Raw genomic sequence first — 72,089 nt, forward strand, 5'->3', positions numbered from 1 at the left:
GATAACCCTCTGCTATTAGATGACAACCTGTACAAAAAAAGTCTAAAATGGTTTATGACTATTATCATTATTGCTAAATGAGTACAAATGCTTCAATGGAAGTTATAAATAAATAAGAATACACAGCAATACTTGCTGTATATGTTCACACTAGAGAAGAAACAAGCTATACTCTAAGCTAGAACCACAACTCAGGCCATCTTGGAATAGAATACCTGTTGAAAGTTTAGGAGACTGTACAAGAAAGTGAAATTATAAGCCAATTTCACTCCCTAACATCGACACCAAAAATGTAATAGTACTAAATCAAATCTAGCAGTATGTTTATAAAAGTATGATCAAGTAAAATTTCTCCCAAGAATGTAAGCATGGTTTAATAATAGAAGACATGTGAATTTAATTTAACACATAAATCAATTAAAGGAAAAAAAATAAAATGTCATCTCAGCAGATGCAGAGAAAGCATTCAGTAAAATTTACAAGTAAAATTGTATTAATAAAAATATTATCAAACTAGGTATAGAGGGGAACTTGCTCAACCAAGTTAAGGCTATCTACAAAAACCTATAGCAAACATCCTTTTAAATGGTGAGATATTAGAAGCATTCTCTACAAAGTCAGGAAAAAGACAAGGATGCCTGCTAACACTGTTTCTATTCTATATTTATTGGAGTCTCTAGCCAATAAAAGAAGACAAGAACTAAATATTGAAAAGGAAGAAATAAAATGGCTCTTATTTGCAGACAAAGATTTTAAACACAGAAAATCCTAGAGACTCTATTCATAAACTTTTAGAACTAATAAGTAAGCTTCACAGTGTTGCTGGAGAGAAGATTAGTGCAAATTCAATAACATTTGTATGCACCGATAATAAGCTGGTAATAATAAGGAAATGTTATAATAAAACATATTCCATTCACACGAGTAGCAATAAAATTCATGAGATATCCAAGAATAAGTCTAACAAAGGAGTTGAGAGAGATAAATTATGAAAGCTTACTGGAGAACATAAAAGAAGAGCAACTGAATGGAAAAACAAGGCATGTTCAATCAGGGAAGACTCAATACCATGGAGATGTGAACTCTTCCCCAAATGAATCTATAAACAGGGAATTTCAATCGAAATCTCAGCGGCTTTTTGTTTTTGTGTGTGGGTAGGCCTAAAGTGGTATATTTAGTTTTGTATTCCATAACACATAGATACAAAAAAATCTGTTTCAGTTTTGTGCTGTAAATTAGTACACTTGCTCTCATCTCCACATTTCAGGACTGCAAACATCTTCATACCTTCTAAAAGAGGTATGAGCAAGACTGTTACATACGAGTCATTCATAACAGCCACAGAAGGGTAGAGTTTTAAGCAACTTTCCAACAAGGCAATGAGTTGTCCTGGGCATGAAACTGGGAGGAATCTTGTTCAACATTTCCATCAGTCAGCCAAAGCAGGAAGTGCTCAGTAGATGATTCCATGTTCTGAGACGTGAAAAGTTGAGGAAATCAAAATCTTGCCTGAGGAAGATTTCATAAAAATAAATGAGTTTTTAGGAATGAGGAAGATAAGCTAGCAGAGAAGGTATAGATGAGGACTTACAGGGAAGAAAAACTTTCAAAATAATTCCAAACCACAGTAAGGGTAGTCAGGGATGGGGTCTTGGAATGCATCAGGAATAGGGTCCTTTAATAGCTTGAAGACATCAGTCAGCATCACCATTTCAACAGGCAACTTAAATATCAAAATCCACAGTGTGGTTACTCCTTAAAGTGGCCGTATGCCATTGAAATGCTAATATCTTCAACTACTTGATAACACATCTCCCAAGGGAAAAATCTAAACAGAAACTGGTAGAAATGGCTGAACATGAGAATTATCTAGATTCTAACCCTTTCATCAAAAATAAAAGTTACAGGAAAAGAAGGCTGCAAAACATAAGGGATGTCCTTTAGAAATGTGATATTAGCAAAAACGAGAGTGCTCCTGGAGGGGTGGAGTTGAAGAACAACCAATGATAGACTGTGCCAAATGATGAGACCTGTAAAGTGCCGGTACATCTCAGGACACAAACCCAGCAACAGGTGAGCTAAGCCTCGCTGTCACTCTGCTCTTTGGACCAGATCTGCCATTAGGTCATTGAACACTGTAACATAGCTCAGAACTTGGAATAAAACAAGTGTTTTCCTTCCTTGTCAGTCTTTCTTCCCTCCAACTCATCCAAAATACCATTTTTTTTTTAAATTAAGATTGTGATAGTTAACAATCTTGTGAAATTACAGTTGTACATCATTATTAGTCATGTTGTAGGTACACCACTTCAACCCTACTGCCCTCCCCCCACCCCTCCTTTCCCCTGGTAACCACCGATCAGTTCTCTTTGTCTATATTTTAACTACCACCTATGAGTGGAGTCATACAGAGTTCGTCTTTCTCTGTCTGGCTTATTTCACTCAACATAATACCCTCAAGGTCTATCCATGTTGTTGTGAATGGGACCAACATACCATTTTTTCACACTGATCTTCCACATTGTTTAGGAAATGCCTTCCCTCTGCCAAAAATGAATAGCAAGTTACTTAGTAGGACATTCGGGTCATTCATGGTCTCATCTCAGTTCCTCTGCAATCTTACTTCTTAACACATTCCTAAGCCAAACCAACTTGAGGCTGCAAGCAGCTTGGCTGTTGGCTGTTTCATGATTTCCCTTGATAACCTAAGCACGTGCGTGAACCTTTAGGAGTACAAAGTGGAGGGTCCCACAGGATTATTTAATCTCTCATTTTGTATTTGAGAAACAGATCCAGAGAGGTAAAGGGACTTGCTAGTTAGTGGCAGGGACAAGACTAGATCCAAATTTCTTTACTTTGTCCCTTTCCACTAAGTCAGCCCACCAACCAACCCAAAAGAGTGAATGAATATCCAAAACAAATTGTTGGAATTTAAAAACCAAGCTAAGGAAAAATAAATAAATAAACAGCGAAGTAAGTATTTTCATTTGAGATCAATGCAAAACAAAATTTGGAAGACGCAAATATTTTCTCTTGATCAAGAAGGACTTTACTGGGGCCAGCCAATGGCATAGTGGTTAAGTTCATGCTCACCACATCAGCTGTGGCACAGGGTTCACAGGTTCAGATCCTGGGCGTGGACCTAGAAGCCACACTGTGGCGGCATCCTACATAAAACGGAGGAAGATTGGCAACAGACGTTAGCTCAGGGCCAATCTTTCTCATAAAAAAAAAGGACTTTATTACTAAATAGCTCAAGGTCACACCCTACTATATGCAGCACATGAGAATAATTTAGAAAATCATTTTTCCTCTGACACAGAAAATTTTGTGAAAAGTTTTGTGATGGCAAAAAAGTATATTGGACTTAATAAATACAAATGGCTTTTTTATTTTGTAACATGAGTCCTTAAAATGCTCTTTGGCCAAACTGTATCTTAGCATTGGACCCCATATTACAAAATGTTTATCACTTAAACAAAGGCAGCATGTTGTTAACCTTTTCAAAGAAAAGTTCCTGGTGTATAAATGGTCTACTTTTCCATCTTTCAAACTGTGCCCAGTCCATTTATTTTTCACGTTAATATCTCCTGGTGTTACATCTCCCCACTGCAGTTCATCTCCATCCAAACCAGCTCACCCAGCTCATTTGCTGATTCACACTCATTTCTCTCTCCTGTGAATCCAGCACATCTGCTGCCTGTACCACACAGGCGTTCATCACACGTAATCTTGGCTTGTTATTTATCTTATGAGTGCATTCTATCTTCCTTATTAATAACTACTGTTTAATGAGAGGTTACAATAAATAGCAAGTGCTCAATAAGTGAGGTGAGCATAGAATTTGGCATTCAAACCAGGGCCCTTTTGAGAGTAGAGGGGAGTGCTATTTATAATCACACTGGGACAACAGGTGTAAACCAGGGCTGTCCCTGACAAACTGGGACATATGGCCACCCAATCAATAAGTGATAGTGTGGCAGACATTGTAAGCTGGCTCACCCAATATCTTTATTCTCTTCTCCCTTCCTTGCCTTCTTCTGCTATAGAAACCGGAAAACCCCATTTCTCTTTCTCCCTCACAGCTTGGGTTCGCCAGGAGACACAGTTCTGACCAATGAGAGCTTAGTGAGGAGTTTCTGATAACCGGTGCTTCCTGATAAAATGGGATAATTACAAGTAGCACAGCTCCTTTCTCCTTCTTCCTATGTGGACCTTGTCTGGGAGTGTAGTAGGCATCTAAAGACCATGAAGTGATAAATATGAGAGCACAAGGAAGGACAGCAGAGCAGAAAGATAGGAACAAACTGGGTCTCTGATGGCAGCTAAAACAATGCTATCAACTGCCTTTGGCAATATATGAATTGTGTCCCCCTCCTCATATGTTGAAGCTCCGACCCCCACTGTGATGGTATTTGGAGAGGGGGTTTAGATTTAGATGAGGTCATGAGTTTGGGGCTCTCAGGATGGGATTACTGTCTTTATGGGAGAGATGAGAGAGCTCTCTCTCTCTCTTTCTCTCTCTGCCATGTGAGGACAGCAAGCAGGTGGTTATCTATAAGCCAGGAAGAGCTCTCATCAGAACCAGACCATGCTGGCATGCTGATCTCATACTGCCAGCCCCCAGAACTGTGAGAAAATTAATTTCTGAGGTTTAAGCCTCTCCGTCTATTGTATATTGTTACAGCAGCCTGAACTGACCAATACTCCCATCTAGACCTCTTCTGCTGCAAGAAAATAAACTTCTTTTAACTAAGTAGAAAAGTTCTTTTACTACTTGCAGCCAAAAGCATTCTTAACTTAGAATAGCTATCATTATTTTGTTCCATTTAGTTTATACATATTTTGTTTAATCCTGACAGCCCTGAAAGGTGCCTACAGTTATGCTCATTTTTCAGACGAAGTAACTAAACTTCAGAAGGATTTGGTAACTTGTCCAAAGTTGTGCAGGCAATAAATATCAGTCTGATTTCTAGCCCAGGCCCGCCGGGCCTCAGAGCCCGTGCTTCACACACAACAGATGCAGCTGCTTCACCTGGTCTCATAAGTGGAGTTGCGCTGTCACAGGCAATCCCCTCTGAGCAGATGTTGCTACAAAGGAAGAGGATGAGAAGAGATTGTCCTTCCCTACTTTTTTGCCCTCACTCCCACCCTAAGCAATGTGAGGTGGCTACCCTCTCATTCTACTGTGAAATACTCCTCAAATGTCAAGATGAAATGCCCAGCTCAGCAAACATTATTTTTAAGTGACTGCCTACTTTATGCCAGTGGTCTAAGGTGTTCCTCAAGAGCCATGTAGACATGACTAAATCATCAGTAAGTGGAGCATAGTAGATACGTAAACAGATAATTGAAATACAACCTACAAAGCCCTAGGTTAGAGACGTGCACAGGAGAGTGGTACCCAGAAAACACCTCGGGTATCGTGAACATTCAGGGAAAACTTCCTGACCTCGGGTATCGTGAACATTCGGGGAAAACTTCCTGAAGGAGAGGAGGCCCGAAGGAATTTGCTCATGTGATTGAGCAAGTACTAAGATAAGGAAACGTAGTTCAGGGAAACAGAAAGTAAAATGTGAGGTTTTTAATATACCACTGAATTTGGGGTAATATAAAGGCTGGGAAAATCTGTACCTCGTTGTCTTCTACAGGAGCTCAAGATCTGGTGCTGTTAATCATGTCCGAGGGGTATTTATCTAAACTAGAAGCTCAGAAAAATTTAAAAGGCTTAAAAAAAATCTTCATGATTAAATACGATCAGAGTGTATTTTATTAGCCAGGAATGGAAATAATATTCTGTATCTGAATCTTGGGCTCTTTTGTGACGGGCAACTTTCACCAAATAATCTACCAATGAACAAAAAGGTTTAAGTCACCCATTTACAACTCTCATTGAGTATTCTAGTAACGAGACAAACAGGTTGAAGCCAAGAGTCTACTTACTTAGCACTGCTATATAGTAACCTTTAAAAATGTGGTATCTGGGGCGAGCCCCATGGCCAAGTGGTTAAGTTTGCGCGCTCTGCTTCTGCAGCCCAGGGTTCGAATCCTGGGCGCAGACATGGCACTGCTCATCAGACCACGCTGAGGCAGCATCCCACATACCACAACTAGAAGGACCCATGACTAAAAATACGCAACTATGTACCGGGGGACTTTGGGAGAAAAAGGAAAAATAGAGTCTTAAAAAAAAAAAAGTCTTGCGTCTTATTTTCAATAGATATTGACCAACTCAATTCTCTTAGAACTTTGGTAAATCTTTTTGACTTTTCTTGGCAGACAAGAGTCACCAAACCACACAGAGTGGTTCTCACTTGGATGTGATGTGCTGTACAGAGAGAGTGACTCTTAAGGAAGCGTGGGTTTGGGCAAGACAGAAGTACTCCTCTTCACCTTCTAAATCACCTTCTAAATCTCTCCATCCAAGCTGGCCACCCAGCCCACACTCCTCTGAAGAGCTTCTCTGTTTCTGGGGAAGACAATAATTCGCTAACACCGCAACATGACAGAATACAAACCCACTAACACAAATTTGTCTCAGTGTTACACACAGTGCCCTCAAGGGGCATGAATCTTCACTGGAGCTGCTCAAGGCTTAATTCCAAAACCCTGAAAACATTGCTAAGTGGCTGTTTCTGGTCACATGTCCTGTGTGAATGAAGCAGACTGATGACTGTCATGTATTGTGGAAGAGCCAAACCGGGCGAGGTTTCCCAGGAGATTGGGGAGATCAAAGCAGGCCAGCTGCCAGGAGGTGTCTGCACACAGAAGCCTTCTCACTGGCTTCCCAGCCTCACCTAATCTCTGAGGTTCCAAGGAAAAACCAAAAGATCAAACCCACATTTGGCTTCTGCTGTGCAGGTGGGGAGACGTGCATCTCCAGGCTTGGTGGCCCCGCTGAGTCATGCCGCACTGTTCCCATTCTGGTTCTCCCTCACGCCTCCCCCATACTCCTCCATCATCTTTTCACAAGCATTGCCTCATTCTGTTGTAATCCACACTTCCCAGGTGCATCTCTAGAGTGCTCTTACTGTATAGAGAAAGAAAACACCTGTCCTAGTTGGAGGGGGGCTTCTCAAATTCCCAGTGAGAGGACTTCTCTTCAAGCTGTCCCAAGCCCTAAGGGTCCAGAAGGAGGTACTGGCTTCCCAGTTAATTAGTACTTATTAAGAACCTAATTTGTAAGGTTCTGTGTTAGGATCAATACAGAAAACAAATATGCCATACAGAAGAATAGTGACTATTCAATAGCATGGAGAAAAGCTCAAAATATAAAGATAAGTGGAAAAAGCAACAAATAAAACTGTATGTGCAATATCTCCATTTTCTTGCTTTGTTTTTAACTACCAAAAAGCAACCTTCTGAAATGTTAACCATGGTCATCTCTCTTGCTGGGATTACAGATAAGATTAAAGATAGAATTATAGATGATTATTTCTTTCATTTTAACATTTATTTCTGTATTGTTGACAATAATATTAGCAACAATGACTTTTGTTTTTGAGGAAGACTAGCTCTGAGCTAACTGCGGCCAATCCTCCTCTTTTTGCTGAGGAAGACTGGTCCTGAGCTAACATCCATGCCCATCTTCCTCTACTTTATATGTGGGACGCCTACCATAGCATGGCGTGCCAAGCAGTGCCATGTCCGCACCCAGGATCCGAACCTGCGAGCCCCCGGCCGCTGAAGCGGAACGTGCACACTTAACCGCTGCACTACTGGCCAGCCCTAGTAATGACATTTATTGTGTGTCAGGCACCTTCTAAGAGCTTTACATGAATCAATCAACTAATTTAATTCTCACAACAATCCTAGAAAGTAGGTGCTATTTTTATGCCCAAGACAGTTGAGGCACAAAGAGATCAAACTACGAGCCCAAGGTCACATAGTAGGAGAGTTGCAGAGCCAGGATTCAAACTCAGCAAGCTATGTCCAGAATTAAGACTTAACCCCTATTTCGTGCTACCTCTGGAATATGTACTGTTTCATAATACATATTTTATAATATGCTTTATAACAAAAAAATTATATTTCTTTATGATAAGCAGGCCTACTTATCATCAATTCCCCAGAAACACAGGACACAAGTTTTTTGAGCCCACTAGGTAGATGAACATCATCCATAGAAAGCGAATCCATACTTAGTGAAATTTCATAAAACATGAGAGGATCCTACAAGGTTCTGGGCAGAAAAAATAGATTTCATGACAAGAATCAAGAAACAGAACGGCATTGAACTTTCAGCAACACTGGAAGCTAAAAACAATGAATCAGCCTTCAGAAATATGCAGGAATTAATTTTCAGCCTAGAAGCCCATAGCCAGGCAAACCATCAATTAAGTATGAGAGTAAAATAAAGACATTTTCTGACATGCAAGGTCTCAAAAATTTACTTCCCTTAATCCTTTCTTAAGAAGCTACCAGAGGGGATGCTCCATAAAATGAAAGAGGAAAACAAGAGAACAGAGAGAAAGGGAATCTGCACAGAAGGGAAGTGAGGGGAAATCTCAGAATGCTGGAGTGTGTCAGGGCTGGAAACGAACTCGTTTAGACTGGGGAACTGACGGCTCCATTTTGGAGAGCTGGGAAGGAACTAACTTGTCTGATGCATTTCACTGTGCAGAAAATACCAGGGAGAAGTGTTTTACAGAGCCATTATAACATTTGGGAAGAAATGACGATAGGTTCTTAAAAATTAAACAAATGAAAAAATAATTATTTTCTCAAAAAAGTTGTACAGAAAAAGAAATACAATCATAGTTCACAATCTGGCTCTGCAGTGATCAATTATTACATAGTCGTGATAATGCAAACTCTATGTTGATTTAACTAAAATTGTGATATTTAACCAAACTTATGAGAGGCAGCGTAGGACAGAACTTTCCACTGAGGTGCCAGCCCTCGTGCCCTGCACTCCTCCTCACCAGCACAAGACTTTAGCCCCTCACTCTTCCTCCCCATTCCCCTGTGTAAAATCCAGATTACCCAAACAAAGGCCCCTAATCTGCAAGGACCACTCCTCCTTCTTCCAAGAGCCATCCTTGACCAACTATTGCTGAACGTAGCTGAACTTTGACTGCTCTGGCTAAAGTCCTAGGAAACACTGAGCCTGTCTCCCCCAAGCCGGATGCTCTTAGGAGCTTTCCCACGCCTGGCATTTTGAAATAAAGGGTTATGCTAATGGTGCTCTGGCTGATTTGCTTCCACCAACTGTGCTGCAAAAATGGAGGAAGGGAAGTTGGAGGGTGTGGAGTCAGAGAGCTATATCCTCCCCTATAATAAGAGAAAACACATAGATTCTGTCTAAAATGGATAAATGAAGGACCAGCCACATAAATGAATTATTTGGAAATAGTGAGGTAACTGATCAAACAGCGAAGAGCGGAGAGTGCTTGTATCCAAGAAGGGGGACTGCTGTTTTTGTTAGAATCTTTTAACATGCTCTAATTCATAAAATTAGATGAATGCACTATTTCAATAACAACTGAAGCAATTTTTTAAAAGTAAAAACTTGCAATTTCAAGTTAAAAAATTGCAGTTAAAAAATTGCAATTTTTTTTTTTTACTTTAAATTGCAATGGTATAATCAAGTGTGTCTATAAATTATCCCAAGTAAATGATCTCAACAAATGGAGATGTAGAACGCTTTGTTGATGGCTTCAGGGTTGAGAAGAAGCAGCTCCAGTGGGCCGCTGGTTTGGCAGAGCTGGAGGAGATAGAGGCCTCAGCCCGTACCACTGCAACAGGAGGCCCTGAGCCACAGAGCCCTTCCGTCAGCCACTCAGACCCCCTGGAGATTCTCTAAGTCAGAGGATTTTGCTAAATGCGATACCTGGGGCTTTCTGGAAAAGCATCAAGCTCTCTGTTCTCTGTAGAAGATGAACATAGATTTCTTTTTAGCTTCCTGTTCTCCAACTTTTTTTTTCTACGCAACTCTTCATACTCAACTTTTTCTCTTTTACTCCCTTTTCCTTAATCTGTGAGTTTTCTCCTCACTTAAGACTCTTTTTCCCTCTAGTTTTATTTTTCTCTCTAATCTTAAATTCTTCCTACCATCCCCACTCTGTCTCTCTTCTCACTTCGATTTTCTCTAAGTCTTGGCTGATACTCATGTATTTTTGTCTCTTAATTTTCCAAGTGGTTAGCTGAAAGGACTTGAGTGTTCTGAACACAACTTGCCCATCTGTAAAACTGGCTAATATTCCTCGGGATGCTGTATAACAATGGTTGAGCTATCTTTGAAGTTCTGGAGAGGAAGTAATTTAAGAACTGGGACCCACCCAATTAAAATTGTGGTCTATTGTCTTCGTAAGTAGTTTGAATATTTTCTTCTTCTCTTAAAATTTATAACTTCAATTCTGGAGAACTTTTTCTAGAATGACAATAGGAAATGACAACAATAGAATGAAACTAATTCCATAAACAGTTTGTCCTTTCAACAACTGAAAGAAAATCAGCCAACGAATTCAAGCTGTTTGGTTCCTAGAGAAACACTGTAAGGAGAGTCAAAGAATGAAATTGGATTTCACACTTATATTTTAATTTTTTAAGTTTCTCAGCATGAAACCATATATTTGGCTGAAAACATTAACCTACTGAGACAAAAATCTTTTCATCTTTTAAAACTGTAAGTCTAGGGACTTTCAAATTTTCCAATCATATGCTATCAATGTGTAAAATTGATTTATAGGATTCATGCTCAGGAATGGTGGATGTGTAAAGAACTATGGTTCTTTAAAGACACCAACATTTGCTAATGAAAGTATTTGAATGGCGCCACTTTCTTAACTGAAAACCAAGGCTAACCCAAGTGCATACAGGGCTCTATGGCCTATCTGTAGTTATTACTGGGAAATTTAGATTTCATACAAACCTGCCTTTATTTTAAATGCAGTTTAGTTATTAGAAAAAAGCACACACCTCAAACTAAGTATCCAAGCCACATTTTTTCCTAACACAGAAGGAGGCCTCTCTGAAGGTTTTTCCAGGCTTACCACTTAACAGCGGTCAAGCCAAAAATAAACCCTTGAGGGCTTTGCTAGGCAAATTCAACAGCACACAAAACACCAGTCCATGGCGAGCTGAACTGAGCTTTTTCCCCATTAGCCTCTTTCTGGGACCCCCACCCACATTCTCCCTTCTCTTAATTAGAAAGCTAATTAGGATTCCAAATTTAAATGCTAAATGGGGAGAGAGAGCTGGTCGCAGGCCAGGGTTCCTTTAACATCAAACACTCTCCTCCTGCCTCCTCCAGCACACTGAGCTGTGGGAAGAGAGCTGGGCCAGCAGGGCTGATGGGCTGGAGGGCAGCGTTTACCGTCAGTTGTCTGAGAGGGAAGATCCGTTTCACAAATTGCAAATTCTGAGAATATAAAATTTAAAAAAAAAGTGCCTTGGGCTCTTAGTACTTTAAGGAAAAGAAACAAGTATCTTACAAGCTCAATTATTATTACCATGGTGACATGAGGGGACATGAAGAGATCTCTTCAAAAACAGTTCCTGGTTCGAGCCAGGCAGCGTCTCAACAGCGCAGGGCGACTTCTTCCGTTACCATGGCAACCAAAATTAGAAGTGCTTTTGCAACACTAACAGAAACCATCTTTTGAAGCGCTTGGGTGAATCACATTGAATACCGATGATGCAAGCTTGAGTGATACATATTTTTCAAACATTAAAAAAAACACGACATTGCCATAAACAAATACTCGTTTTAGATTCCTCTTTGAAATCTTAACTTGGAATAGATTTTTTAGGGCTGGTTTTGTTTGTTTCCCTTTTGGATTCCCGCGGCCTCGAGTGCAAACGCGACTTGTTTAATTTCCAAACTTGTCTAAGTTTCACGGGTAACAGCTTAGAATGTGGTTCATTCGCTCTCTTTTTGAGATGGGATGAGGAATGGGGTGGGGGAGGGTGGGTCTAACAGAAAGCCTGCTGGTCTCCCAAACTCAGGAGGACGAAAACAGGGTGGGGGTAGGGGAGAGACAGGCAGGGAGGGAGGGAGACAAGAGAAGAAAAAAGTGCAGATGGCTGAATCCTCGCTGCCCTTACTCGGGCTCATAGCATTTTTATCTGTTGCCTTGACCTCTCCATCTGCCCAGATGTTGTGTCAGGCACCCAAAAGCTGATCAGAAATGGCATTTGAAAGACGCTGTTGCGATCCTTTCCTGTCGTGTCGCCGAGTCCAGGGGCTCCTAATCTTCCTGAAGGGACCTCCGGAAGAGGAGTCGAGGTTTTGCTCCCTTGTACAGTCTTTCAAAAGAAGCACCTTTCTTTGGGGGGTGTCGTGGTGTGGGGTGTGGTGGGAGATGTCATGCCCTGGGCCACAGCCGTCGCCGTCAGTCCCCTCCACTGCCTGCCCGGGTCACGCGGGTCCTCAGCCGTTGTTACAAACTCTCCAGACTTGGGCTCGCGCCTTGGGGCTCAGCTCCCGCGCACCCGGTGCGCGCCCTGCTAGGCGCCGAGCGGCCCACTCGGCTCACGTGTGGGCGCGCGCTCGGACACGGGTGCCGGCAGCAGACCCGGCTGGGGGACCACGCGCACGGACGCCTGGGCGCCGCGCATCCCTATGCCTGGCCCACACGCGCGAGCACACCCTCGCACCAGCTCGGACGCCCTCTCCTCTCGCGCGCATGGGCCTGGGATGGGGACGCCCCCGAGGAGTGCCGACCCTTCTCCTGACCGCAGTTCACCGCCGGAGAGTTGGGTCTCCCTTCCCTTCTCGGGTCGCGGGGAGGAGAGGCTTCCCTCCTCAGCCACCCAGTCTGCAGTCCGGCGGAGGACAGGGCGGGCGGAGTGGGGGTGCTGGCCGCGAGCCCCGCGGCCCTGGCTTACCTAGGTCGCGAGCCCGGCTCGGGGCTCGGCTGCGGGCGCTCGGGGTGGTGGGCGCTGCAGCGGCGCAGGCGGGCGTGGGTGTCCGGGCGCCGCGGCCGCGCTTGGGAGGCTCCTGCAGCTGTCAGGGGCGCCGACCTGACCGACAGCGGCCCCGGCAAATCCAGCCCGCCAGCGCCGGCCCGGGCTCTGCCGCGGGAACCGAGGCGCCCCGCAGCGTTTCCCGAAGGACCAATCCGGAGCGGGGGGCTGGCCCGGGGGAGGGGGGCCCGGGGGCCGATCGGGCACTGGGACTCGGGCCTGGACCTCGTAGGCCAGTTTCTATGGCAGCCAGGAGGGAGGGGCAGGTTGGAGGGGGACGCGCGGCGCGGGGACACCCATCGCAGACGCCTCGAGGAGGGAGATTTGGCCCTGCCGCAGAGAGGACCCCTCCTAGAGCATGGATGGGAAGCAGCGACATAGTCGAAAGAGGGTTGTCATAGCTCCCATCAACTCACCCCTCGTCCTGAGCCGCTCCAGCCTCTTGGTCAAAGGTGTCCGTGTCCTTGGGAGACTGCGACCCCAGTAATCCTCCCAACAGAACAAGAGTTTCCAGCAGACCACCGTGACAGCTCCTTCGGGTGAGTCTGGCAGGGTTTAGGCTCTGCATAAAGAAGTGCTAATGCCACCCTCTGCCCGGATTCCTCGTGTACATTAGACTTGGTTCCTTTGGTGCCATTTAAACGGCGGGTCCCTAATCTGCTTACTCCCCGTCTATGACCCTGCGGCTGTTGGTAGGTGCCAAATATTTTCTAGTTTACAAACAAGGAAAGCAAGTCACAGAATTGACTGTGGAGCCAGGAATGCGATTCACAGAATCCTAAATAAAGCATAGAGGTTATTTATTGAAGTTCAAGTCCTTCATTTCACAGAGGAAGAAACTGAGGTCGGAGAAGTCAATTAGTGTAGCAAAGGTCACATGGCTTTATGACACGCGGTTAATGGCAGAGCCAGGACTAGGCACCCTAAGTCGCAGTTCTGTGAGCATTCTTTCCCTCTCCTCCAGCTTCCAGATCCTGTGTTTATGATTGCCAGGGCAATATTTACAAAAGCAAAAGTGCTGAGGGGAAAAATAACCTAAGTTTAAAATCCTTTTATAGTAGAAATTAGAGAACTCAAAGATTCCGTTTTTGCTACTTGCCAGGCACTGTTATAAATACTTTCACAAAGAGTAACTGATTAAATCCTCACAATAACTTTGCAAGTTAGGTACTCGTATTACCATCTCCATTTCGACAGATGAGGAAACTGAGGCCCAGAAAGGTTATTTGACTAGATTAAGGTCACACAGCTGTCCATTGCTGGTGCTGGGACTCAGACCCTTGCAGTTTGACTCCAGAGTGGGTGCTCTTCCTTACTACCCTCTGTTGCCTCTTTGCGTTATGACTAAAGAGGCCAGGAACAGGAAGGTCAAGAAATAAAACCTTGGACAGCTCCATGGACTGACCATTGGATTGGCAAGAAAACCAAAAGAACCTGGAATAATTTCTTCCTTGGTTTATGAGAGTGGTCATCTTACTGTGTATGATAAAGGTTCTCTATGAGAAAGGTTTGTCTTTAAACAGAGAATCTCTCTTCGAAAGACAAGTGGGTTTTTTTTTTTTAAGTAATCTTTAAAATAGTACATGCCATCAGTTTTTCTTTCTAAAGCAATAAAATGCAGGATAAAACTTTTCATATTTAAAAAACATAATACAGGGCCGGCGCGGTGGTACAACGGTTAAGTTTGCAGATTCCACTTCTCAGTGGCCCGGGGTTTGCCGGTTCGGATCCCAGGTGCAGACATGGCGCAGCTTGGCAAAAGCCATGCTGTGGTAGGCGTCCCACATATAAAGCAGAGGAAGATGGGCATGGATGTTAGCTCAGGGCCAGTCTTCCTCAGCAAAAAGAAAAAATAATAATACAAAATGCTCCTGGAATCCTACAACATGACAATACACTTGATAGGATTTCATAAGGATACTACCTAGAAACCAAGAACCTCAACCTGACACAGACTCTCTCATAAACCCTCCCATCCTGCCCCGTTCGAGCACCATAGAGCAAAGCTGATGCCAGATTCTAGAGGCTTAAAAGGTTACTGAAGACTTCAGGATATCACAGAAAAGGAAACCTTAAAACTCAGCATCAGAAAACACTTCTCCTGAAGTCCACGGGCCAGAGCCCATTCCAGGAGACCCTCGCACTCCCATTTCTCTTGCAGCCATGCTGCTAGCGCCTGCTCTCTTTCAAATCACAACCCCTCCTTCATGCCTTCCCTCCCCTTGGGAGTCCTGGGATTCCCCCCTCCCTCCTCCGCAGCCATCCAGGACTGACTTGGCATTCAATTCTCTTCACTTGAAAAAAGTGCTTTCTCCTTGAAAGGGACATTCAACAATAGGTGGATTACAATGTAACAGTATATAGAGGTTAAAAATTCTTGTTTTGAATCGTTTGGGGAAATATTTTCAACAAATTAAGTGAAAGCAAAAGTTACAAAGCAAAGTGATACAAATTTGTGATATGTATGACTAGAAGGAAACACACCAAACACTAGAAATGGTTTTCATTACCTGGTGGAATCACAGGTGATTTAAATGATCTTAATACTTTCCAGTATTTTTTGCATTTTCTACAATGGGCGTGTCAGAAAAATATTATTTTCCACAAGAACTGATGACACTGTCAGATCTATAAAGACAGTGTAGGCAGGTTCATGGTTATTGGGGAGCTCATTAAAGTTTAGTCCTCTAAACCTTGCTCCTTTGTGTTGGCAGGAAAGAAGTCAAATACATTCTTAGGAACAACCGCAGGTGATTCTAATGCAGGAGGTACTTGTTCTATGCTGAGAAACATTGGCAGTGGCTAAAAGTTTAAGACTTTTGGGTCATAAAGCCACAGCTTGACTCCTAGCTCTGCTGCATACTAGCTGTATGACACTCTTTGGTTTCAGGCATCTTCTAGCTTCAATTTCCTCATCTGTAATCTAGGTGTTCTGAGAATTAATGAGATAAAGTTTCTGGCAAATAGTAAACTAGGATTTCTTAATCTGGAGTCCATGGGCTGGGGATGGCTGGCAGGAGGATACCCCACTGAAAATGTGTTAAAAGATACTCCTTTCATCACAATCTCTAAGTAGTTGGGGCCCAAAGAAGGCCAGAACCTCCTAGAGTAAGTGGTTGCTGTTATTATCATTGTCAAGTTCTGAGGGATCCTTCCACATTTGGTGCTGTCCTAGGGCATAGAGGGACATGCTACTCTCATTTCCTGGTCATTAAATTACCTGGTAGTCTGCTGCCTGTGTGTAAACCTGGGCTATTCATGGGGTTTTCCCACCTCCACTCTCCTTCCTCCTTCCCTCTGGTAGAGATATTCGACAAATCTTGGGAGAGGATGCAGAGCAAAAGTCTTCCAAGATTGCATATTTCTGCAGAGTTGAATCTGCATCTCAAAATGGCATATATCCTGTTCCAGGAAAATTTTTTAATTTACCTTGTTTAGGATTTGTGCAGTACCTGAATCTAAGAATTCATGTCCTTCAACAATCCAGAAAAAGTTCTCAGATACTCTTTGGACACGGCTCCTATCCCACGTTTTATCCTTCCTTCAGGAATTCTAACTGGACCTTATGTCTGTCAGACCTTTCTATTCTATCTTATGTCCTTTCTCATGTTTTCTGGATTTTTACCTTCTGTTTACCTTCTTTTACATCCTGGGTAGTGTCTTCAGATCTAGCTTCTATTTCACTTATTCTCTCTTGTGCTGTAATCAATCAGCTGTTTAACCTGCACATTAACTTTAGAAACCTTGACAATGCAAATATAATTAACAAATCAAATTGAATGACTTTAAAACAATTAGTTATTAAAATTCTTTTTTCTTTAACTTTATAGGAGCCTTTTAAAAACTAATATTTCTTGTGGTAAAGAAACATTTATCTGAGGTTTACCAGTTTATTCTGCTTCCCTTCTTATTTCTGTTAAATCCAAACAAAATTAAAAGAATTAAAAAACTAGTGTCCAGCTTGGTGGTGTAGTGGTTAAGTTCGCATGCTCTGCTTTGGTGGCCTAGGGTTCATGGGTTTGGATCCCTATGGACCTACATACCGCTTATCAAGCTGTGGTGGCGTCCCATATACAAAATAGAGGAAGATTAGCACAGATGTTAGATCAGGGCCAACTGTCCTCACCAAAAAAAATAAATAAAGTTCTCTCTCGTGTGTGTGTGTGTGTGTAAAGATAGATATAAATGTAAAGTTAACAGGATTTTTTTTTGGCAGGGAAAGATTTGCCTTGAGCCAAAATCTGTTGCCAATCTTCCTCTTTTTTTTGTACATGAACCACCACCACAGTGTGGCCACTGACAAGTGGTGTAGGTCCATGCCTGGGAACTGAACCCAGGCTGCCAGAGCAGAGCACTCTGAACTTAACCACTAGGCCACGGGACTGGCTCTTGCCAGGTTTTCTGATCTCCTGTTCCCTCCACCCACAACCCCATCAAGGGCTGATGTGGATTCCAAAAAGAAAAATGGGTATTTATCCTATGCTTTGTGCAATTCAGTCTTGTCAACTACAAAGAGATCTTACACAGAGGAACTGTATTTTAGTGATCAAGAGTGTAGTCTGTGGATTCAAGCACCCTGGTTTCGAATACTGACTCCACTTTCCACTAACTCTTTCTCATCTCCTCCTTGTCTTAGTTCCCTGCATTTTAGCTAATAATATAATTATCTCATGAGGTCATTGAGATGATTAAATGTAAAGTGATAAGTGATTCATAAATGATGCTATTATGTTACAGCGAGATTTTTATTTCCTAGGCTCTATTTTCATACAAACATCAAGGTGAGCATTGCTTCAGTTGAATAACTGTGTCACATTTGCGGTGTCATACTAGGTTGTAGAAAAGTTGAGAAGAAAAAATACTGAACGCACACATGGCCTTCCGACTCACCATGTCAACAGGACTAATGAAGTAATATTTATAGAACAAGGAGTAGTTTTAAGATAACCTGGAAGTTCAGAATACATTTATGATAATGACAGCCTCTGCATTTACAGTTTTAAAACAATACACTTCTAGGCCTCCAACTATACAGGATCTCATTAATTGGTGGTGGTGGTGAGTTTGATAGTTTTAATTCCTGCTGCTTCTCATTTGCATCTTTTATGACAAATTCTGCAAGAGCTATAGCACAACTCAGCACATTACACGTGAAAACATTCAGCCTAGGTTTCCCTCTTCTGATGTAACTAACACATACGTGTTAATCTAATGAATCCAAAGCTATTACATTTCTCCAACAAAATCAGGCTAAACTTTGAAGGTCAACCATTTACTTGTAATTTTGCATGATAGTTAAACACTGTTTCCATGTGAACACCTTAATGGCCATCTGATCAGCTGTCTAAACTAACCCATGTTAAATTGAAGATGTTCATTAAAATCCACTTGATTTGCTGGTGGAGGCTGTCTACATCTAGGTCTCAGTCAATACTCTTGGCTTATTCAAAGTGGGTAATTCATCTAGACGACCTTCATGGACCGTTCTAATCCTGAAGTCTCTAATTCCAAATTGAATGTAGCGGGAGCAGAAGCATTTCCATGTCCATGAAAATATTCCTACTTTCAATAGTGTATGAGGATGGTAGCCTTTTTAAACTAGTAAGACTGTTAAGAGCTTTCTGATTTTGCACATATTAGAACGATTTCTGGGTTTTAAATATACTAACATTAGGGTTCAGTTTAGTTTTCCTTTGAATCTTAGACGGCAGGTGTGGTATAATTAAGAATACTTATCCCTAGTTCCTGGCACAGAGCTCCTAAAACACTTGGAATTTCCCGAGTGATGTTATTCATTAACAAGCCCCTTTTGCCCATGTCTGAGTTTATGCTAATGAGGTGACTCTTGGCACTGGTCACCAGAGGAACCAACCAGATGATTAGAGGACTAGAACTATCAGCCCCACCCCAAGATCTCCAGGGAAGGGGGAAGGGCTGGAAAGTGAGTTCAATAATGGATGGCCAATGATTTAATCAATCAAGTGTAGGCAGCGAAACTTCAGTAAACAAGGTTAAGGGAGATTTCAGTTTGTTGAACACAACCATGTGCTGGAGAGCGGAGCACCAGGAAAGGGTATGGAAGCTCTGCCCACCTCTCCCCCACCACCTCCTTGTCCTATGCATCTCCTCCATTTGGCTGTTCCTGGGTTGTATTCTTTACAATAAAACTATACTCATAAGTGCTTTCCTGAGTTTTGTGAGTCATTCTAGTGCATTATTGAAACCAAGGCGGGGGGCGGGGTGGTGGTGGTGGTGAGAAGCCCTAATTTTTAGCAGGCTGGGCACAAATGCAAGTATTCTGGGGACTCCAATTTTGGCTGGTGTCTGAAGTGGGTGCAGTCTTGTGGTACTGATCACCTAACTTGAGAAGTCCATGCTAACTCTGGGTAGTGCCAGAAGTGAATTGTTGGACACCCAGTTGGTGTTGGGGAATTGAAGAACTAATATTAGAACAGGGGAAACAGGAGAGGCTCTCCTATCATTCTCCAGTGCACCTGGGATTCCTGTGATGACCAGTGTCTGGCACTCTACTGCCCAGTTGTCACACTGTAGATGTAGCCAAACACCCCAGTAGGAGTTAACTGGGAGGAACAAAATATATATACTTCAGTACTTTAAGTAAATATACAAAATGGTTTTTAACAGCTGTTTTATATTATATGTAAAATGCTTTGCAAACTGCAAACTGCTAGTTAACATAAGGTTTATCACCATGTAGGTAGCTTTCCTCTCCTTCTGCAATTAAATTAACTGGCATTTGAAGCATATCCATATAGCCTTTATATTTTTTTTTGGAAAAATAAAATGAACTATATCTGCCCTTCAAACCTGTCTTGAAAGGCCTTGCCAAATCTGAAAATTCAAATGATAATTTTAACACTTTGTTGTGCCTTTTTCCCTGATCTCTACCTTGTGGTCAGAGCTCTTGAAAGATTATGTTTAAAAATAAATCTTGTTTCATACCTTGGCTTAAGGGCACAGCATGAGCTATTTTCAGCATTCAGAATTCACTAGATACTAACTAGTAATTTACATACTTGAGACCACTATTTGTCAGGGATTTTTTTTTTTAACAACTAACTCAGGAACATGGACATCTTAAAGCAAACAAAATTCAATGTGATGTAATTTAATTCTATCAGTATTTTCTGACTTGAAAGAAAAAAAAATATATATATATATATATAAGTAAGCTTTGCAGTAGGTACCCAACTGCCAAACACAATAGACTTGGAAATGCTCACACACTTTTTTGATCTTAAAATAAAAACACAACCTCCTATTCCTTTTGTCTCTAAATCTGTGACTTCTCCCGTTGTGGTAAGCCTTTCTCTTCAGTGTATTTCATAAATGTGATACCATTTAACATCAGGATTACCAAAGGGGGATAAGCTGAATTGATCTTTTAAATTTAACACCCTAATAAGCAGAGAAAGTATTTTTAAAATAGGCTCTACTAAAAAATTCCATTGGCTGTTGCGCCCCACCATTTAAGAACTGCAAATAACAACCTCTTCCTCCTTCCTTTCTTTTGAACCGATTTTTGGGGACTGGAGGTGTGTACTGACAATTTTATATTTCAACTCATGTATCAGTCATGTTAATATAGGTAACATAAAATCATCTTAATACAGATGAGAAAACATCTCTGACCACAAATCAACTTCCACACTGGTAATTAAAAAAAAAAAAAAGAAGAGTCAAGACCACCATAATTTTAAAGTTTACTTTAAAAATGCAAATATCTCCCAATATTTAACAGGTAAAGAATATAGCATATTGGTTTATTTTATGTGGTTGTTATATTTTATTTTCCAAGTAATACTGATTAAAAATATGTACACATCTACTTTTAAGTCCACAGTTTAGCACTCTTATTTGTATGGCTTTAAAAGTTATAGCACAGGATCTTTACATTAAGGATCGGGGAAAAAGATTCATTCAAAACAAAGCCTGATATACTATATACATGTTTTTCTCTGTACTTTACTTTAAATACATTAATTTTTAACTGATGCTCATCTTATTTTCATCTGATGGTAAAATACTAGTGCAACTTTTCATCAAAATAAACTTTACCACAGATACAAATGAATTTTCCCAATTGAAAATGGCCCTTCAGCTGCCATTAAATGAAATTTGTCAACTTAAGTGAAAAAGAATTGGTAGTTGTCATTACTAAGCAAAAATATAAAGTACTATAGCATCACCTACATTGCTCCTTACAACACAAACTTTTAAAGAACCAGAGATGCTTTATAGAAGTTTAGTCGGTTTTGAAAAGGCACATGGGTGTGGATTTTTTTTTTTTTACATTCTAGAAATTTTGCCACCACCACTCTGTTTCTGTTGTATAGATGACATCTGTGACTATTGGGATAGACAACAACATTGTTCGAACTAAAGAAAGCCAGAAACCAAAATTTAACTGCACAGTAACAATGCACTTTTCTTCATGCAGCCTTGTGTTTCCTATATCAATTTTCTAACATGCATTAGAATACATAACCTTGTATTCTAATGAATTTGTTTGATTTTACAATACATAAAAAATTTGAGGAAGGACATGACCTAGGAAAGAGAGAAGGGAGAACCCTTACCACAATGAAAATAGATACATTCGTACCCAACTACATAAGAAGAATATAATCCATTTAAGTTTCCAGAAATAAAATTCTCAAAATTTCCCATTCACTTACGGGACAGATCCCTCCTCTGTGGCATTAAGTGGGGGAAATCGGTTTGTTTCAACAGAAACAGTTCGGCACAACAGGAAGAAGTTTAACTTTGGTCCACTTGTCTGTTAGCTTAAGGACAGTCACACTGCCCATCATGAGTTCAAAACCCAAAACATAAATTTAAAAATATATTCATTTGTTATTTCATTCTAGAACCGGCATAGGTGTTCTGTTCTCGTTCCCTGACCTTTCAGCTTGGGAATCCATTGTTGGTTTGGTCTCTAAACCCTCAGCATCTTCGTGATCTTCTCTGGCAGCCTCAGCAGCATCTACTGGGCTAGGCTCTCTCTCTTCCTGGTTCATGATTTCAGGGGACACTTGATCCAAGTCTGCTTCTAGAAGCTCAGTTTGTACTTCCACTGGCATCTGATTTACCCGTTCAACATGCAGTTCCTCTACATGTACTTCGGTACCTTCTTCAGTCTGAATTCGACCCACTTCTAGATAACTCACCTGGACCTGCTCTGGAAGCTCACTCATATGTGAATCGTGTACTTGGCTGTCCTGGAGCAGATCTGGATGGACCTGTTCCACAGTCACTTGTGCTGAATCCACCTGAACCTGAAGCAATGGTAACACATGCACCTTCCCAACTTGTTCTATAATAGTCATTGATGTCACAGGTTCAGTTTGCACACGTGTTTCTACTGAAAGAACTTCTTCAGTTACTAGACGCTCTGAAATATTATGAGTATCGCTGAGATGCCTCCTTAATTCATTTCCTTGCATAAACCACAAGTCACACAAAGTACAATGGTTGGGTTTATCTCCAGTGTGTATTACCAAGTGATCTTTGAACTGGTCCCAGCTGTTAAACACACTGTTACAGACCTAAAATAACCAAACATATGGTATTAACAACACTTATATTCAAACTAAAGGAAATACGGATGCTTTATTCTCTGTAAGGAAAAAGTTGAAGATCTTTCTGCAAATGTCGTGAATATGATACTTGTAATATAATCTGGTCCAAGAGATTTTGTAACTCTTTTATTTGGTCTTTTAGCTGATGTAGCTAACAATTTAAATACATTTTGGGAAACATTGTAATATTGCCTTCATTGTTTAAGATGTCATATGAATTCTAGGAGTATAAAGTAGCAATATTATATTTTCTCCAGAATATCAACATTTAGAACAATTACATTATTTGGGATAAATATACATGAATCATGGAAGAAGAGGCAATTACATTTGGTCCGCCTTCCCCTGCCTCACCCGTGAATTCTAATGATTTCTCCATGGTTAAGAATAACCATAGTTTCAGACTACCCGTTATTTAGGACATTATTTTACTGACAATGGTGTCATCTAGGGTTGGGTTAAAAAAACACTACTCTCATCTCCCTTAAAAAAATCAAGACAATGATGTAATCTTTACCTTCATTTCTTTCCAAAGGGTCAGCTCTACACCTTTGCTCTAGACTCTGTTATCCTTTACTCTAAATGCTTTCAAACACAGACGCCTTTGCTGTGAATACACTCACACATACCTGACATTCATAAAGCTTCTTTCTTCCCTTTTTTGCCCCCACTCCAGTTTGGCACGCAGTCAGGTGACATTTGAGGGTGCTATTTCTAGCAAATCGTTCATGACAATTTGGACATTCAAAAGGTTTTTCACCTATTAGAATAGAAAAAATTATATTGACAAATTAAGAAAAATAGAAAAAGCAATTAAAGTTTTTTTATTTTTGGTTAATTGTAATAGCACCTTCTTAAAAGGAAGATTGGAATTTATAATTCAGATGTTTCTACCATATCCAAAAGATTTTTCTAGAAGTGGAATTAAGTTTTCAGTGATTATTATAATTGTACCTGTGCTCTGACAAAGAAATAAAATTTGAATCTGAATTCTATCCCATGTTTTTGCATATCATAAAAAACTGTATGTTTTCCCTTAGATAAAAATCAAGATCAATCTCTATTTTGGGGAAATACATTGCTAACCATTCCGTAAGAATGTTTTGAGCACTTACTGTGTGCCAGACCATGTGCTAGGTGATTAAGATAAATAAACTGTCCTTTTTTTTTTAAGATTGGCATCTGAACTAATAACTGTTGACAGTTTTTTTTCTTTTCTGTTTTTTCTCCCCAAATCCCCCCAGTAGATAGTTGCATATTTTTTTAGTTGTGGGTCCTTGTAGTTGTGGCATGTGGGCTGCTCCCTCAGCATGGCCTGATGAGTGGTGCCATGTCCGTGCCCAGAGTCTGAACCAGCAAAACCCTGGGCCGCCGAAGTGGAGCGTGAGAACTTAACCACCTGGCCACAGGGCTGGCCCCAAACTATCCTTGTTTTTAAAACCTTCATATCACAGGCCAGGGTACTTCAGGAAGGTAAAATACTTAAAAATAAACAAATGCAATGCACTGTAGAAGGTCTGTTACAGAAATGAGGACCATGGAAAACGTACTGCAGCAGCACAAAGCAGGAGAGTGGTTCATTCTGCCTGGAATGGAATCAGAGAAGGAAAGGAAAGAAATTTATTCTAGGCAGAGGCACAGAAATATAAAATAGCATGGTGAGTGAGGAGTAAGGAGGAAGCTCAATAATGACTCCCAGATCTATGGCTTAGAATATCAACCAGAATAAAGAACACAGAAGTCTAAGTAGGTTTGCTGTGGGGTGTGCTGGGAAGGATTATAAATTCAGTTTTATGTCTGTTGAGTTTGAGAGCAAAGTGGAAAATTCCAGTAGACAGTTGTATGGACAAATCCGGAGCCAAATAGAGGGTGGACTGACATAGAGACTAGGAGTTACTTTAGGTGGTAATAAAAACCTTTGATGTGGATAAAACTCCCAGTATGTTATGTGATTAACAGAATCAAGGCCAGATCCCAATGAAATGCCAAGTTAAATCAGCAGGTAGATGAGGCAGCAAAGAAAATGGAAATAACAGCCAGAAGTAGAAGGAAAGAACACTGAGGGAAATTAAGGAAGAAATTTCAGGAAGGAGAGGGTAGTAAACAGTACCAAACTGAACAGAGATGTCACATAGGGTAACAACTCTCGCAAGAACAGTGCAAGCGGTGTGGTGGGATCAGGAGTCAGACTACAGTGGGATGAGGGAGAGTGAGTGAGAGGCAAGACAATGAAAACAGTCCGTGCAGAAATTCTTTCAGGAAGGCTAGGACATAAAGAGGAAAGGTGGGAGAGAGGTACAAGTCATTAACAGATTCAAGCCAGAAAAGAGTCATTATTTATTTATTGAAGGGGAAGAAGCCAGTGGAGGAGGAAAGGAGTAGGAATGATACATGAAGCAGAGTCTTCAAGGAGACATCAAGGTGTGGGATCCAGGGCTGACCATGAAAAAGAAAAGGGAAATATCTTTCTCTGTAATAAAAAAGGAAGCGACAAAGATGGAAGTTTACTGCACAGGTAAGTTAGGGATAAGAAGACAGCTATGTCATCTTCTGGGGTCTTGAGTGCTGCACTGAAGGTCTAGAATAGAAATTATGAAAAGAAAGATATAAATCCGACACCAAAAGGCCTAACTTAAGGTCTAATAGGAATTTTTTCCAGCAGCGCTCAGCAGGGAGTAGGAGTAAATGACTGCAATAATACCAGGATGGAGGGTTTTTTAGAGTAAGGGGGTTAAGAAGCCAAGGGAATGTGCTTAGAGTACAAGAAAAAGTGACTCAAGTTGTATACAATGAGCACAAGACAAGACAGAGAAAATAGGGCAGTAAGCTAGGTGAAATGGGATATGGAAGGACTGGAAGGCTAAATGAGGGAGAGTCCAACAGTTAGAGTAAGGAAAGAAGAGAGAATTCAAAAGACAGGATGATGCTTGTAGGGAATGGGCCCCAGTGATGATGAGGTACTAGTCGTGACCCTTATAACTAGGCACAACAGACACAGTCAAGTAACTTTGAGCCGTGGTTTCTTTCCCTGACAAAACTCCAGCTTATTTTTTGTGTAAACGAGATGAAAAAACTAATTTGAAAGAGAAGACCTAATCACCTAGAATTAGTGTTGGTACAGAAACTCCTTTTCAACTCCCCAAATGTTGGGAGATATTGCTAAATAAAATTGTTAAGTTTTGGATTTTGGTAGTATATTATTTTTCAATATAAATGAAACCTACAAATACAAATTGGCACAGCCTCTTTAAAGAGCAATTTGACAATATTTTCCAAGATTTAAAATGCACATATTCTTTGATTTGGCAATTCTGCTCTTAAAAATTAAATTACTTGAACATGCACACAAAGATACATACAAGTATGCTTATTGCAGTATAGTTTACAGTATAGCAAAATATTAGCAACAACCTAAATGTGGATCAAGAGGAGTGGTTAAGTAAATTATGGGATACCCATACACCGAAATATGCAGCTACAGTGAAAAAAATAAGTAGATTCATGAATGTTTCATATATTAAAAAGTTCAAGATAAATTAAATGGTACAACACTGTACTGCATATTCCTGTTTGTTTTCTCAAAAGCTCTGTGTGTCTGCCTATCATTATTTGAAAATGCAAAGACTATATCCAGAAGGATAAATAAGAAAATAAAGGCAGTAGTTGCTTCTGGAGAGATCTACTGAAGTAGGAAAGACATTCACTTTTCACTGTATGTTGAGCTTTTGCTATTTAAAAAACTATTAATGAACCCCCCAAAATCCAGAAATAGCACCAGATTAATCATTCTTTAGATGTATAGACAGCACAGTCTCCAAAGTGCTTTTACTGTCTTCTCTTATTTGTCACAACCCTGTAAAGTAGGTATCATTACCCTTATTTACACAGACAAAGAAAGAGACCCAAAGATAAAGTGACCAGTCAAGTTTATCATGCTGGCAAATGTCAGAACTGGAGCTGGAATCTAATTCTGATTTCTGGACCCACATTCTTTCTATGATTCCACACTACTTTTCCAGGAAACTAGGGAACAATTATTTGAAAACATGGTTAAAGGTCACCTTTAGGTTCTCTTTCACACTCGGTATCCCTATCAACATGTCAGATATCTCCCCCGACCCCTAAAGTGCTTACCCTACTATATTTTTCTTTCTAAATTAATAACCTCCAATCATGTAGCCACTCAAATCAGAAAGCTGGGAGCTACCCTTTCACCCCACATCGTACCGATCACCAAATCCTGTTGATTTTGCCTACTTAACGTTACTCACATCTCCAACCCTTTTCCACTATTATTGCCTTTACTCAATCCCTCATTCTTGTTTAGATTACTCCCTCAGCTTCCTGATTAGACCTAGTAGCTTTCATCCCACTCTAATCTATCCTGCCAGTCATCTCTCTCAAACATAAATCTGATCAGATCTCTTCCTAGATTAAACTTCTTTAAAATAACCCAGAGTCCCCCAAGAGAAATTTGAACTCATTTACAACACTTATGAAAATAATTACAAGATCTTGGCCTCATCTCCCATCATTACTTTTTCTCTCTCTCGCCCCTGAACCACTGGTAGTTCATCCATGATGCCTAAGTGCATGCCACACGGTCAGCCCTTCATAACTCTTCAGCTGCATCTCTTGGCATTCCTCCACTTGGACCGAATCCCCAAGCCATGATAACCTATTAGCAGTGCTCCACACGAGTTCCTTCCTCTCTTTTCTCTATGCCTGTGTATGTTTCATTTCTTTTGCCTGGAATGCTCATCTTCTGGCTAACTCCTTTTCCTTTGGGAGTTATCATAGGGTAAACCCTCTAGGAAGCAATCCTTGCCCTTTCCATCATAAACAAACAGCCCAGGCATGCATTCCCATAAGACTCTGTGCTTACGTCTATCAGCACTTAGCCTATCACACTGTGATTGTGCCTGCTTGTCTCCCCCAATATAAGTTTGAGCTCCTTGATGGCAGGGACTCTAAAATTTCTTTATCTCCATGACCAAGAAGATTGGTATTACCATTACTATTTTCCAAATGGAAACAAAATAATTCCAGAGGACAAGCAACAGCCAAATTTTGCTTATCAAGCCAGATTACAGTGTACGCTTTAAGAATATACAAGAAACCAAACCACTAAACTAACAAAAGTATGCAAAATATGCAACTGAGGGGGGTGTATTATGTATATATTGAGGGTAGGAAACAGGAACATATTGTTTCCTTACCTTACACTTAGCTGTAAGTAAAAAACAATCCATCCTTATTTTTTTGTGGCTGAGGAAAATTAGCCCTGAGCTAACATCTGAGCTAATCTTCCTCTATTTTTTTGTATGTGGGACACCTCCACAGTGTGGCTGGTAGGTAGAGTATGTCCGTGCTCAGGATCCAAACCCATGAACGTGGGCCACCGAAGTGAAAGGCACAGAACTTTAACGAGTCAGCCATGGGGCTGGGCCCAAAAACAATCCATCCTTTGTTAACATAAACATAACTTAAAACTGTTTACTTATGCTCCTCTTGAATTCACCAAGTCTTGATCACATCTTAAACTATCTTGTCACTAATTACTAGTACAATAATTGATTGAGATTAAAAAAGACAACGAAAGTTCAGTTTGCATTATGTGCTCAAATATTCCTCCCATGGTCATCTGGTTCTATAACTTATAACTACTTAAGTTAATTTACTTATGTTATCTCACATCATTTTGACGGGAAAGACAAAGGCACACAACATAATGTACTTTAGCTGCCTATTCTGCTGTTTGATCCAAAACACAAAGTGCAGGATTTGGAAAGCACATTTTAAAACTTTCAAAATGGTCTGTGTTGTCCTATTTTCAAACAGGTAAGTCACTAGTTTTGGGTAAAAGAGACAATTGCTTCTACTTTCACAATGCTAGGAAATAAAAGTGACTGATTATCTGTTGGGGTACCAGAAACCACTATCAAAGTGCGCTAGTTATCAAGATAATGCCTATTTACCAATTTACTGTGCTGCTGGTAAATCAATCCTTTGACAAAACTAATCCAGAGTTACCACAAAATGTTCATCAATAGACCATTAAAATAGATGAATATTTGTTTTCTAAGGACCAAAAACTATATCTACAGGCAGTTTCCAAATATACAGGTTTATAATGTATGAAAATCAGAAAGTATTTTCCCAAAAGATTTCATAAACACCTATTAGTTATCCAAACTAGTACTTTAAAGTCTTTTAAATCCATACTGAGCTTTAAGTAAAGTATGAGATTCTCCTGCTATTCATGCAACCACTGAGTATTGATACCAAGTATCTATTCAGTTCCTGAGTATTGATACCAAGCATTCGAAACGTGAGAGATACCCCATTATCTGAATCTATCTGGTTTCTCAATTTCAAGTAGTGTGTAGCAAGTGACTTTGGACAGCAAGAGATCTATGAAAGAAATTCATCCAAAGTTCTCCAAACTCCAGCAGAGAGAAAGATTCTGAACAGTGTGGGATACGTATGTTGTAATCACTGTACTAACAGTCTAAAAAGCCTTAACCACCACACATAATAAGAACATGGGAATAAGTGTCCAGAAGTCTGACACGTAGTATACCATAGCAACTGCTCTCTCCACACCCTTGTTATAGTGGGTTTAGGGTCTTCTCGAGACTCAAGTAATTAGTGGTAGCTTCCGTGTGTGGCACAGGAGACCTAATAAAGACTGCTTGGGAAGTGGCAGCAAGGACAGGGAATCTGTCAGGGAAAAAACAGGCACAGGGGATGGATGCAGATCTAACAGCCAGAGGCTCTAAGGAAGACTCCGTGGGACAGCACCCAGGACAGTAGAAGTATTATCCTTCTCATCACCCTGGCTGTCCACCAGTCCTGACACATTTGCCCTTAGAGAGGCGAGGGGAGATGGACATACACTGCTTACCTAGCTACCAGGTCAAGCAGATGACCAAACACACAAAGGTATAAACACATCAGGGATTATCTGTAAATGTACTCATCTATGTAACTTATTAACAAGAGACAGGAAATGTAAAAATAATTAAGAGTGAAGTTTCACTATAATTAGGATTTCCTAATTTATGATCCTTAGTAAATAATGACAAACTGTGTTTTACTTATTTCTTTTAAAAATATAAAATTTGGCAAGGTGTAGCAGTCACAATGACTTTTAAGTTGATACTGATTTTACCTTTAAAACATCAATATTACAAACTAATATTACAAATGCAGTGTGAACTCAGCTTGTACATTAGAAAATACAGCGGATGGTTTCCATGGTATTAGTTAAAAACAAAAAGGATTCAGATACTCAGACTTGAAGTAAATATGAAAAAATATACTTTTAACATAAAGTATTTACTAATTACCTGTATGTTTTCGAAGATGTTCTTTAAAATGTCCAAAGTGGTCAAATTGTTTCTCACAGTACTGACATATGTGAATTTTTTTCCCAGTTCTTTGCTTCTTACTGACTCCACCTTCTTCAAGGTGGTAACAATTGAGGTGCTGTTTCCATGCGCTCTCCCGAAGATACCTTTTATTGCATATTTCACACTTGAAACTCTCAGTGGAGTGTGATTTCATGTGTTCCTTAAAATGGTAAAACAATTTAAATGAACGGTTACATTTCTCACAATGGAACAAGTCCTTCACATGTGACAGCTGAAGTTCCACAATTTCAATACCTTCTACCTGTTTGCTTGTGGGGTCAGATGCACAGCCATCTTCGTCTTTAATCTGCCCTTTTCTATCACCTTGACGGTACTTGCTGGTAATGTCCGCCAACAGTGCCAGAGCAGAATCATCAGAGGAACCTGTGCTCTGAATGTACTTTATGGACTGCTTGGCAGAAGCCACTTCCTCTAATGTATCGATGCCTTCATCTTCCACTTCAATTGTGCCTTCAGCAATCTCCACCTCAATTTCAACAGGTTCTGATTCTGCAGATGGCAACGACTCGGTGATAACATTTGAAGTTTCTGCAATCTTTCTTTTTTTTGCCTCACTTTTTCCTGTAGTAGTTTCCTCTAGTGGAGCTGAGTTTTCTTTGTTCCTGAAACATATAACGTATGAATTAAAAAATTATAAGATTTATCAAAATTTTAGCAGGCTTTTGGGAAGAAATTGATAAAGTGATAACAGAATTAATATGGAAATGCAGAAAATAAGATTGCAGGACTTATACTACCTGATTTCAAGGCTTACTGTAAAGCTATAGTAAATTAAGAAAATGTGATATTGGTAAGGACAAAGATTAACAGAACAGTATAAAGTCCAGAAATAGACCCACTCTTATATAGTCAATTGATTTTTGAAAAAAGGTTCCAAGGTAATTTAACGGAGAAAAGAATCTTTTTTTTTTTTTAAGATTTTATTTTTCTCCTTTTTCTCCCCAAAGCCCCCCGGTACATAGTTGTATATTTTGTTGTGGGTCCTTCTAGTTGTGGCATGTGGGACGCTGCCTCAGTGTGGTCTGATGAGCAGTGCCATGTCCGCGCCCAGGCCCAGGATTCGAACCAACGAAACACTGGACTGCCTGCAGCGGAGCACACGAACTTAACCACTCGGCCACGGGGCCAGCCCCAAGAAAAGAATCTTTTAACATTGCTGCTGAAGCAACTGGTATCTATATGGGAACTATAAACCTCAATCCTTACTCTCATATTGTACACAAAAAATTAATTCAAAATGGGTCACAGACTTAAACATAAGAACTAAAACTATCAAACCTCTAGAAGAAAACAGGAGAAATCTTTATAACATTGTGTTACTGAAAGATTTCTTAAATAGCACATAAAAAGCAGAAATCTTAACAGCAAAAACTGATAAAAATGGATTTTGTCAAAATTAAGAACTTTTTCCCTTCAAAACACATAGTTAACAAAAAGACAAGTCACAGACTGGGAGAAAATATCTGCAAACATATATCTGTCAAAGGTCTTGCATAGAGACTATAAAAAGAATTCTCACAATTCAATAAACTCAGTAAGAGAAGACAACTATTGGGAGACAATTCTCCATGAGCCTCTTGTGTTTTTGCACATCTTGTGAACTGACAGCTTTGTTCTAGACTATCTTTTCAAGGATGTCTGCAGAGGAGCCCGCAGCCTGAGAAGACTGAGAGTGTGTCTCCCTCTGGAACAAAGGGCAGCTTTGCTTACTGTCCACTACAATAATGCCCCCCTCTGAGACAACGGTGGAGCAGGTTTGCTTGCAGTCCATTATAAAAGATTGGGTTTCCTAAGTTGGAGATGCTTCAGCTGTGAAGTAAACCAACCATATGCACAGCATTCACCCAGGCCACTCTATGTCAGCCCTGTGGGACTTCGGGGAGAAAGGTAAACTGGTACAAATATAAAACTCATGTTACACGCTGTGCAGAAAGTAATAAAGTCTTTTCTTTCTGACCTAAGAGTCCCATATCTTCTATTAGCATCCATGAAACTGTGGCAGGATAACCTGTTGGCTTGCAAGTAGGGTAAAATCTTAGATCCCTCACAGTTCTTGCCAGGTTTTGGCAACAAGGACAGGATACTGAAAAAGATCAGGCTTTCTGGAAGAGGAAGGATGAAGCCTCACAGAGCAATTAATGGGATCTGAGGAAGTCCATTGGAGGTGGCAGCAAACATGTTAACCAAACTGTATGGTGAACTGGGCAATAAATGGCCTTCTACTTAACTGCATACTGCTATGTGTTGAATTGTGTTTCCCAAAAAGACACAGTGCAGTCCTGACCCCCTGATACCTATGAATATGCTTTTATTTGGAAAGAAATCTTGGCAGATATAATCAAGTTAAGATGTTGTCAGTAGGGTGGGCCCTACTCCAATACAACCATGTCCTATTAAGAGGGATATGTGAATACACACACAGAGGAAAAAGTCATATGAAGACGGCAATGTGAAGATGGAGGCAGAGTTTGGAGTTATGCTGCCACAAGCCAAGGAACGCCTGGGGCTACCAGAAGCTAGGAGAGGCAAGCAAGGATCCTCCTCTAGATGCTTTTAAGGAAGCATGGCCCTGCCAACACCTTGATTTAGGACTTCCAGCCTCCAGAACTGTGAGACACTAAATTTCCATTGTATTAAGCCACTCAGTTTGTGATACTTTATTATGGTAGCCCCAGGAAACTAAAACATCTATTAATAAGGAACAACTGGGAATGTAGTTGCAGGATGAGTACTGGGCAATTAAGTTCAAGAACAGCTGCTAGAATGGTGCTCTAGTTGCTGCAAACTTTGGCAGGAGGGGCAGGCATTTTCCCTGCCAATCTGGCAGTCTGTCCCATCTTAACAATGAATACTAAGATTCATGGTGGGTGGAGAGGGCAGAGACAGGTTTCACCACTTTACAGACAAGTTACTGCGACATGCACCTAAATCAAGTTTGATAAGAAAATCTGCAACTGCTACTAACAGCAACCAGTTGAGACATTAGAACTGTGGCTGGTCCATATGGAAATGAGGAGGCAGCATAATGTTTGTTAAGAATGGCAACATCTAGGCCACATCTCAGGGCTCAGTCCCTCCTGCAGTCTGTCATGTCTACCTTAGATCCAGCTGGAAATGACTGTAAAAGGTCTGAGTTTTTTTGTAGTGGGTCCTGGCTGCCATAATGGTGCTTTGGTGCTCTTGGGGAGATTTCTCTGAGACAAACTCTTATGATGAAACATTGACTAGTAAGTCTTCCTGCCCAACTGGGTTTAAAATGCTGAGTCACTTTGGGAATGAGAAAAGAATCCAAAACAATATGAATTCTTGTAGTCGGACCTGTTGAAGACCCCTCCAACCTTTATGTTAAACCAGTGAAAAGCATTAGAGATGTTATCATGACAATGGGGAAGCAAATGTCGAGGATTAAGGCACAATTAAAAAAAAAAAAAAAAAGCCACCACTGTGCAAGGTAAGTCTAAGTCAGCCAAAAGGCATAAACCTCGTGGCACCAACTAGAAAGCAATGTGAATGAGGCTGTTAAATCAAGAGGTCCCCAGTGAAACAGATGGTGTCAGTAATGTAAGCCTTGCTGCCTGGTAGAGGGCTTTGGGTGGGCTCAAAACACTGGAGGTTTGTTTAGTTGGGCACACGTAACTCTCGTGCTGTTTGAAACCAAAAGTAAATGTGCCTTGCTCACTGACACAGTCACTTTCTCCCTTCACATCTCTTCCTCTTCTACCTTCCCTTCTCCTCTACCTTGACTTCACCTGCTTGGAGAAAGATAATTAGAGGTAGAGGTGAGGTCTCCCTGTTCCCAAGGGTATACAATGAAGACTATCTACCCGTCCAAGTACACTCAAAGAAACTCAGGAATGGGAAGGATGCAAACTTCCATGACTCCGTTACATTCAGGTGTCCAACTCACCATCCCACTATGGGGAGAGGAGGCACTCGTTCAACTGATGGGGTCTGGGCAAGGTACATAGTAGGAAAGGGAGGCTGTCTTGACTCTGTGGGTGGGGCTGATTCTATGTACTATTACTGCTTTGACATCTGGATGTACAGAAGGAATTGCTATGGGACTTATACTTCCCCATCCCATAAGCAGCAGAGATGAATCATCCCAATTGGGAAGAGCCACAGGTAGAGGAGAGCTACTGAAACAAATCCCCCTGACATTTGCCACCAGTAGCTGGGTCAGGATTTAGCTCGTGTCTCTATCTCATTATGTCTAAAGTTTACGCTATATTGATGATGTCCTGTTGACTGGCAAGCCAAAAGTCTCAGTCTCAAGGGCCGTGACTGCAGTGTTACCACACCTCCACCAGCAGGGGTTGCTGATAAACCCCAACAAAATTCAAGTTTCTTGGGACCATGCAGGTGGATTCACAAGGCTCTATTCCTCCAGCAGTAAAAGAAAAACTACTGTTTCTTCACCTCCTCCCTCCTCCCACCAAAAATGAGGCCCAGCATCTTACTGGACCTTTTGGGTACTGGAGACAGCACATGCCTCACTTAGGCATTCTACTTTCTTCTTTACAGCAGGTAATCTGCAAATCAGAATCTTTTAAGTGGGGCTCCAACCAACAGGCTGCATTGGAAGTTGTCCATTAAACTGTGGCATGTTGCCTACCTTTGGAGCCCTACCACCTTAATGACCCCTTTGAGCTACAAGTCTGAGACTGATGCTTTTGCAGATTACAGCTTCTAGCAAAGGGAGGCAGCCTCCGCCCAAAGGTACTCCTTGGGTTTTGGACTTGTCAATTCCCTGACATGGCTACAAGGTATATTCCCTTTGACAAGTAAGGATTAGCTTGATGTTAGGCTCTTGTTGCAACTGACACCTGATCCCTGGAGGCTTTGAGGCTCTCTAGCCTGATGTTACCACTTGGGAATGTGTCAACTAAGACTTCATGATTAGCAAGGTAAGAAGTGCCCAATAAGTCTCACTCGTCAAACAGAAATAGTATAGTCAAGAAAGCAGTTGGCCTCTTGGCTTTACGTGAAAAAGTGGTAGCTCCTCCACTCTGTTGGCCAAAGAAAGCCACTATATCAATGGAGTCTTTGATCACTGATGATTTGGCTAAGCTGAAGGCCGATGGTGTTCACTGGGCTGCTGTAGAGCTCAGTCTTACCACCAACTCTGCAAAACCAAAAGTGGATGTGGTTGCTCTGCTCAGAAGGCAGGACTTAAGGCTGTCTTCGTAACTCTGGACATTTTCCACAATAAACCCTGTTATATTTTTACTGACTCTTGGGCTGTTGCCAATGGCCTAGATGTTTGGAAGACTTGAAAATCCTGGAAGATTAAAGACACCCATCTTTGGAATCACAACTGGAGAAACAAGTAACAGCTGTTGATCAAATTGTCTGGATCATTGATTTAGAGGCCCATGGTAATGAAACCAATGACACCAACTAGAATCAAGCCTGCACTGCCCAGACTTCCATCATGGACACCCAGATCCAACATTCTGGACGTGGTGACACATTCACTATCACAGACTGAGCAGAAAGTAAAAGACCCTATATTTTTGATGTAGAAGCTGCCAATGCATGCTAGACTTGTAACACCTGCCAAAAGTTGGCCTGTTTATCTCATGGTGAAGGAGGCAACATGGCACAGGGTGTTGTCTCCAACTGTTCCTCGCAGACTGACTACACTGGACCTTTGACTCCATCTCAGGGCTATCAGTGGTACCTCACCACTGAAGACATTTTTTTCAGGTTACACTGTTGCTGTTCCAGTCTGATCAGCTGGTTCTGGTCGCACCACGTGGCCCTTGAGACTAATCTGTGTCATATGTTTAGCTTTCTGGACCACCTGCTGTGCAATAATGGTGTGCCAAAAGCTACAATAATTGGCTGATAGTCAAGGTGCTGATGGACCTTTCAAGCTCCCTACCATCCAGATACTGACATTGTAGAGCGTTCCAACAGCCTCCTCAAACATTGACTCAAAAGATTTCTGACTCTACTTCCCTCAACTCCTCCTTGTCCAAAAATCTGAGTAAGGCAGTTTGGTCATCGAACTCAGCTGTCCCCAGAAAGGGATCATCTCTTCTCAGCTGCTCCCTGGGTAAGGATCAAGACAAAAGGGGTAGGAAGTTATATAAACCTAATTGGAAATTTAGGATTCTGCCGTGACCATTCTTAAGACATGATCCTTTTCTTGCCCCCTAATGGCAACCCTGGGACAGCCTGGTTGGTACCTCCTCCAGGTGACAGCTGATTAAAAGTGGGCCTAGCAGATTCAAACTGAAATTTAGTTCAGCTATCTGGATTCTCTTGCTGACTCGACATCATCTTAGATTCTAAGAATAATGACTGCATGGTTGAATAGTCTGCTTGCCAAGAACAGTGACAGTGGCCCTTGTGAGCCATAATGGGTCTCTAAGTTTTATAAAATGCCCTTGCCTCTGACCACTTTGGATGAAAGGTCTCAGTAAGAGGAGGGGATGACTGGAAAAGAGGTGAAGTTATAGCTACTATACTATATACTATAATGGGACACACTGATTCTGTGGAGGTGGAAGGAGAGCAACAACCCTGGCACGTGGTGAGAGAACATCTTAGACTCCAGGAGGTATGGGGGAAAAAGGGACATTAATGATCTTTTTGCCCTTCAAAACCAGCCCTAGCACCTTCCTCGGGTAGGAAAACGCTCTGATGCAGCTCTCCTCAACTGTTACAACAACTTTAAATTGACTGCTGGTTCTGTCATCTCCTGCTAGGTGGCTCTGACCACAATTTGATCATCATCCCCTTAATTCTACCAAAAAGTCTTTTGGAAACAGCAGGGGATGGCCAAGCTTCTGCATGTCCCATGCAAAACACCATATGTTTGTCCCACTACCATTCCCAAAGGTGAGGCTCAGTTCATGAGCTGGATGATTGCCACTCAGCTGGCACTCAGGTGCTCACGACAAACAGGACAGACTGAACTGCCCGCAGACAGTCCCTCCAAAAACAAAGACTAGGCTCAATCATTCTAACTGAACTGGGAAAGGGGGAGGCCACATTGGAGGCAATGTCAACCTGTGCCACTGACTGATGAAGGTCTCACTTTGCAAACACAAACAATTGTAAACAATACTTTCTCTCCAAAGCACCTACGTGCCCCTGGGACTGTACTTCTTATGTGGAAGCCAGGTACTTCCTTCCCTCCTAAAATATGATGACTTGCACAGTGGGCAGAAGAGACCACCCAGTGTTTAAGGAAATACCACTGGTAGATCAGTTTAGTTCTCAGATGACTGTAGAGATCTCTCCAAAACAAGGCTACACTTGGTTACTTGGGGGAGCATCCTAAAGCAATAACTAATTTGCTATTTATCTGTGTCCTATGCGCAGTTTTCCCCACAATGGGAGTCACCCATACAAAAAGGTGGTACAAAACTTGTGCCCAACTTAAGCCGATGTGATCAATGACACCACTTGGGCTCTGGAAGGCACTCATATCAGCCTCAAATCACTGGCCATGGTTATCATGGAAGATAGATTTACCCTTGACTTCCTCCCTGTGGGCCAATGCAGAGACTGTGCAACTGCTACAACATTTTGCAATACTTAGATTAATGCTTAGGGCTAAGTGGAAAAGTCAGTACAGAAACTAAAGGATAAAGCCACCTGGCTTTCTATGGATTTGTTCACTGGTGGAGTTCCACACCTTAGGAGGGTGGGTGTGTGGTTAAGCTCAGCACTGTAGGGTGGCCATATCCTGCTGCTTGGAGTTCTGTTGATAGTTGCCTTAATTAAATCCAGTGTGAGAAAAACTGAACAGATTAGGTCCCAGTCCCTATCACTCAGAGTAATCAGAGTGGTCACACAGTGTGGGAACACTCGTGGGAAAACTCACTAGAAGCTAAAATAATATAGAAACAAGGATATTGTTTCTCCATGGAGCTCTCCATGGATTGCTCATGCTTCTGCGTTGCTTGTACACAAAGACACCGATCGTCTTTTGTTCTGGACTATCTCTTCAAGGTTGTTCGTATAGCAAATAGCCTTCAAAGACTGTCTTCCTCCTGACTGGAGGATAGGTTCATTTATTGTCCAGTATAATAAAGATAATGGCCCCTCTGGGGCAAAGGTCAGGCAGGTTTGCTTGTAGCTTATTATAAAAGATTTGGGTTTCCTAAAGCTCAGCGTTCCTCAACAGTGATGCAAACCACTGTGAGCACAGCACACACCTAGGCCACAGTGTCACCCTTGCGGAACCTGGCATAGGAAGAAAAACTGATATGAACATGAAGCTCATGCTGCTTCTTACGCTGTGAGAGAAATAAAGTCCTTTCTCACAGACTCAGGAGTCTCATATCCTCTGCCAGGATCCCTAAAACCGTGGCAGGCCAACTTATTAGCTTACAAATAGGATAAAATCTCAGACCTTTCACAGTTCTTGACAATAACTCAATTTTAAAAATGGGCAAAAGATCTGGACAGACACTTCACCAAAGAAGATAAACAGACGGCAAAAAAAGCTCATGAAAAAATTTTCAACATTATTAGTCATTATGGAAATGCAAATTAAAACCTTTATATACCTACCAGCACGGCTAAAATGAAAAAGCCTGATCATACCAAGTACTAGCTAGGCTGTGGAGCAGTTGGGACTCTCATATACTGCAGGTTGGAATGTAAAATGGCACACCACCTTGGAAAACAGTTTGGCAGTTTCTTAAAAAAATTAAACACATCTACCATACAACCCAAGTATTCCATTACTAGGTATTTACTGAGAGAAATGAAAGCACATGTCCAAAGACCTGTATACAAATATTCACAGCCATTTGATTTGAAATAGCCAAAAACTGGAAACAACCTAAACGTCCATCAACAGATGGTATCCACACAATGGAATACTACTCAGCAATCAAAAGGAATGTAGTAGTAATACCTACCAACACCAATCTCTAAAACACAACGCTAAGTGAAAAAAGTCAAACACAAAATACTACACGTTGTAGGAGTCCATTTATAAGACACTCTAAATAAGATAAAACTACGGTGATAAAAATCAGATCAGTGGTTGCCTGAGGCTGGGGATCAGGGTTGAGAGAGTCATGAGAAAACTTAGGGTGATGGGAATGTTCCTGTGTCTTGATTGTGGTAGTGGTTACACCATTGTATACAATTACCAAAATTCAAACTCTACACTAAAATGGGTGAATTGTATTATATGTAAATTACACCTCAATAGGCTGGGGAGGAAAAATCTATAAGGCAATTGTTCTTTCCTAATAACAGGAATCTTCTCACAGTTTTAAATAAACAATGCAATTCCAGCAAAGCAAAATAAATTCCAAGTATTTTTTCAGTGTCAATCAAATACACTATATTCCAAAAGGACCTGCATACTGCAAATGTGAGAAAAGCACCTTATTCACCTTAAGATAGTTATAGAATAATCTTCTCAATACAGTTACCTTAACCAGTCAATTTAAATTTTTATTCATAAATTGTATTATCATAAATAGCCAACATGTAATACTGCTGTCTTGTTTTCAGAGAACTCTTCAGAGTATACTGTCTGTCTGACTGGTTCAAGAAATAATTCAACATGTTACTGTATGTATACTGAAAAGCACTGATGGTTGTAATTACTACAAGGATCCTAGCCTTATCATAATAAATATAAAAGATTCTTAAAAGATTTTATTTTTCCCTTTTCTCCCCAAAGCCCCCTGGTACATAGTTGTATATTTTTAGTTGTGCGCCCTTCTAGTTGTGGCATGTGGGATGCCACCTCAGCATGGCTTGATGAGCAGTGCCATGTCCACACCCAGGATCCGAACCAGCGAAACACTGGGCCGCCAAAGCAGAGCTTGTGAACTTAATCACTTGGCTGGGGGCCAGCCCCTAAAAGATTCTAAATAGGCCTGGGAAAGCAGCTGTGCCCACTTGTTCTCACCTTCATCTCCCAATGACCATACACAAGAACTCAATTAAATGCCTCTCAAATTCAACCTACGCCACTGTCATGGAATATGTTCTACTGTTCCGTTGCCAAGGACTTTCCTCATAGTGAGATACTACCAGCAAAGAACCTCACAGACAGAACATTTTTTCAGAAGGTTCTCATGCAGGATTTAACCACAAATCTGATAATGCCCCATCCATATATATTTCCCTTAGTCTACCTCCATTTTGGAGAAGGTATGACCCAATCAGGTATAAATCCTCAACACACCTCTATTTTGCTACCCATGTCTCCTCTCTCGGCAGGACAGCACTGATCTGGTTTTAACTGGCATGCACCCATCCATCCATTCACAAATGCCTACTGCACTTCTACATGCCCGGCACCAGGCATCAAATAATATAAACACACCAAGTTCTTGTCAGAAAAGTTTAATCTTGAACTCTGTCATCAAACTAATTAAAAGCTCATTAGGAGAAATGTATTTATGGATGATTACAGTTCAATTAGTTCTTAGAGTTATTCTAAATTATATCTTTTGACTGAACCACACCAGTAAGTTGGATTAAATCATTCTGTCCCATGTGAAAATGATTCTACCAAATGGTACTTCAGTTTTATGACAATGACCTACATTGAGGATCATAAGAAACAGAGGCAGGAAATAATAATAATAGCAGTTCACATTTACAGTCCTCCGTGCCAGACATAAGCTAAGCACTCTACATACATTCATTCATTTAACCCTCACAAATAATCCTACACACAAGAGTACATTATCCTCATTTGACAGATAAGGAAACTGAGCTGCTGACAGGAGGTTGAGTAACTTCACTAATGCCACACAGTGGTAGAGCTGCGTTATTACCCAGGCAGCCTGACTCCAGAGTTCTTGTTCTTAGTCACTATATTACACTTTATTACATTGCCACTATTCATGATGTAAGATGTTGACATCTTCACTCACTACATCATTTAATGCTTTTTTAAATACCTTCTTTGAGAAATTTTATGTTTTAACTGCATAGGAATGGCTCCTAAGTAATTGATTTGTTCTCATCTTATAACCATGAATAATGTAACTGAGTATTCTTTTTCCTTTTTCTTTGCACTTGGTGCTTCAGAACTCAGAGCAAGATTTAGCCCATCTAGTATGTATATAGAATTAAATGGAATGCATTTTGGCTACCATATTTCTAATTCCACTATCACCCTTACCTGGCCTATTAATTTTATCTTCATCAATTTCCTCACATTTCTAAGTAGTACTATGTTAATCTTTGTAAGCCAAGCCCTTTTCACAGTAAGGCATGGTACAAATAATTAACAATTTGAACCCAAGAAAACAGGTTACAGGGACCCAGAGAACTCCTTAAAAGTTGCCTAGTCCTCCTTATTTCATTATATACAAAAGATGCTATTTTAGTAAATCTTAACACAGTTTTTACATAAGGACAAGAAATCAAGTGTGAGGGAAAGAACAATCGATACCCAGAAGAATTTTACAGATCCTTAAATAGTCTTAATATCAAAACATCAGTTCTTTAGGGCATGACACACAAATTCTTGACTAACAGAGTGAACATGACGGAATATAACTATCTGCGCCTCATTAAAGGAATAAGTGATTACCTGACTTCAAGGGCTTTGATAGCTTCTAGCATTTGTAGAAACTCTGCTGCTTTCCATACATCATTAGCTTCTTCTTCTCCTTGTATCATTAATTTTGCTGTATATGTGAACTCAATTAAATGACGAAAGGCCATTTTACTGACACCTGTAAAAAAGATGTGCATTAGCATGTATTAACGTTGATTTAAATCTTATAACATTTAGCAAAGAAAAAGAAGCCCAGTGTTTCGAATTTGATTAGTATTTGTCATTTCTGAAGATTATTTCCTGGCAGAATTCTCATTAAGAGTAAAGTAACATTGTAGCCAAGTTCCAGCAATAACTAGCAAAAATACTTTAAGATCTTCCCTAAAGATTTCTTCAGGCTCTTACAGAGCAGTAAAATCTATCGCTAAAATACATGAGCTGGCTAACCGCTACACGTCAGATATGCTATGTCTCCCCCCAGGGTGCTCTGCGTCAGCTCAGTTCCAAAATCTTCAATGGCTTCCCATAGCTTAGCAAATAAAGTTCAGTATCACTCTGCCTTTATTTCAAGGTCCTTCACATTATTTTCCTACTTACCACTTCCAAATTTTAAACTATATTAAACTAATTTTCCCTTCCAAATTTTGAACTATATCAAACCCACGCTACATACTAATCTTCAAATAAACTTTTCATTTTCTAAGATCTTCCTTGCCTTAGGAATTACTTTGTCTCTGACTGTACAAATCCTACCACCCTTGAAGGCCTAATTCTAATGCCATATCTTTAATCCTTCCCCCAGGCTGAACTGTGTACCTGTTGTGGTAACAATTCACGGACACCTCTTGACTGTAAGTTACTTGACAGAAGTTATTTTGTCTCTGTTCACTCACCTCACAGTACATGACACAATGTTTCCTAAAATCCAGGCACACGAAGTAGGAATAAATCAATAAAGGCTAAAGTCACTTCCAAAAGTAAGTTTCCATGATTCTAACCTTTCAAGTCTTGTGTTTAAATTTTGGCCCAAAATGATACTCTTCTTTCTTTGTGCCCTTCAATGTTGTATATTATTGTTTCAGTCTGTTAACGTAAGGCTACAAAAAACTACTGATGAGAACAAAGAGAAAAATATCTTTTTTTTTCTTTTTTGGTGAGGAAAATTGGCCCTGAGCTAACATCTGTGCCAATCTTCCTCTATTTTATGTGGGATGCTGCCACAGTGTGGCTTGACAAGCAGTGCTAGGTCTGCCCCCAGGATCCAAACCTATGAACCCCAGGCCACCAAAGCAGAGCATGCGAACTTAACCACTGTGCCACCAGGCTGGCTGCAAGAAAAACACTTTTAACACAAATTTTTAATGCTAAGAAATGACCAAGTCCAAACTGCACACAATATGCACAACTGCAAATACAAAAATATTTTTATGTTATTCTCACTTTACACACCTGAATGTGGCATTTCAGACACCAGTAAGAATACTGATGGAATATCCACCATCCTCGGTTTGTGGAAAAAAAGATACTCAGCAAGTCAGAACTTTCAAGTTTTAGTCCCAGCTTTCCATGACCTATTTGATTGTGGGCAAATCAGAACCATTGAGCCTCAGTAGACCCATCTTCAAAATGTCTGAAAATAATCTGAATATTGAGAAATACCACAAAATATAATGCGATATGATCAAATTACACGCTACCAAACAAGCAAACTAAAAATAATTGGATGTACTGAAGGCTAATTTTATTTGGGTCCCCTAAATATTTTTTCTCCTGGTTGTCTTTTGAGCACATTATTCTTTATTATACAAGTAGTCTGAGGGACAGAAAACTAGATTTCGCTGTTTGCTTTTTTTTTTAAGAAGTTTTGACCAAAAGTTTAAAAGTACAAAAGTCCTTTCTAAAAACAATGAGTAAATTTTTCCTGAAGTGGAATGAGATGTTAATTTTTAATCAAACACACCTATATAAAGCTTAGTATATGTATGACACAACTCTAAAACATTTTCCAGTTACTTAACTCATTTAATCCTAACAACTCTATGACGTACTATTATAATCCCCATTTTACAGATGAGGAAATTGAGACAGAGATGTTAAATAACTTGTCAAAGTCACACAGTTATTAAATGATAAAACTAGGGTCCAACTCAGATGGCCCAACTCCAAAGTCCACGATAAAGATTTTTAAATAAGATGATGGCAGGAAAGAGTTTGAATACTCATGGTCTCTCATTCACGACAGGCCCATACTCTTTTATTTAGAATTCCAAAGTCCCTCAAATCTCTTAAAACCAGAAGTTTTCCCATAAATTTGGCAGCAAAATTTGATGTGAACTGACATGAGGCTATTTTAGTCCTCACACTACTCACAGTAAATATTAATATGCTATGCTGCCGAAATATTATTTGGTTACAGGATGTTGCCCTAGACTCCACAGGGAGTATTATCTAATATACGTACTGCATTATCTTTAGAAAATTCTAAAAATTCGTAATTTCAAGAAACAGCTGGCCTCCAAGGATTTGAATAAGGAATTGTGTGGACTTACTTCCCAGACTTGGTTCATCAGAATCACCTGTGGACATAATAAAAGCATGGGTCCCCAATCTCTAGAATCAAAACTAGGACAGGGAACTGTTTTTATAAGCACCTAGGTGCTTCTTATGTGGCCAGTCCAACACTGGTCCTAGGAATAAACCAGTGACCCAACTAATTAGCTTACATGAACCAAATCGATAGCACCTGTCGAGGTAAGGAAAGTGGTGTTAGATGTACAGTTGCAAAAATATTTTATTCTCTATCAGGATTAGTTTGGTAACTTTGAAATCTCAGCCCATTTTCACATCAAGCCCTTACTCCTTTCATAATGGAAGCGTGCAGGAGAATACAATTTTTCTAGGCAAGTATCTAAGCAAAATGTTAATATGAACATTTTATCCTGAGTCATCTTTTTTCTTAGGAAGAAGCAAAAGGGGGCAGCATTCTGGAATCTCTCTAGTCTTAGGAAATTGCCCCAATTGGTGGAAAACTCCTACTCAAAAAGAATGTATGAACGTGTACTTGGATGTTTTGTCCTTGATAGTAGGAGCTAAAATTTTGGACATGATGGTAGAGATGCTATTAGAGAGAAACTATGTGTTTATGGATCTGTGGTTTCAGGAGGAGTAGAGAAGGAATGGATTTAGAAAATTGGAGGTTCAGGTTATAAGAAGGCTGTGTGTTCTGAACAAGAGAATGAATGTGCATTGAAGATTTTATGTGGTGTGAATCCAAGTCACAAAGCTGAGCTAGGATGCAGCTGGCTTTACAATTTTGATTTGAAGCCAAAGGTGAACCTGTGGTTCTAATCAAAGGTAACTTACTTCACCAGGGACCTAGAAAACAGGGAAGAGCTTAGCTTGCATCCAATGACAGCTTATAGTCACAGAACATATTACAACTTACATTTATTTTAAATACTTGTCATGTGCTTTTACAAAATACTATAAGGCAGTGGTTCTCAAAACTGGCTGGATATTGGAATTGTCCTAGCGCAGTGCTGCCCCAACTTTGCTACACACGGGAGTCATCTGAGGATCTTGTTCTGGTTCAGCAGGCCTAGGGTGGAGCCTGAGAGTCTACATTTCTAACAAGCTCCCAGGTGATGCCCCTGCTTCACTGGTCCTCAGATCACACCTTGAACAACAAGGACCTAGAGAATTTTCAAACACAGATGCTTGGATCCCACCCCCTAAATACTGATTTAATTGATCTGGAGACACAGCCTGGGCACTGGTACTTGTAAAAGCTCCCCTGGTGTTTCTAATGTGCAGCTAAGGATGAGGACCATTGCTACAGGTCATTATTCATATTTTACAGATGGGATTCCAGACTAGCTAAGATGGAGAAAGCCTACTCCACCCTATCTTGTTCACTGATTACAACTAAAAATCCTGCACAGAATACATAAAGCTAATATACAAGGACTCTGAAAAAATAAATAAAAGCAAGCAGACTGGGGAGAGAAGTCAAAAACAGCAGTGAGTTTTCTGGTTTTAATTTTTCCTCCCACATATCCCAGCTTAGACTTGAGGACAGCCCAAATCCCATAACTGTATAGCAGGTGCAGACAGAAAACGCTCCAAGACAAACTCTTTCTGGCTAGAGAACCAGGAAAAGGGATGGAACGGCAGGGCGGGGTGGGGGGGGAGTGTGAAGGAAAATTGTTTTTATTCCTCTCTCTCAGCCCTGCCTCACGGCTAGCCCCAGTTCTGATGCTGCATAACTAAACTCTAGGAGAAAGTAGTTCTCTCTGACAGAGAACTAGGAAAGAAAGTATGATCTGAAGAGCCTGGAGAGAATTCTAATTTTTTTTCCCTTTTCTCTCACCTCTTTGTCCATGAAATGGATCACACTGTGGGAAATATATGACAGCACAAGGAGGCTAAAACCCTAGTTTTCTAGCCAGAGGACCAGGAAAAGGAGCCCCTGGCAGGTAACATGCAAAGGAAATCAGAAGAGGGAGCTGGAGAAAGATCCTCCAAATCTGTGTATGCAGTCTTGAGCTAAGCGTCGAGCTGCACACGTGTGGAACTGACCTGAGGCAGCACAGTGAAGGCTCTAAGAACCGCACTACGGCCCGGACTACCACCCAGGTCAGCACACCTAGGACCTAAACAACACAACAAAGGTTTGGAAAACTAAATTGGAATTGGATCCACAGCCCAAATAAGGCAGTCTGAACCTAACCAGGTTGATTGCCTGCTAAACAAAACAAATCAAAATCAAAACAAAAGCATTCTCCAGAGGAAATTAACAGCATGCAGAATGTGATAATGTTCAAAATGTCCATGCCATAATCCAAAATTACTTGACATATTTTACAGATTAAAAAAAAGGAAGCCAGGGCCGGCCCAGTGGCACAGCGGTTAAGTTCACACCTTCCGCTTCTCAGTGGCCCAGGGTTCACCGGTTCGGATCCCTGGTGCGGACATGGTACCGCTTGGCACGCCATGCTGTAGTAGGTATCCCACATATAAAGCAGAGAAAGATGGGCATGGATGTTAGATCAGGGCCAGGCTTCCTCAGCAAAAAGAGGAGGACTGGCAGTAGTTAGCTCAGGGCTAATCTTCCTCAAAAAAAACACAAAAAACAAAAAACAAAAAAAGGAAGCCAAGATGCCCAAGGTTACACAACTGACAAACAGTAGAGCCAAGACTACAACTCAGGTTTTCTAATTACATGCCCAGGGTTTTTCTACAGCCAGGTGACCCGGCCAGACAGTACAGCAAACCCAAAGACAATCCCAAAGTTGAGGGCCTAAGACGACATTGAGCCAAATTGATTCTTTAAACGTGAATCTGCCAAACAACAAAACAGTGTCCTTACATTTTACTTTCTTATCTGTCTATGGTTTAAATACTGCAGGCTTGTGTGTGCTGTACTACAATGTACATGGCATGTTAGAGGTACTGAGAGGTACAAGACACAATCCCCAGGTCATTAGTCTCCAGAAGAGAAGACTCTACTTCTCCAGGTAGTTTAGTACTCCTTGCTCCACCGCAATGCATAGCCTAGCCTGGGCCGCTTATTTTTGACTATTTAAGATTCTGCTCAGAAGTCAACTCCTCTTTGAAATCTTTCCTCTCTCTCTAAGGTAGACTAAGCCACTCATACTCCCTCCTCAGTGACACCATTCCACAATAAAAGTCCCTGCAACACTTTTGTTCACTCACTTCTTTACTTGTTGCTTACGCATGATTAAATCTGCAAATTCTCTAAGGGCTGTCTTATTCATCAACTCTTCATTTCCTGGGTCTAGCACAGTATATAATATATAATAGGTATACAGCTTGATAAATAGCACCAATTTATTAAGCTTTGACAATGCACCAAACACTGCCAAGCAATCTGCATATGTTATTTCAATTAAGCACTACAAGCCTATAAACCCACTTTTCAGATGAGGAGGCAAATACACAATTAAGGTAAAGTAACCTGCCTGGGATCACACAGTACCTCAGGTGAATAAATGAATGAAATCTTGCCTTGTAACAGAAACCAATACCATCTAAGCAGCTAGACTCTCACTTTAGTAAGCTTTGTGCATTTCCATTATGTCTGTGCTCTATCACAGATAATCAAAAGATAAACTATCTATGGATGTAGCTAGAATGAGAGATAAACTGAAATGAACCCAAAAAACGATGTTCTTAACTCTTTATGTTTTCTTTACTCCCCAAGGCACCAAATTTTTCCAAGGGAATAGTGTTTCCAGGCAACCCATCCATAACAGAGAATATATACACAGTTAAAGAGACACAAAACCAAAACTCAAGAACCCTGAAAGGAGCTAAAATTCTGTATTTATGTGGGCAAGCTGACTTATTTTCTACAGTTTTGGATGGGAATGCTGGATATTGTAGTAGCAGAAGACAAAAGCATGGTAACTAATAGCACAAACTAAATCTCCTGCTAGCTGGGCAATCGTGGGCAAGTTACCTTTTGGGGTCTGTTTGTTCCCTGACGTATAGACTGGAAATAATACCATTTACTTTAAACAACTGCTATAAACCTCAGAAAATGCACATAAACTATACAGAGCACAATACCTGGCACTTGGTGGGCGATTATTACAGAAGTCAAGCAAGTACAGAAATCACTTTCTACTTTAAGGCAACATCTACTGGATGACCCCTTCCATCCCAGACCTTCTATAGCCACTAGAACTTCTTCTGAATGCTACTTAAGTCCATCTGTCCTAGCCTTTTCCATATTATGGCAGCCCACTTCACACTGTGCACATCATCTGTACCTCTGCTGGAACAGATGCCTCTACTGTAACCTGCAGCATTCCGGCCAGTCTGAACCCTAAGCCCACTGAACAAAGATGGGAATTCACTTTTAATACATGTTTTCAAAAGACAGTGACCACTGGTTTTAGCAGTGGAAAAGACTCCTTTAAGAGACCAACATCTACCATCTAAAGTAAGAGTTTTTCCTGGCAGATCATTTTACCAAGCACTTTACTAAAAGTAAGAATTCTCAGGTGTCAAAAGAACAATTTATCAAGTCACCTAACAGGAACCACTGATGCCTGTTTCCCATGATATCTTGTTAAATTAATTGTCTAAAACTTTTTCATCAATTACATTTGCTAGGTTAAAACAAGCATGTACCTTCTATCTCCACCAAAGGTTCCTGAGTAAACTCCTGAAAGAATTTGTAGAAGAACTTACTGCAAGCAGCCAAAACAGCCTTGTGGGCCTTAAAATGGTGTCCTAGATAAAAAAAGAAAACAAAATCATACATAGTCACAAAAATCAAACACAAAACAACAAATTACAAAATTACATAAAGTAAAATAGATCTTTCTTCATAACATAATTATAAAACTATATAAATTACTGAACTCAAGTCAGAATATTCTTGGCAGCTCTCAACAAATTTTAATCTTAATTAGACAGGAAGTCCGATCTTTACCTCAAAGACATCATTAGGTCCGTTTTATAAACGCCAGTTTACAAGACTTCAGGAGGTAAAGAGCCTCCTACCACTTAATTAAAGAGTGAAAGGCATATCCTATTCAGTTGAAAATGCTAAATATAAACACAACCCAAAAGGTTACACATCGTTTGGAAAGAGAGAAGAAAAAGCCATAGAACAAACAGGAAGCTGGATATATTTGCTACGGGAAACATTTTTAAATGCCTAATATTTAGAAGCTCAATCTACAGCAGCCGTATAAGAAGAACAGCTTGCTTTGAGAGGCCTATTTTTACTAAATCGAAAAGATACCCAAGCTGGGTTTGCCTCCTAAGACTGGTAAAGACCCCATTTGATTTTGAGAGTTCCCAAAGTGGGTACCAGTGCTGCAAAGGAATCTCTCACATTCTCCCTCCCAGACCATCTGAGAAACCAGGAAGAATCAGCACTTCCCAAATGACTCCTGTGAGACACTCCTCAAAGCAGCTTATCAATAGACGGCTATTAACCAAACATTTAGAGACATCCTCCCCACCCCCACACCATCATCTTGCACTCAAGTGTGCAATGGGAAAACTCAAAAGGCTGCAAGAAGTTAAAATGCGATGCTTATGCTGAAAGCGTGACTGGCCAACCAGCCTCCCACAGCATGGTCTATGTGAGTGAACAGTGACAAGCGCCCTCGGGTCCCAGCGCACACCCTCCTCAGGCTTCTGATGGGGAGTCCACAGAGGGCGGGTAAAAAAGGCAGGTGGAGGCAGGGGAGGTAAGAATCGAAGCCACAAATTCGCTCCTCTGCCCACCACCCTACCCACCGTCGACAATAAGGGTGATGTCAGTAAACCGGTCCTGCTCTCTCTGTTCATTCAATCGGTCCAGGATCATTTTATGATGTTCGGGGAACTCCTGAAGGCATTCCATCGTCTCTTCGGCCTCCATGGCCGTCGGGTTGCTCTACAAAAGAGGAGCATGATAATGTACACCCATGAGCTCGGGCTGAAGAACAAAACCCCGAAAAGAGAAAACAACAAAAACCAAAACCCCAGCAACGTGAACAGAAGGGGGAGGGTGAGGCGAGAGGAGAGGAAGGCGAGGGAGAAAGAAAGGCGAGCCGGGGGCCGCCGCGCGTTGGGGGCCGGAGCCGCGGCCGCGGGACTCCGAGCCTGACCTAATTGGAGTCGGGAGACGCGAGCTGGAGCGGGGTGGGCACAGCGCCGGAGGCTCCGGGCGCCGGGGCGCGCAAGCCCGGCAGGGGAGGGGACCCGACTGCCGCAGCGGCTCTCTAACGGCCCGCCAAGCCCTCTGCCCGGCCCTGGCTCCCGCCGCCCCGGGACCCGGTCCGGCCCGCGGCCCACAACGACTCCCGGGACGAGTCGCCTCTCCCTCCCCCGCCCTCCCTCTTCTCCCCCGCCCCAACCGGGCCGGCACTCACTCAGGGAAGGAGGAGCGGCCCGGGCCTGCGCATCACTTACGTCGACGTCCTGCGTCACCGCGTCGGGCTCCGGCTGACGCAGAGGCCTACCCAGCGCAGACTGGAGGAGCCGGGCCCCGCCTCCCACTAGTGGCGGGGCGGAGCCAACCCAAGGGATTTGGCGCTCAGCGAGGGCGAGGCCGCGCGCCGGGAGAAAATCAGGCTATGGAGGGACTGGGCCGGTTCAGGGCCTGGCTGTGCTGGGGGCGGGGATCCTAAGTCACCGCTCTTCCACCTTCCTCTCGCCCCGCCTGACTCCAGGTGTGAGCACTTCCGACCCTGCCCTCTGAATAAACTCGCAGCCTGTTCCTGCTCTGCTTTTATTCCGGGGCTCCTCCGGCTCCGCCCCGCCCCGCCCCCTTCCCTCCCTAGCCCTCGGTCGGCCCGCCTTACCTAGCTCGTGATCCTCCCTCTCTCCTCTCCGTCCCTCAAAGCCTTTCCTTCCTTGCTGTCCCCTGCCAGGGCGTAACTCGCCCCACACCTTTCCCTACCCCTAAACTGCGCCTCGCTCTCCATTTCCTCGCGAGTGCCCGGGCGCTCCCTCTGCTCGGGTCCGGCCTGCACACCTGCGCTCGCTCCGAGACCCAGGCGGCCGCGGCGCGGGCTGCGGAGGCCACGGGCGCGAGCACGTTCCGGCCGCCTGGGATCTTCCTCCCGGGTGCCCGCCCTCTCCGTGCTCGGCGAGGGGCACGTGTTCGCCAGGCTCAGGACCTGGATCTGCTCTGATTATTTACACATGATGCTGTTACAGTACTACAGCTCTCCACTCCCAGCCTTCAGCGCTTGAGGAGGCCGGTGACCCATAATCAGCCTCACGTGACTGGGTCATTTATTCGTTCATCCGAAAAAATGATTTTTGATGATAATGAGATGGTCGAGATTAACTTATTCTTTCATCTCCAAAGAAAAAGAGTGGGAAGGGAAGGATTCAAATAGCTATATGCAAGGGTGAATGTGATTATTTCAACAGACATTTATTGAGAGCCACCGCTGTGCTAGGTACTGTTTAAGAGACTGGGAAGTCCAGTGGTGATCAAGGCATTTGTCGTTTCTACCTTATGAATCTTAGTCTGATAGAGTAGTTAGACATTTTGAACAGGTAATTGACTGGGTGCTGACTGCGGAGTGTTATGAGATGTGAAGAACAAGGTAATGCGTGGGTTAAGGAAAGTTGGTGACCTATAAAAAGCAATTATGAAGTCTGAGTGTTCTTAGCCAAGGGTACAGCACATGCAGAGGCACCAAGATAATAGCATTCCTGGAACTAAAAGAATGTTTCTGGGACAGACCCACGGGGCCTTGAAAACAGTGTTAAAGATGTTAGATTTTCTTATAATTGCAAAGGGAAGCCTTGAAGGTTGAGCAGGATGTGACATGTAAGATTTACTTCTTATAGACATAATTCTAGCCCTGGTATGGAGAATGGATTAAATGGGAGAAGATGCAAGGAGTAGACACCAGTTGGGAGACGGTTAGTAATCTAAATGAAACCATGGTGGCAAGTGGGATTAGAGAACCGGATGGACTCTACAGATAGAATCAACATTGACTGGAAATCATGTCATAGGTACTAAATAAATAATGTTGGATGTATTCATGACAAGAGAGAAGAACACTCAAGGATGGCTCCTAGATTTCCAGCCTGAGCTGGTGGATTGTTGGTACTGTTTACCAAAATAGGGAATACAACTGGAGGAACTGGTTGGGGAGAGAGGATGGGGAGGGCAGGGGTAATTTTAAGGAGACAACTAAATGGAAATGATGTTAACAAGGCACTTTATATATGGATCTGTACAGAGCTTAGGGGAGAAAACTAACCTTAGAGCTTTGGGAATTTTTAGCATAAAGTGGATATTGAAACCATGGAAATAGGTGAGATTATTTAAGGACAAACTGCAGGGATGATAGACTAGCAGTTTGTAGGTTGAATTGACTATTGGTGTTTTAATATTATCATCATCACTATTATTCACAGTATTTTTTAAGATGAAGAAATCGCGCATAGAAATAGGTTTTTTGGAAATTCCAGTATATAAGGGTACTTTTCTGTGCAACAGCAATTGGATTAAGCCAAATGGAGACTGCCCTCTCTATATGAGATTTGAGCTATTCAGTTCAGCACAGCCGCAATCACTCTCAAATGTCTTAGACTCAGCTTGCATCTTTCATTTTTACTTGCTTTGTTCCTAAAGCATTTAAGTTTGGACACTTGGTCTATAGAGTCAGAATGGAAGAAGGTGTAGGACTTTATCCCTGAGAAGTATCAATGTTTATGGGTTGAGTAGGAAAGGAAGAACCTGCAAGGACAGTATGGCAGCTCGAGAAAGGAGGAAAAAAGAGAAGTATGACATCAAGGAGGTCAGTGTTCCAAAAGAGAGGGTGTGCTCAGCAATGCCAAATGCTGCCAAATGGGCAAGCTAAGCAAAGATTAGGAATTGTCCGTTAGATTTAGCATCATAGATGTCTATAGTAGAAGACCTTAGCAAGAACAGTTTTAGTTAAGTTCTGTGGGAGGTGTGTGTGTCGGGGTGAGAAGTCCATATCCAAGTAGGTTTAGGAGTAATTAGGAAAAGAAATTGAGATGACAATGATAGAACTCTCATTAAAAATGAGAGAGGAGAGAAAGGAGTACCTGTAGAGGGTGATGGGTCAAGCCAGTTTTGGTTTTTGTGTTTTAGGATGGTAGAGACTTAAGCTATTTAAATGCTGATGAGGAAGGATCCATCAGAGGAAGAAGATAAAAATACAGCAGGAAAAGGGGTTAATTGTGCAAGAGAAGAAGAGACTGGAGAAAATGAAGTTGAGAGGATAGGTGAATGAATCAGCCTTAGGACAAAGGACATCTCTACTATTATCACTGAAAGAATTAATGGATTAGATGCTCTTAGGAGTATAGATTTACTTTCAAGAAGTTGAGAAAATTCTTATCTAACTGAAAAGTTCTGTTTTCTCCATTAAATAAGTGACGAGGTTATCTACTAAAAGCCAAGATTAGGAGAAGGGTGTGTGTGTGTTGGGGAGGAGAAGTTTGAGACTAGAAGATGTATTAGTTATTTAAGGCTGTATAAGAAAGTGCCCCAAAATGTAGTGGCTTACAACAATATTATTATTTCACAGTTCCCATGGGTCAGGGTGTGGGACCTGAGTTTTCACCATCTCTCACAAGGTTCCAATCAAGATATCAGCTGAGGCTACTATCATCTCAAGACTTAGCTGGGGAAGGATCTGCTTCCAAGGTCACTTAAGTGGTTGTTGACAGAATTCAGTTCCTCCTGGGCTACTAGACTGAAGACTTGAGTTCTTTGCAAAGCCTTCCTCCATTTGGGGCTCACCATAGTGACTGACAGCTGGATTCCATCAGACAAGAGACAGTAAGCAAGACAGAAGCCAAGTCCTTTTGTAACCTAATCTCAGAAGTGACATTCCATCACTTTTGCTGTATCCTATTTGTTAGAAGCAAGTCGCCAGCTACAGCTCACAATCAAAGGAAGTAATTACACAATGGCACAAATACTAGGAGGCATGATCATTGGGAGCAATCTTAGAAACTGCCTACCACAGAATGGAATGGAAAAGATTTGAAATAGATCTTGAATGTAGTAATATCACAGTAGCATCAACAGGATCTGGTAGAAGTGGGTAACCAGGAATTTATACGATAGCAGGTCTGCTGGGCATTGTGATTTCCTCCCGAAGCATTCATTAATCAGGTACCTACAAGGATAGGTGATGTAAGGATGAAGTTAGTGTTAAAACACAGTTCTCTGTGGTGCAGATTTTGTGTCAGTTAATTATAACCAGGTTTATAGATGTTCTCTGGAGTTAAAATGGCTTCTTCAAACTTAAGGCGAATTGACAAATAGTTCCAGCTGCCTTAGTGGTGTCCCTTTATATGTGTCAAGGCCACATTGGAAAGGAGATAGAATGGTGGTTAAGAGTTTGGTTTGAAAGATAGCCTGGGTTGAAGTCTTGGTTCAAGTTAATAGCTGGGTGACTTTGGGTAAGTTAACTTCATTAAACTTCCGTCTCTTCACCTTTAAAATATGTTGTCGTGTGGGGCCGGCCCAGTGGCGGCATAGTAGTTAAATTCCCGGGCGCAGACCTGCACACCACTCATCAAGCCATGCTGTGGCCACGTCCCACATACAAAATAGAGTAAGACTGGCACAGATGTTAGCTCAGTGACAATCTTCCTCAAACAAAAAGAGGAGGATTGGCAACAGATGTTAGCTCAAGGCCAATCTTCCTCACCACCACCACCACCAAAAAGATGTAGAAAGCGAATCAGATAATACATGAGAAGCACTCTGATTAATACCTGGTGTGTAGTAAGCTTTCAGTAAATGGTCTTCATTGTCATGCTCCGGTATAAGGTTTATATTCTATCTCCTATCTGCTATAATTTTTGAAAAGATATTTATGGGTCAACAAATGAGGTTTTCTTTGGGACTGCCCAAAGGAACTGAAAATTCAGGATGTCGCCAATGAACCTACAGATACAGCAAGCTGAAAAAAGGATTATGACAAGTCTAGAGTTTTTGGAGGGGGACACTATCTTACATATGCCACAAATAAGACACTGACAAAAGTATTAGGGTTATTTCCTCCTTTTCTTCCTTCAGGCAACATCCTAGTTCAGGACTGGAGTGTGTACTTGAGGATGGTTACTTAGTTGCTTCCCAGCTTGTAGATGGTGACCTTTACGCATAGAGTAGTCAAACTCGAATGCTGGCTTGGAAACTCCAAATTAGGGAGGGTACTCAATATTCTTGTAGAGCTGGGGAAGAAGGCAGGACAGTGGCCAGGTAGGAAAAATCACAGAAGATAGCTGGCTAAGCAGGGAATGACACACCAGGACCAGAAGTTCTTCTTTTCAGCGTCATTGTCCCAAATGGCTGCCAAATCTTGAGTGTTCAAGTTCAACTCTGGTCCCATCTTGATATAACAACAATATGAAATATAATAACATCCAGGTGGGGAAATGATTACTTTTCTCCTGGAAGTTGGTGAAACTCTGGAATGTTGTGATTGTCAAAGGGTCCTTAAGATCCAAGGCTGCTGCTTTAATTTTTAAATTTTTATTGCCAACATGGAACTCACTGGACCCTCCTTGGCCTCTCTCTGGATCTTCCTCTTTTCCTTGATCTCTTAAGATTGGAGTGCCCCAGTCTATTACTTTTAATGTCACTCTAATATATTTGGGATTAAATCTATATTAACATTTGTTTTCTATTCATCTTACTGTTCTATGTTACTTCTCTCTCCTTTCTGGCTTTATTTTGGATTTTTTAAAAATTATTATTCCAGCCTCTATGATGACTTCCAAAGAGGGCTGAAACTAGGATGAGGTGACTTGCCTTGGGTGCCAAATTTAAGAGGGGGTCAAAACTCAGAAATCAAGCTAAAAAATTTTTTTGTTTTTGAGGAAAATTAGCCCTGAGCTAACATCGGCTGCCAATCCTCCTCTTTTTGCTGAGAAAGACTGGCCCTGAGCTAACATCCCTGCCCGTTTTCCTCTAGTTTATATGTGGGACACCCACCACAGCATGGCTTGACAAGCAGTGCCATGTCCGCACCTGGGATCCAAACCAGCAAAGCCCGGGCCGTCGAAGTGGAACGTGCAAACTTAACCACTGCACCACCAGGCCGGCCCCAAGATAAATAGTATTTTTATACAATGTTTTTTAAAAAGTAAAATGAATACAAGACTTCTACTTCCAGGAACACGGAGTAGATATACTTTTCCCTATTTCTTCCACTAAGCACTAAAACCCTGCACTATAACCCCTGGACATTATATAAAAACCAAACATAAGAAGACTCTGAAAGATAGAGAGAAAAATCAGACTGACCAGGGAGCTCAGAACCTGAGGAACAATACAGTAGTAAGTTCCATGGGTTTTCTTTCACCCCTATATATCTCAGTCTTAAAGCCAAAGAAGCCAGCAAGTCAGAGATGCCAATAAGCACAGGCAACAACAATTTTAAAAAGCCCAACAAAGGCTGTCCTCTATAGTCCAAGGGCCAGTAAAGGGGCAGCCTAGCAAGACACAATACTCTTGGACGAAAGCTGCTCTACAGAGGCAAACACCACAGAAAAAGACATGGCCTCATCCCCATCCATGTCAGCAAAGCTGAGTGAGGAGCCTAAACTTCTGTCCTCTCCAGGCTCTAATAAGCCATCCCAATTCCCCCCTCTTTCCTGGGATTGTGTCAGAGAAAGCCAAGTAGGAGCCCAGACTTTCACCCACACCCAGCAGCAACAAGATTCCCCTCTATGTCATCCTGGGGAGATGTTAGAGGAAGCTAGTGGAGAGTCAGGACTTTCACCATTATCCAGCAGGAATGAGGCCACCGCCACTGCAGTGTCAGTGCAGACCATGTGGGGAGCCAGAACACCTGTTCCTGCTTGGTAATAACAAGGATCAACTTCCTCCTTGGGTGTCAGTGGAGGCCAGGTGGGGAACCTGGACTTCTACCTCCCTCTAGCAGTAATGAGGTGGTGCTCCCCCTTTCCTCTGCAGTCTCATAAAAAAAAAGTTAAAACAAAGTTTAAATAAAATTGAGAGTCTCATAAGGTGAAATATCAAAGTTTCATTAAAAATATCATTCATCCTTAAAAAAAAACAAAAAAAAACCACTCATCATACCAAGCAAGAACCAAGAAGATTTCAAACTATTTTCAATCAATGGATGCCAACACCAAGATGACAGAGATATTAGAATTAGTAGACAAACATTATTAGACATAAGAAAAATGCTTCAAGGAGTAATTATGAATACTTGAAACAAATAAAAAAATACAAAGCCTCAGCAAAGTAATAGAAGATATAAACAAGAACCAAATGGAAATTTGAGAACTAAAATACTCAGTAACTGAAATAAAAAGCTCTATGGATGAACTCAACAAAAGAATGGAGGGTACAGAGGAAAGAATTAGTGAACTGGAAAATACAAGAATCAAAATAACCCAATTTAAAAAACAGAGAGAAAATAGACTAGAAAAAAATGAACAGAGCCTCAAGAATCTGTGAGACTATAAGAAAAGATTTAACATTCATGTCATCAGGACCCAAAAGGAAAAAAGAAGAGTGAGGATGAAAAGTACTTGAACAAATAATGGCTGCAAACTTCCCAAATTTGGTAAGAGACATAAACCTGCAGATTCAAGATGCTGAGCAAACAACAAACAGGATAAGCCAAAAGAAATCAAAATGAAGATACATCATAATTAAACTTATGAAAACTAAAGACAAAGAAAAATAATTGAAAGAAGTCATAAAAAAATCAAAACCTTACCTATAGGGGAAGAACAATTCAAGTAACAGCAAATTTCTCATCAGAAACCATGAAGGTCAGAAAGAAGTGGCACAATATGTTTTATATTTATTCTGCTCCATTCTTTATATCCTTTTGAGATTTCAAATACCTGTATATTAGACTTTCCAGCTGTCTTTTCTCTATATTTTCCATCTCTTGCCTTTCTCCTTGCTTGCTTATGGACATTTTCTTCTGATCATTCTTCTCGTTCATTAATTCTCTCTTCAGTTGAGTCTAATCTTCTGTTAAACTCATTTATTGAATTCTTAATTTGGCTCCCACATATTTTAGTTCATTTTGCCTCTTTGTTATAATTTCTAATTCTCTAGTGAGTTTCTGAATCTTGTCTTTAATATTCTTGTACATATTAAGAGTGCTATTCTGTGTCTCATTATCTGGAGACTCTTCAGTGTTTTGTTTTGTTTTGTTTTGTTTTTGCTTCTCTTGGTTTTTCATCATGTTGTTTTATTTCCTTATTTGTTTAATTATTTTTTATTGACTGCTGAATATTATGTGTGAAAAATTTTAGAAATAATTTGAGGCCTAGGATGATTTTTTTCTCCCTCCATAAAGCGTTTATTTTTTGCCTTGGGCAGGCATCTAGGCACTTCGGTAATTGAGATAAACTTATACAACTTCAGAAATAGAAATTATTCAAAGATTGACTTCTTTCCCTTTGAGGACCAATTTGCTTCCAGATCTCCTTTTTTCCTGGAGTATAGTTTCTTAATCCATATCCAAGGCCTCCTCTTTGTTAAGATTGTTTGGATTTATTCTTCTTGTTCATTTCTGGGATGTTACCGCCAAAGACTCTTTAAATATTCCATAATTGTCTGAACTGGTAACCAATATTTTGTCCTTACTTGGGCCAGACAGAGTTAAAGGAGAAGCAGTACCCATGCCCAGGCTAGCTTGATAGTGACAGTAATAAATAAGAGTTTCACAAGGCTAGGTGAAAGACACAGAGACATAGTGAGGGCACATAGGCTTAATGTGAGGCTCCTTCTCACCACCAGGAAGTACCCTCTTTTGTGTAAAATTTAGAGCCCAGAGCCTTATTGCTATTGATAAAGATACATTCTCCTGAACTTGTAAGCTCCTATTGTTTTCTCTGAGGGCCAGGCAAACAAAGTCCTGCAGTTGATGTCGGTTGAAAAAAATAATGTTATGCTGGGTGTAGACAGAGACATTGGGGATTGGGTTGTTTGAACAGTGTGTTTATAACCTGTGGTAGGGCAGAGATCTAGGGTAGTTTTAGTGCAGACCCTTAATCTGAATAGACTTCCAAACAAATAATTTGTCTTTTCCTGAAATAGAGATGACTCAAAATCTCACCTCATAAAATGACATTTGTTAGAAGGAAAGAGGCAAAGTGACTGTTGTGATACATTTTGAAATTTTATTGAAATAAAATGATGGCAATGGCAGAATGGGACATTGAATTAATGGAAAAATAAAGAGTAGATGGATAATAAAATTCAGCATTTTCCCCCTCAGCACTAAGCACTGCAATTTATTATCTGTTTCTGGCCAAATCGTTGTTGTTGTCATATTGGTTTGTCTGGAAAGACTCATGCAGAGGGCTTAAGAAAGTTTCCAGTGGACACAATACTGAAATGGTCTGTTAATGTGTCTCTTTCTCCCCTAGACTGGAAGTTTCTTGAGGATTGTGACTATGTTTTGTCTGTGGTCTCTCAGAGGTCAACAGCAAGTGGCCACTTTCACTTTTGGTGATTTCTGGTATACTTAAAAATCGAGAAATCCCAAAACAAGTTTCCAAAAATTGTGGCCTAAACATTCTATTTAACAAATTTCTGCTTTTTCACAAATTAAAGTATAATATAGTTATGCTTTTCAAAAGATAAATGACAGGATTTTTAAAAAAAAGATATTAATTCAGGGGCAAAAATTTAAGGCTGTAGAATTACTGTCTTTCATTCCTGTCACTGTAGCTTTGTATGTGAGGCCTTTCGGGTATATGAAGCCTTGATTCAGATGGGCCTCCTGCCTCCTCTGGGCTCAGTTCTTACATTGGCCCTGGTCTTATTCATCTTTCTACCGTGAACCTAGCACAGTGGTTGGTTCATAGAGGACATTCAACAAATGTTTGTTGACATTTGTTTTTAAACTAAACTCTTTTAAAGATTTTATTTTATTCCTTTTTCTCCCCAAAGCCCCCCGGTACATAGTTGTATATTCTTAGTTGTGGGTCCTTCTAGTTGTGGCATGTGTGATGCTGCCTCAGCATGGCGTGATGAGCAGTTCCATGTCCATGCCCAGGATCCGAACTGGCAAAACCCTGGGCTACCACGGTGGAGCGTGCGAACTTAACCACTCGGCCACAGGGCCGGCCCCTACACTAAACTCTTTTAAGAACAATTCATTTGACTTCTGAAAGTCAAGATACAAGAATATAAGTTTTCTATTCCATTGCTAGGACTCCTAAAATTCAATTCTACACATACTTTTGAGACTTTTCAGTGCTCTTACTAAACTTCTAGTGCATTATTTTCCTTCATGCATTCACTAGCATGATTCACAATTCTTATATTGAAAAATCAAAGCTAAATTCAAGGAATGTATTGTGAGTAGAGGGGGAGAGGAGGAAGCAAACACAGAAAATCTATTCCTCAACTTCTGACTCCATAAACCCATTTTATTAGGGATAAACCCAAGGACTGATTCAATCAGCGAACTCTAGAGCCATCTTAGGGGCATGCTAGAGTAGATGAAAACTCTGGAATGCCCTAGAAACATCCCAGTCATTCCAGGCTCCCCCAAACTGGGAAGTCCAAGTCTGGGAGTTCCTTGGAACTCACTGGGACCCTGGAACTCAGCTTCCATCCTGTTCTTAGTCCACACACTCTAGCTGGGTGATCTCACCCTTGGTCTTGCTTGATATGCAATCCAGACCTATATCTCCAGCTTAGACATTGATGTTCAGCTCCAGGCTGGTGGCTCTGTTGGGATGCCCCTTGGGTACCTCAAAACCACATCTTCTGTACATCAAATTTACTCCTTTTACTGAAATTATATTCTTGGTTATTGATACCTAGATCTACCCCTTAGTAGAACAAGTCATACCTGAGAAGCATTCCTTTTCTCTTTCTCTCCCACTTTTCTCTCTCTCAGACACACATACACCTAATCAATATATTACCAATTCCTATTGATTTTAAACTCCTAACAACTCTCAGTGTTTGACTAACAATGTTTCTGGAAAGCTGTTTGGCAATTTTTATGAAGAGGGTTTGACAACTTTGTATCCTTTCACAAATTGTATCGCATTTTATAAATTAAGAGCACAATAAAATCCCCAATTTTTAAACGATATAGATGTGTCAGTATAGGCACAGCAAAAGGTAAACAAAACAATGCAACAAAATGTTAACATTGACTCTTTTTTGACGGTGGAGTGGTAGAATGTTTTTCTTTTCTTCCTTACAAGGTTCAGTATTTTCTACATGTTTTGCAAGCATCTGCTATCAATAAATGTGAGTTCCATGAAGACAGACACATTTTTTCGTTCCCTATGTATTTGAAGTGCCCAGAACAATGCCTACATAGAGTAGGCGTTTAGTAAATATTTGTTGAATGAATGAATCTTTATAATGTAAAAAATAATATGAAGAGGAACAAATGTATTAAAATTGCATTTCTTCCTATTCCTGGATTGTGTCCTATTTTAATATAATCTTCATCTCTTCCTTAGGCCACTTATGGCTAAAATGGTGAGCAGTGGCCATGCCTGCAGAAGTCCTCCCTGGCTCTTGATTTTTTTCTGCCCAACCTTACAAAGGTTTGTCCTCTAATCTTTCCTTTCACCTTCCCCAGCAGACATTGCTAGGCAGACTGGCACAAAATGAGTTTTCATAGAAGTGACGTCAGCACGATGGTGGAATAAGACGTGCCTGGTTTTTGTCTGCCTTCTCAACAACGTTAATTCGGCATCAATCCACAGACAAAAGTGCCTTTGCGGGAGCTGTGGGATCCAGCATCATAAACCAAGGTCCTGGGAAGAAGTCTTGCCCACATGTGCATCAGGTAATAGGCATACGGACCTCCGTCCTGGCTGTGGACCCTGCAGTGGCCCATGAACCAGCTCCAGCCCCTCTCTGCTGTGGTCTGGGAGCGCCTGGAAAACACTGTATTAGACAATCACCAACGGACAAACAGAGCCTTTATGGAAGTCCAGGTTTCCAGAAGAGAAGTTCTAGCACACCTTTGGAGCAAAAAAATAGGAGTTTGGGTGTGTCAGAGAAGGTAAAAACAACTTGACTTTACCTGCATCACCCCTCCCCCAAGGCAGCACCGCTTAGCGACAAGAGAGAGATTCACCGTCGGTGATTTCTCTATTTCTCTTTTGCGGGAGTGTTGGCGGGCGGAGGTTGTTGTTGGGCGTAGCGTGGGGCGTGAGAGAGCAAGCACCACTTTCCCAGCTGTGCGAGATCCTGACAAAGACGCACCCTTCCGGCTGCGGCAGCAAGAGCGAGTTTTGGCGGATGGCTAGTGAGCATGCGCAGAAAGCTAGCCCAAATCTGCGAGCCAGAGAGAAACCACAAACTCGAGCTTTAGCGCCACCTTTGGGAAAACAAAAGAGAGGCTGTTAGCACTAGGCCAGGTTTGCTGCAGGATGCAGAGACGGCATGCATTCAAGTTTAAGAATTCTGCCACAAGAGGGAGCAAGAAGCACGGAGCAGGTGTACCCACAGACGGTCTGACGTAGCCTCAGGATCTCTACCACAACTGGCAGAAGACATGTCTCTCCCAAGGGCAGTTAGTAAAGCCTGGTGGAGGTAACTGCTATTTCAAATAAGAAGACAGCAATGCGAAGCTTCAAGGAACATGAAAAAGCAAGGAGTAATGTGAAAACATATAAAAATATACAAAGCACTGGTAAAGGTAAGTATATAGTCAAATTCAGCATACTCTAATATTGTAACATGGTGGTGTGTTAACCAAGTAACTCTAGTATAAAGGTTAAAAGACAAGAGTATTAAGAGTAACTATAACTACTATGATTTTTTTAGTGAATACAAAGTATGAAAAGAGGTAAATTATGCCATCAAAAACAGAAAAGGGGGAAGTAAAAGGGTAGTTTTTGTATGTGATCAAAGTTAAGTTGTTATTGACATAAAATACCATTATATCTGTAAGATGGTTTATGTAAGCCTCATGGTAACCACAAAGCAAAAACCTACATAGATTCACAAAAGACAAAGAGAAGCATACCACTACAGAATCAAAGCATACCACTACAGAAAATCATCAACTCACAAAGGAAGGCAGCAAGAGAGGAAGAAAGGAACAAGGGAACTACAAAACAGCTAGAAAATAGCTAATAATATTGCATTACTAAGTCCTTACCTATCAATAGTTGCTCTATAGGTAAATGGATGAAATTTGCTAATCAAAAGGCATAGAGTGGTTGGATGGATAAAAAAGCAAGAACCAACTATGTGCTGCCTACAATAGACTTACTTCAGTTTTAAGGATACACATAAACTCAAGTGAAGGATGGAAAAAGATATGCCATAGAAGTGGAAACCAAAAGAGAGAAAGGCTAGCTATAATTATATCAGACAAAACTGACTTTAAGCCACAAATGGTAACAAGAGACAAAGGGGGTCATTATATAATCGTAAAGAGGTCAATTCATCAAAGATAGAACAATTGTGTATATATATATATCCCCAACATCAGAGTGCCTAAATATGTTAGTCAAATAATAACAGATCTGAGGGGAGAGACAGACAACTCAGGATAGTAGGGGACTTCAGCACTCTACTTTCAAGAAAGGAGAGATCATCCAGACAGAAAACCAACAAGGAAACATTAGACTTGAACTATACTTTAGACCAAATGGACCTAACAGACATATACAGTACATTATATCCAACACATTCTTCTCAATCACACATGGGACATTTTCCAGGATACATCATATGATAGGTCACAAAACAAGTCTTAGCAAATTGAAGAAGATTGAAATCATACCAAGTATCTTTCCTGATCACAGTGGTATGAAACTAGAAATCAATAACAGGATGAAAGCTGGAAAGTTAACAAATACGTGGAAATTAAACAGCACACTAGTAAACAACAAGGGGGTCAAAGAAGAAATCAAAAGAGAAATTAAAAAATATCTTGAAACAAACAAAAGTGGAAACGCAACATACTAAAACTTACAGGATGCAGCAAAAGCAGTTCTAAGAGGGAAGTTTATAGTGACAAATGCTTAAATTAAGAAAAAAGAAAGGTTTCAAATAAGCAATCTTACTTTACATCTTAAGGAACTAGAAAAAGAAGAACAGATTAAGCCTAAAGTTAGCAAAGAAAGGAAATAACAAAGAACAGAGCAGAAAGTATGAAATAGAAGCCAGAAAAAATAGTAAAGATCAAAGAAAATGGAAGCTTGTTTTTTGAAAAGGTAAAGAAAATTGACAAACTTTTAGCCAGACTAAGAAAAAAGAGAGAACACTCGAGTAAATAAAATCATCAATGAACGAGGAGACATTACAACTGATATCACAGAAATACAAAGGATTGTAAGAGACTACTATGAATAGTTGTACACCAACAAATTGAATAATCTAGAAGAAATGAATAAATTCCTAGAAACATACAACCTACCAAAACTGAATCATGAAGAAATAGAAAATATGAACAGACCAATAATGAGGAAGTAGATTGAATTAGTAATCAAAAACCTCCCAACAAAGAAAAGCCCAGGCTCAGATGGCTTCACTGGTGGATTCCAGCAAATATTTAAGGATGAAATAACACAAATTCTCCTCAAACTTTTCCAAAAAATTGCAGAGGAGGGAACATTCCTGAACTCATTTTATGAGGTCAGTATTACCCTGATATCAAAGATAGATAAGGACACAACAAGAAAAGAAAACTACAGGCCAATATTCCTGATGAACACATTTTCAAAAATTCTCAACAAAATTCTAGCAAACCAAATTCAACATCACGTTAAAAGGATCATACTCCATGATCAAGTCGGATTTATCCCTAGGATACAAGGGTGGTTCAACACACACAAATCAATAAATGTGACACACTGCATTAATGGAATGAAAGATAAAAATCATTAAATCATCTTAATAGATTCAGAAAAAGCATTTGACAAAATACATCTTTTCGTGATAAAAACTCTCAACAAATTGGGTACAGAAGGAACATATCTCAACAGAATAAGGACCATATGTGACAAGCCATGCTAACATCATACTCAACAATGAAAGGTTGAAAGCTTTTTCTGTAAGATCGGCAGCAAGACAGGTGCCTACTCTCACCACTCCTATCAGCATAGTACTGTAAGTCCTAGCCACAGCAATTAGGCAAGAAAAAGAAATAAAAGGCATCCAAATAGGAAAGGAAGAAGTAAATTGTCCTTGTTTGCAGAGGACACGATCTTACATATATAAAATCCTAAACACTCCACCAAAAAACTCTTAGAACTAATCTACAAATTCAGTAAAGTTACAGGATACAAAATTAACATATAGAAATCAGTTGCATTTCTATACCCCAACAACAAACTATCTAAGAAAGAAATGAAGAAAACAATCCCATTTACAATAGCATCAAAAACAATAAAATATTGAGGTATAAATTTAATGAAGGAGATGAAAGATCTGTACAATGAAAACTATAAAACATTAATGATAGAAATTGAAAAAGACACAAATAAATGGAAAGATATCCCATGTTCATGGATCAGAAGAATTAATATTGTTAAAATGTCCATACTACCTAAAGCCTTCTATAGATACAACCTCTGTCAAAATTCCGATGGCAATTTTCACAGAAATAGAAAAACAATCCTAAAATTTGTATGGAACCACAAAAGACTCCTAAATAGCCAAAGTAATCTTGAGAAAGAAAAACAAAGCTGGTGGCATCATACTTCCTGATTTCAAACTATACTACAAAGATATAGTAATCAAATGTGTATGGTACTGGCATAAAACTAGACCAATGAAACAGAATTGAGAACACAGAAATAAACTTAAGCATATATAGTCAACTAATACTTGATAAGGAAGTGAAGAATACTCAAGGGAGAAAAGATAGTCTTTTCAATAAATAGTATTGGGAAAACTGGATAACTACATTCAGAAAAATGAAATTGGATTCCTATCTTACACTACTCACAAAAATTAACTTGAAATGGATTAAACATAAGATCTGAAACCTTAAAACTCCTAGAAGAAAACATACGGGAAAAACTCCTTGACATTGGTCTTGCCAAAGAGTTTATGGATATGACACCAAAAGCACAAGTAACAAAAGCAAAAATGGATGTGAGACTATATTAAATAAAAAATTCTGCACAGCAAAAGAAACAATCAACAAAATGAAAAGACAACCTACAGAATGTGAGAAAATATTTTCAAATCATATATCCTATGAAGGACTAATATCCAAATATATAAAGAATTCATACAACATAATAGCAAAGACAAAACAAAACAACAATCCAATTAAAAAATGCTCAGAGGAACATTTTGTAGAACATTTTTCTAAAGAAGACGTACAAATGGCCAACAGGTATGTGAAAAGATACTCAGCATCACTAATCATCAGAGAAATGCAAACCAAAACCACAGTGAGATATCATTTCACACATGTTTGAATGGCTGTCATCAAAAAGCCAGGAGGCTTCAAGTGTTAGTGAAGATGTGGATGTGCACTCTTGATGGGAATTCAAACTGGTGCAGCCACTGTGAAAAATACTATGAAGTGTCCTCAAAAAATTAATAATAGAACTATCATATTATCTGTCAATCCCACTTGTGGGTATATATCCAAATGAAATGAAATCAAGATCTTGAGATATCTGCACTCCTATATTTATTGCAGTGTTATTCACAATAGCCAAGATATGGAAAAAACGTGTTTGTCAGTGGATGAATGGATAAAGAGGATGTGATATATATATATATATATATATATACACTAAATATGTATATTTATACATATATAGTATATATGTATATGTATACCGTATAGGAATATATATATAGGAAGTATATATACATATACTATATATGAAGTATATATATATATATATACTATAAAGGAATACTATATAGCCATGAGAAACAAGGAAATCCTGCCATTTGCAACAACACAGATGGACTTTGAGGGCATTATGCCAAGTGAAACAAGTCAGAGAGAGAAAGACAAACAACTGTTTGGTTCAACTTCCATGTGGAATCTAGAAAAGCTGAACTTATGGAAATAGAGTAGAATGGTTGGGGGGGGGGCGGGCTGGGGGCGTTGAGGGAAATGGGGAGCTGTTGGTCAAAGTGTACAAACTTCCAGTAAGAAGATGCATACGTTCTGGGGATCTAATGTACAGCATGGGGACTATAGTTAACAATACAGATTGCATACTCGAAAGTTGCTAAGAGAGTAAATCTTCAATGTTCTCACTACAAAAAAGAAATGGCAATTATGTCAGGAGAAGTAAGGTAGATGTGACGTAGCTAATGCTATGGCGGCAATCGTTTTGCAACATCTAAGTGTATCAAATCAGCACGTTGTACACCTTAAACTTACACAATATTATGTCTCAATCGTATCTCAATAAAGGTGGAAAAAAACCAATAAAAACAAGATGAGTTTTCTCTTCCACTTTTTTCGGGGAAAGCAGCACCGCTTTCTAGTGCCTGAATTTAGAATAGCAACGTTTACCAATTCTCTCAGAACCAAGTGTGCATTAGGCCACTGCAAGTTGGAGTTTCTTCACTGAACGCCAACGTCACACCGCAGCCTGGCATGTTGCTGCCCCCTAGTGGTGAGTCGGCCGGCGCAGGACTCGCTGCTTTTCTCCCAAACTGAGGGGGCCCAGAACTTCCTCCAATCAGGAGGTTATCAAAGGCCCACGTTCGCTGGGCTGTTGAAACCAGCGCTGGTCCATCTCCTCCCCTCCAGCCCCCTGAAATAGTCGAGTCAGGCAAGAGGAATTGTCAGGCCCAGCACTGGGAGGGCGACCTGAGATGTGATCTCTCAAATGAGGTGCAGTATCTGGCGCTTGTCCTCGTCAGCGCCATTCCCCTATGTGCGGGGTTGCAAACAAAAGCAAGGTGGAAAGAGGACAGAGTGGATGTTCCGGCAGGGACCTAGGGCCAAACTCTGGTTTTTTGGGTTTTTTTTTTTTTTTTGGCAAATGAATTTAGATGACCATCGGGTGATGGGGGAAGTGTCTCTAGGGACAAAAGGTGACATGTCCATCAGAGTTTGGTTTGCCTCTCAATTCTACAAGTCTTTTTGCTCCCTGACCCAAGGTTTCCTTCCCTCTCACTTTTTTTTTAAATTGAGGTCATACTGGTTTATAAAATTGTATAAATTTCAGGTGTATATTATCGTATTTCAATTTCTGTATAGACTGCATGGTGTTCACCACCAAGAGGGTATTTTTGTCAGTTACTATACACATGTGCCCCTTTATCCCTTGTGCCCTTTCCCTACCTCCTCCTCCTCTGGTAACCACTAATCTGTTCTCCTTATCTGTGTGTTTATCTTCCACGTGTGAGTGCAATCATATGGTATTTATGTTTCTCAGTCTGACTTATTTCACTTAAGCATAATACCCTCAAGGTCCATCCATGTTGTAGCAAATGGGACAATTTTGTCTTTTTTATGGCTGAGTAGTTTTCCATTGTGTATATATACCGCATCTTTATCCATTCATCCACTGATGGGCACTTGAGTTGCTTCCGTGTCTTGGCTATTGTGAACAATGATGCGATGAACATAGTGGTGCATAAATCTCTTTGAATTGTTGATTTCATGTTCTTTGGATAAATACCCAGAAGCAGGATAGTTGGATCATATGGTATTTCTATTTTTAATTTCTTGAGAAATCTCCACACTGTTTTCAATAGTGGCTGCACCAGTTTGCATTCCTACCAGTAGGGTATGAGAGTCCCTTTTCTCCACATCCTCTTCAATACTTATTTCTTGTCCTGTGAATTGTAGCCATTCTTATGGGTGTGAGGTGATATCTGATCATAGTTTTGATTTGCATTTTCCTAATAATGAGTGATGTTGAACATCTTTTCATGTGCATGATGGCCATCTGTATATCTTCTTCGGAAAAATGTCTGTTCATATCCTCTGCCCATTTTTTTTGTTGTTGAGTTGTATGAGTTCTTTATATATTTTGGAAATTAATCCCTTGTTGGATTTGTGATTTGCAAATATTTTCTCTCAGTTGGTGGGTTGTCCTTTCGTTTTGTTGATGGTTTCCTTAGCTGTGCAGAAGCTTTCTAATCTGATATAGTCCCATTTGTTTATTTTTTCTTTTGTTTCCCTTGCCTGACCAGACTTGGCATTCAAAAAGATGCTGCTAAGACCAATGTCAAAGAGTGTACTGCCGACATTTTCTTCTAAGAGTTCTATGGTTTCACATCTTACATTCAAGTCTTTAATACATTTTGAGTTAATTTTTGTGTATGGTGTAAGATGATCTACTTTCATTCTTTTGCATGTGGCTGTCCAGTTTCCCCAACACCGTTTATTGAAGAGAGTTTCCTCTTTCCCTTGTATGTTCTTGGCTCCCTTGTTGAAGATTAGCTGTCTATTGATGTGTGGTTTTATTTCTAGGTTTTCAGCTCTGTTCCATTGATCTGTGTGTCTGTTTTGCTGACAGAACCATGCTGTTTTGATTACTATAGTTTTGTAGCTTTTTATTCTTTTTGTTGCAATTGTAAATGGGATTGTAGTCTTGACTTCACTTTCTGCTAGTTTATTATCAGTGTGTACAAATGCAACTGATTTTTGTATGTTGATTTTGTATCCTGCAACTTTACTGTATTTGCTGATTATTTCTAATAGTTTTCTGGTAGATTCTTCAGAGTTTTCTATATATAGAATTGTCATCCACAAATAGTGAGAGTTTCATTTCTTACTTTCCAATTTGGATAACTTTTATTTCTTTTTCTTCCCTAATCGCTCTGGCTAAAACTTCCAGTTCTATGTTGAATAAGAGTGGTAAGAATGCATATCTTTGTCTTCTTCCTATTCTCAGAGGAATAGCTTTGAGTTTTTCTCCATTGAGTATGATGTGAGTTTGTCACATATGGCCTTTATTATGTTGAGGTACTTTCCTTCTATACCCATTTTTTAAAGAGTTTTTTTTTATCATAAATTGATGTTGGATCTTGTCAAATGCTTTCTCTGCATCTATTGAGATGACTGTGTGATTTTTATTCTTCATTTTGTTAATGTGGTGCATCACATTGATTGATTTGTGGTTGTTGCACCATCCCTGCAACTCTGGAATAAGTCCCACTTGATCTTGGTGTATGATCCTTTTAATGTATTGTTGTTTTCGATTTGCTAGTATTTTGTTGAGGGTTTTTGCATCTATGTTCATCAGTGATATTGGCTTGTAATTTTCTTTTTTTGTGTTTTCCTTGTCTGATTTTGGTATCAAGGGTGATGTTGGCCTCATAGGATGAATTAGGAAGCCTCCCCTCCTCTTCAAGTTTTTGGAAGAGTTTGGGGAGGATAGGTATTAAGTCTTCTTTGAATATTTTGTAGAGTTCACTAGGGAAGCAATCTGGTCTTGGACTTTTGTTTTGGGGGAGGTTTTTTGATTACTGTTTCAGTCTCTTTTCTTGTGATTGGTTTATTCACATTCTCTATTTCTTCTTGATTCAATTTTGGGTGGTGATATGATTCTAAGAATTTGTCCATTTCTTCTAACTTATCCAGTTTGTTGGCATATACTTTTTCATTGTATTCTCTTATAATCCTTTTATTTCTGTGGTGTCTGTTGTAATTTCTCGTTTCATTTCTAATTTTATTTTTGTGAGCCTTCTCTCTTTTTTTCTTGGTGAGTCTAGCTAAGGGTTTGTCAATTTTGTTTATCTTCTCAAAGAATGAGCTGTTAGTTTCATTGATCTTTTCTATTGGTTTTTTAGTCTCTATTTTGTTTATTTCTGCTCTAATTTTTATTATTTCCTTCCTTCTACTGACTTTTGGCTTTGTTTGTTCTTCTTTTACTTGTTCTTTTAGGGATAATGTAAGCTTATTTATTTGAGATTTTTCGTGATTGTTGAAGTAAGCCTTTATTGCTATAAATTTCCCTCTTAGTACCACTTTTTCTGCATCCCATAAGTTTTGGTACGTTGTGGTTTAATTTTCACCTGTCTCTAGGCATTTTTTAATTATATTAACCATTTTTATTTTTAATTATTTTGTGTGTGTGTGTGAGGAAGATTGGCCATGAGCTAACATCTGTTGCCAATCCTCCTCTTTTCACCTCAGGAAGATTGTCGCTGAGCTAACATCTGTGCCAATCTTCTATTTTATCTGGGATGCTGCCACATTGTGGCTTGAGGAGTGGTGCTCTGTCTGCACCTGGGATCCAAGCCTGTGAACCTTGGACCACTGAACTGGAGTGTGGGAACTTAACCACTACACCACCAGGCTGGTTCCCTGTCTCTCTCTATTTTTTTATTTCTTCATTGATCCAACAGTTGTTCAGTACCATGTTGCTTAGTCTCCACATATTTGTGACTTTCCTAACTTTTTTCTTGTAGTTGATTTCTAGATACATAGTGTGGTGGTTGGAAAAGATGCTTGATAGGATTTCAGTCTTCTTAAATGTATTGAGGCTTGCCTTGTTTCCCAACATATGGTCTGTCTTTGAGAGTGTTCCATGTGCATTTGAGCAAATTGTATATTCTGCTGTTTTTGAATGGAATGTTCTGTAAATATCTATTAAGTCCATCTGGTCTAGTGTTTCATTTATGGCCACAGTTTCCTTGTTGGCTTTCTGTCTGGGTGATCTATCCATTGATGTAAGTGGGGTATTGAGGTCCCCTTCTGTTATTGTGTTGCTGTCAATTTCTCCCTTTATCTGTTAATGGTTGCTTTATATACTTTGGTGCTCCCACGTTGGGTGCATATATATTCATAAGTGTTATGTCCTCTTGGTGGAATGTCCCTTTTATCATTATATACTGCCCCTTTGTGTCTCTCATTGTCTTTTTGATCTTGAAGTCTGCTTTTTCTGATATAAGTATGGCCACAGCTGCTTTCTTTTGCTTGCCATTTGCTTGGAGTTTGACTTCCATCCCTTCACTCTGAGCCTATGTTTGTCTTTAGTGCTGAGATGTGTTTCCTGGAGGCAGCATATTGTTGGGTCTTATTTTTCAATCCATCCAGCCACTCTCTGTCTTTTGACTGGAGAATTCAGTCTATGTATATTTAGAGTGATTATTGATATATAAGGGCTTAATTATTCCATTTTGCCTCTTGCTTTCCAGTTGTTCTATATTTCCATTGTTTCTTTTCCCTTGTATTTCTGACTGCCATTTTAGTTTGGTGGTTTTCTCAGTTTCCTCTGTATTTA

The 72,089-nt window shown here is 40.5% G+C and overlaps 2 protein-coding genes across 8 annotated transcripts in view; both read right to left on the bottom strand.

Moving 5' to 3' along the window:
- Nucleotides 1–13,443, bottom strand: part of NIM1K (NIM1 serine/threonine protein kinase) — a 57,325-nt gene extending 43,882 nt beyond the window's left edge. The window contains exon 1 of one of the 2 annotated variants that reach the window (XM_046672002.1): nt 13,326–13,443. The gene's annotated coding sequence lies outside the window, so the exon portion shown is untranslated. Of the gene's footprint in view, nt 1–12,831; nt 12,975–13,325 lie in introns of those variants that run through there. The other variant, XM_046672001.1, reaches the window with a different exon arrangement.
- A 7,199-nt stretch (nt 13,444–20,642) lies between these two features.
- On the bottom strand, nt 20,643–50,964 carry ZNF131 (zinc finger protein 131). Of its 6 annotated transcripts, XM_046672121.1 has the most exons (8): nt 50,084–50,293; nt 49,731–49,869; nt 48,609–48,710; nt 41,484–41,628; nt 30,189–30,549; nt 29,864–30,086; nt 23,141–23,271; nt 20,643–22,478 (listed from the first exon to the last, which is right to left on the bottom strand). In XM_046672121.1, exons 2-8 carry the CDS (start codon nt 49,852–49,854, stop codon nt 21,792–21,794), a joined length of 1,773 nt encoding a protein of 590 aa, XP_046528077.1. In that variant the 5' UTR covers nt 49,855–49,869; nt 50,084–50,293; the 3' UTR covers nt 20,643–21,791. The 6 variants fall into 6 exon arrangements, with proteins under 6 accessions (XP_046528077.1, XP_046528075.1, XP_046528073.1 ...); XM_046672119.1 differs by lacking the exon at nt 50,084–50,293 and adding an exon at nt 50,780–50,964 and having other exon boundaries at nt 29,864–30,549; XM_046672117.1 differs by lacking the exon at nt 50,084–50,293 and adding an exon at nt 50,388–50,670 and having other exon boundaries at nt 29,864–30,549.
- Nucleotides 50,965–72,089: the final 21,125 nt, after the last annotated feature.

Source organism: Equus quagga, chromosome 9 (genome assembly GCF_021613505.1).
Source record: "Equus quagga isolate Etosha38 chromosome 9, UCLA_HA_Equagga_1.0, whole genome shotgun sequence".
NCBI classification, from domain to species: Eukaryota; Metazoa; Chordata; class Mammalia; order Perissodactyla; family Equidae; genus Equus; species Equus quagga.

Coding starts and splice junctions, on each gene's coding strand:
- ZNF131 (XM_046672119.1), bottom strand. CDS start 49,854: ATGGAGGCCGAAGAGACGATGGAATGCCTTCAGGAGTTCCCCGAACAT. Junction 48,711..49,730: donor CATCACCCTTATTGTCGACG/GTGGGTAGGGTG, acceptor TTTTTTATCTAG/GACACCATTTTAAGGCCCAC. Junction 41,629..48,608: donor ACCTTTGGTGGAGATAGAAG/GTACATGCTTGT, acceptor TCTTTTTTACAG/GTGTCAGTAAAATGGCCTTT.